The following is a 66,268-nucleotide window of genomic DNA, read 5'->3' as shown; positions in this document are numbered from 1 at the left end:
GTTCAAGACTTCTCTGTTCAGGGCTGGGAATTTGACCTAGTGGTTAAAGTTCTTGCCTGGCATGCATGAAGACCCGGGTTCGATTCCTTGATACCACATACATAGAAAAAAGCTGGAAGTGGTGCTGAGGCTCAAGTGGTAGAACTCTAGCCTTGAGAAAGTCCAAGGACAGTGCTCAGGCCCTGAGCCCAAGCCCAGGACTGGCAAAAAAAAAAAAAGCATTCTCTGTTCAAACCTACTCTGTCAGCTGTGTTTCAACAGACATCTGTCTAGAAAGGCCATGAAAGCTGGCTGATCATGTATATCCCAGAACTGGCTTCAAATAAAGTACTTAGTAAAGAGCTACCACAGTGAAAAATATCGCCACTTTTATTTTAAAATGCTCTTAATTTGTGTTTATTAGGTAGGGAACTTGCCAGGTTGTCCTACAGATTTGTTAAGGGGAGAATTCAGACCTATTCAGGGTGGCCAGCCTGGCTTTGCAGTTCCTGTCCTCTGCTGGCTCTTCCTGTGCCTGTGCCTTCTTCCAGTGAAAGGATGGTGGGTGGGGCTTGGGGTCGGTTACAGTGGCAGCTCCATCTCAGCTCTTGGAACTGCCACCCTCCAGGCAGCAGGCCTCGGAAGGCCTTGGAGGGAGCAGCAGCTGTGTGCAGATGCTGGGTTGCCCGTGGCTGGCTCCCTGTGCCCGGCCTCCCCTGAAGTGTGGGAGGCTGTTCACCTCCTGCTCAGCTTGCCAGTAGTGAGAGGTAAAGATGAACAACACATATTTAGAACTATATAATAAAACATATGGTTTAATTTTAGGTATGCGTATGATATTGAAACACTGTCCTTTGTCATTTTCTTCTAAGTTACTATTTTATGACTTGGACTTTTCTCTTTGATGTCCTCACATTGTATTGGTTGAGTAGAGGCTGAGACACTGTTATTGAAACCCTCAGTTCTCAGTCTCCTGAGTAGCTAGGATTACAAGCATGAGCCACCACCACTCAGCTTTGGAATCACCCTTTTAAAAACATTTTCTATTTAAAAGCAATGTATGGACTTTTTACCTGCAGTGTATTTAATGTCCTGTGCTTACGAAGGCTTGAGTATTAGATCGATAATTATGATTAGTTAATAGTTAGATGGGGGTGAGTGTTTTGTTAGCTGTGGGGTTTGAACTCAGATCTCAGCCTCCTGAGGAGCTAAGGTTACTGGTGTTAGCTACAAGTCCCCCTCTTAGGTTTTTGGTCTCTTGGCTTTTTTTCCTTTGAACTTGGTACCTGTCACTTTTGCTCACTGGCTAACACTCTACAACTGAGCCTCACCTCTAGTCCCATGAAGCTCAGGTTGACCTCCAACTTGAATAGCTTAGTCCCTAATCAATTAGCCTGACATGTGTAGCAAGTCGTAAATATGAAAAGGGCCATTCCCTTCCTGACATGTAGCAAGGGGCAGATTTGCAGTGTGGCTCAAGTAGCTTTTGCTTAGCAAGCACAAGGCCCTGAGTTCAAGCCTCCATACCACCCCTCTCCCCTCAACAAAGGCACAGCTGAGGCTTTGTCCACAACGTCAGGACACTCTTAGGTGCTGGCCCCACAAGCCAGGTAGCCTGTGGATCTGTGGCTTTCCCCTTCATCTCCCCTGCATCTGCACACTGCTTCTTGAGCTTTATACATAACCTAAAAACATGGGACAAAAGTGGTGATGGTGGGGTTGGTTTTCTTGTGACCTAGGCCTGTGGTTTGTATTTTCAGACAGCTGCTGCTAGGCCCAGATAGACACTGGTGTAAGCAGGACTGGGCCGCCTGGTCTTCATTTTAAGCGTTTCTCACGGAAGATCTCCTTCGCTTATCAAGCACTGCTCATGGAAATCTAGAGTCTAAGACGTGTAATTATTTTGTTTTTCAGGTCTTGAGTCGCCACGTCCGAATATAATCCTCGGGTTAGTAATCTGTCAAAAAGTAAAACGCCCTTCCAGTGCTGGAGAGACGGATGAGAAACGGGCCCGGCTGCCGCAAGAAGACATGGATGTTCCTGTCTATCCCAGAGTCACGCCGGCCCTGCAGTCTGAGAGGCAGCCTTCCAGGTACCCTGCAGACACGACTGTGGGCACCACGCCCCCCGGCTCTCCTCCACCTCCACCCCCTCTCCCTGAACCTCCCGGGAAAATCTTGCCGGCCTTCACACCAGGGGTCACCAGCACTGCTGCGGCGCCTGCCACATCAGCCGCGTCCAAGACAGCGTCACCGCTGGAACACATCCTGCAAACTCTCTTTGGGAAGAAGAAGTCATTTGAGCCCCCTGCCAAAGAGTCTGCGGGGCCTCCAACTCCCCCGCAGGGAGCCGCGGGCAAAGGCGAGGCCCGCAGGCCGGCCGCCGCTCCTTTACTAGATCCCATCGTCCAGCAGTTTGGCCAGTTCTCCAAAGACAAGGTTTTCGAGGAGCAGGAGGATGACCGGCCCTACGACCCTGAGGAGGAGTATGACCCCGAGCAGGCCTTCGAGGCCCCACCTGCGGAGCGAGGGAAGCTCCCAAGTGTGGAGAAGGCCCCTGAGTCAGCAGAGAGGGAGGAGGTAGCCTATGACCCCGAAGATGAGACCATTCTAGAAGAAGCCAAGGTCACCGTGGAGGACCTTCCCAACAGGATGTGCACGGACCCGAGCAGCAGCAGCTCCTCCTCCGAGAGGCCTGTGGAGTACTCTGCTGGCGTCTCCACGCCCTCTCTGGTGGAGCAGCAGAAAATGTTAGAAGAGCTCAACAAGCAGATTGAGGAGCAGAAGCGGCAGCTGGAGGAGCAGGAGGAGGCTCTCAGGCAGCAGAGGGCCGCTGTCGGCGTCTCCATGGCGCACTTCTCTGTGTCGGATGCCTTGATGTCACCGCCTCCCAAGTCCTCGTTGGCCAAGGCAGAGCTGTTCCCCCAGGAACAGCAGGCCTCCGACCTGAGTCAGGGCGCTCCAGCGAGCCACAGCTCGGACACCAGGCAGAGCAGAGACCCACGGCAGGCCAGGCGGCTGGCTGCCGAGAGCACGGAAACTGAGCCTCCCCGGGTCCATGTGGGCAGTGCACTGGGCCTGCAGAGCCCCCTGCCAGGGAGGGACACGCCCGCTGCCGCAGCTGGGATCCCAGCTGGCCAGGGGCCTGCGCTGGGCCAGGAAGCAAAGGAGTCAGCCATGGCTCCCTGGGCCCCAGCAGAAAAGGCTATGCTGATGCCTGAACAAGAAGGCCAGCGGTGTGAACATCCTGGAAATGATGTGCCACTGCCCTCAGAACATATCCACCCCTCGGCAGCTGGAGACAACGCCTCCAGACCCGCCCGGAGAGTGCTGCTGCCCACCCCCCCCAGCTCCGCCTTCCAGCCTGGCTTCCCACTGCAGAACGACGGGCAGAATTTCAGCTCTCCCGGAGGAAGGGAGCCTTTCTCCAGTCCAGGCTTTGCATCTCAGGAGTCTTCTCTTGGCCCATCCCCATATGAGGACCTAAGAAACATTCAGTCTGCTGGCAAGAGTGACAGCCTGGCAGTGGACACTGAGGGTGGCAGAGAGCCACATCCCAGGCCTGTGGAAGGCCCTGCCCCTTTCCTCCCACCTGGGCAAAGGGCAGGGGCCCCTCCGCCCCAGTTTCCAGGCCAGCGAGAACTCACGCCTCGCACTTTTGGGATGTCAGGACTTCATGGCCCTGGTTTCCCAGGTCCAAGGGGGGCCGTCCCTCCATTCTCAGACGAGAATATGGTCCCTAACAATGATGGGCCGAGAGGACCTCCTCCCGCCAGGTTTGGGGCCCCAAAGGGCCCCATACCATCCTTGTTCTCCGGGCAGCGTGGACCTCCACCCTATGGGGACAGCAGGGGCCCCTCACCTGCTTACCTTGGTGGGCCCAGAGGAGGCGCCCCAGGCCCATTTGAAGAACATAAGGATCTTCATGCAGACACACGGGAGTTCCAGGGGGCCCCGCTGGGTGAGATGCCTGGACCCCCTGCCCAGTGTGAGGGCCCAGAGCAGCCTCCATTCATGGGGAACAGAGGCCCGGCACCGTTCCAGTTCGGAAACCAGAGACGGCCTCTTCTGACTCAGATGAAGGGGTCCCGTGGAGGCCCCCCGCCCTCTCAGTTTGGAGGCCAGAGGGGGCCGCCCCCTGGCCACTTTGTGGGCCCTCGTGGGCCCCATCCTGGTCAGTTTGAAGGACCCAGAGGCCAGGCACCAGGTTTCATGCCTGGCCCCCGAGGTGTTCAGCCCCAACAATTTGAAGAACAGAGGGTGAACTCACCACCCAGATTTGCGGGGCAGAGGGCGTCGGCACCTTTGCCGTTTGGGGGACCAAGGGGCTCTGCACCCTTCTCTGAAAAAAATGAACAGACAGCCCGATTTCCCTTCCAGGGCTCACCCTCCCAAGCACGGAAGCCCCCTCCACGGCCCTTGCTGGACCTCCCGAACCATCCAGCACAGCACCGGAAGGACAGATGGGAGGATGCAGGCCCAGCCATGCCCTCCAGTGCAGCCGCTGGACCAGGCCCGGAGGCTGATGGGCAGTGGGCAACCCCAGATTTCCGAGATGGCAAAGGCCACGAGTACAGGAACCCGGCTTTCGAAGGGAGGCAGCGGGAACGGTTTGAAGCCGGGCCCAAAGAAAAGCCACTGGGTGAGCTTGAAGGGCCAGAGACCAGGCCAGGCCGGGCATTTGAAGACAGAAGGCGAGAGCGGGGCAGGAACTGGAGTCGAGAGAGGGACTGGGAGAGGAGCCGGGAGTGGGAGCGACACCGGGAGAAGGACTGTGGCCGGGATTGGGACCGAGGCCGGGAGAGGACCGCCAGCAGGGACCGAGAGCGGGACAAGGACTGGGACCGGAGCCGGGAGAGGAGCAGGAATCGGGACCGGGACAGGAGGCGAGACCGAGACAGGTCTCGCAGCCGGGAGCGAGATCGCGACCGGGAGAGGGCCCGGGACAAGGAGCGGGGCCGTGACAAGGACAACAAGGAGCACAGCAGGAACAGGGAGGGCACCCGGGACCAGAAGCCCGAGGCTGCCCGGACCCCCGAGGGGGGTGCTGCCTCCTCCCAGACCTAGAGGTCTGAGGTACCCTGCCAGGCCGGCCGCTCACCCGTGGGAACGTCCGTCAGGCCCATGTAGGTGTTCTCGTGTACATAGGCCCACCCGTTAAGGATCCTCTAAAATGAATGCCAAGTTCATAAAATGTGTCGAGCAAAGAGTTTTTGAAACAGCTATGAACTTAAATGCAGGATAGAATCTTCTGGACTTTTTAAGAATTACTGTAATTTGGTGTGTAATGCTTTCTTAAAATTTTCCCATCTTTACTAATGTTTTATTTAAAACACACACACCCCACAACCTCAGTATTTCCATTTATGATTAGAGAAATGGGAAAATGTCTATAAAAGCACATTGCTTTTTCATATTATAAAGTTATCTTTTCCAATAACTTGACTGGTATAGATGCTAAGAATGCCCGTGTTCGCGAAGCCGCCGTGGAAGGTGGGCCTGCTGCAGTCTTGACAGCTTACCTGGAATGTATGGTCTTAGAAATATTTTCCATAAACAAGTTAAAGCAACATCTGACCCAGTAGAAATTGTTGCATTTTAATAATAGCCTAAAGAAAAGGTAAAACAATTAAGAATATGTTATACGGGTGGGTGGGTGTCTTCCTTGGAAGTGCACAATCAGGAATGAGTTGTGAAATTCTGCTCCCAAGCACCTCCCCTGGTCCTGGGAGGGAGGCAGAGCCCCGCTGTCTGTGTCAGGGGACCCATCTGAAGCTTTGTCACTGGAATGGAGCGATATCTGTACAAAGTCTGATGGAGAAGCTGATGGTAGTTTAAGAACAACAGGCAAGATGGGAGAGGTTTCTTGGGGAAGTGTGAGTAGAGAAAGCCTTGCCAACTTATTTGCCTGTACAATACACTTTGATAATTCTTTTTATATTTTCATAAACTTTCTTTTGCAGATACAAAATTAGAAAAATTTCATTTGTTCTTTGAGGTCTTTTATTCCATTGTACATCACTACAGATTTTTCACTTTATAGCACAAATTTTAAGTTGAAAAAACATTGACAACTTAGCGCGTTGGGGTGTCCAGTGATATAAACCAAGTGTCAGTAGCAGAATGACATTGAAGTATGTGAAAGTTTCAACATCTGATATGATGCAAAGATTTTTTTACATATAAAGCAAATTTTTCTAATTTAAATACCCAAGTGTAAAAATCAAGTGTGTTTCTTTAGGTTACTTGATAGAAATTTCTGTACATTGTATTTTGTATTGCAGAGTGTTATATCACTGTACATTAAAACACAGGACTTGGTAGGTTTTGTTACTTGAAGTAGAATAAAGATCCACAGAGTTTTTGTCTGTCTTCACTCAACTCGGGCCCCAGCTTGCAGGAGTGTGGCCAAAGCTGCCAGAGTCCCTTGGCAAAGCTTCCCGTGGCCTGCAGATGGTACTGAGGACCTGGAAATGGGCGATTAGAAGCAGCTGGTCTGGAGTCGGCGGTAACCTAGCTGCAGGTCTGAGGCCACCACTAGAGTTTTAGTTGTGGACGGTGATCTGTGGTTGGAACAACAAATAAAGAGGGGTGAGCCAGTATTCTCTGGTGCAATGTCCCCTGAAGCCTGGCCTGTTGCCACTGGCTCCACCTTAAAGGGGCATCTCATGGCTAGGCTACTGGTTTGGCAGAGTTGGTGGACAGGGTACCCTCTACTGATAACACAGGTCAACTCTGGTACACCCTGCAGCTCTGCCAGCTTGTGCCACCTGCCCAGCCAGGAGCAGAGACTCTTCAGGGGTCTTGTGAGCAAGACCTTGCTTGGGAAAGTGTTAAGTGGCACTCGTGGCAGCTCTGACTGCCTTCCCATCCCTCAGCCGGGTCCTCTGAGGCATCTGTGGGGCCAGGCCGCCAGCAGGCACTTCACAGCCGTGGAAACCACCTCTGTGCTGGCCCTACCACCTTGGGAAGGCCTTGCCCTACAGCGCCCTAAATGGCCTAAGGACACCTGCCCTGGAAGATGCTCTAGAGCTCCACAGCAGGAAAGGTCCAGGTTCTGCAGGGGGATAGCCTTCAGGACAGGCACACCCCGCAGGTGGCCTCCATCTTCGCATGCCAAGCCCTCCTATGGAGCCACGTGGCAGGACTCCCGGTCCTGTCCAGTCTGCAGAGGCAGTGTGGGGAAGGTCCTCGCCCTCCACCCCACGCAGTGGCCAGGGTGAGCAAAATTCTGGGAAGGGCCTGACCAGCTCGGGTGAGGAGGAAGGCAGGTGTCTGCCAGTTGGCATACCACGTCCTCGGGGAGGAGCAGAAGGTGCTGGGTCTACTCTGGGTTCTGCACCTGCCACTCTAGGCTTCCCGCCTGGAGACCATACACAGGCACCCACTGGCAGGGAGGCCAGGAAGGTTGGACCTGTCCCCTTCCCCCGTTTTCTCCCTCTCTGCAACTAATTCTTTTACAAAATGGAGGTTCTGGGGGCCCAGAGTCTGGCCTAGTGGTAGAGTGCCTGCCTAGCATGTACGAAGACCTGGGTTCGATTCTTTGGTACCACATACATAGAAAAAAGTGGAAGTGGTGCTGAGGCTCAAGTGGTAGAGCTCTAGCCTTGAGAAAGCCCAAGGACAGTGCTCAGGCCCTGAGCTCAAGCCCAGAACCGGAGGGGACGGGGGCGGGGGGGAGGAGGGGGGGGAGACGGGAGAGAAAAGCCAGACGAGCTGACGTGGTAGCTCACGCCTGTAATCCTGGCTACTCAGGAAGCTGAAGATCAAGGTTCAAAGCCAGCCCAGGCACAAAAAGACCTGAGACTCTTATCTCCAATTAACTACTAGAAAAGGGGAAGTGGGGCTTGGCTCAAGGGTAGGGTGGTAGCCTTGAGCTGAAGAGCTCAGGGACAGCCCAGGCCAAGTTCAATCCCCATGACCCACACAAAAAAGGAAAGCCAGAAAGGATGAGGCATGGCCCATCTGCCACACGGGGAACTCCTGGCCCCCTCCCCCAGCCAGGTACAGTGTGACTGTGGTCTGCTGGAAGTGCTAAGTCAGGCACCCCTCCCAGCCCTGCCACTATCGGGTACGTGGTCTGCTGTAAGGTACAGTGTCTGGAGGTGTGAGGGGAAGGGGTGGGGCTGCTCCAGGACAAACAGTGAGCTGTGGTGAGGACAAACACAAACTGACACAGACCCTGTCAGTGAATAAAGGTGATTCCGTCACCACTGCCCCACACGGGACACTGCTGGTGGACACAGCCCAGCTCAGGGGCTGGCTGAGCATGCCCAGAAGCATGTACCACATACATTAGAAAAATCCACAAGTGGTGCTGTGGCTCACGTGGTAGAGCTCTAGCCTTGAGAAAACCCAAGGACAGTGCTCAGGCCCTGAGCCCAAGCCCAGGACTGGCCAAAACACCAAAGTTCATCAGAAGGGTGCGAAGTGGATTAGGGCCAGGGCTGGAAACTGCCGTCGGTCTTCAAGGCACAGTTCTTGGTATGCACTGGGACCTTTCAGTCCAGACTTCCGAAAAGGCCTCGCCTATGTGCAAGCAGGCTGGGCAGGTCCAGGGGGGGACAGACAGTGCTTGCCTGGGTGGACACGGCTGCTGGTTGTGCTAACAGGTGAGCAGGGGCTGCAGGAGCCACGGCCTGGTGCCCACGTTGGCTGCCACAGCAGCAGGGCCACAGCGGCTGCTCCTCCTTGGTCTTCCCCCTCCCATACAGGTCAGGCTGGGGCCCAGTCTGGCTCCCCTCGTGTGACATGGAAATTGTCCATTCCTCTTGAAGTCAAACAGCAAAAAGCCAGAAGCAGAGCTGTGCCTTAAGTAGTAGCTTTGAGTACAAAAGCTAAGCAAGAGCACAGGGCCTTGAATTTAGGCACCAGTGCTCATTCATTCGCTGATTCTGTCCCTGTCTCTCCCTCCCTCTCTCTCTCTCTAACACACACATACACACACACACACACACTACAACCAAGTTTTAAAATTTTTACATTGGAATTATTATAAACTCACAAGAAATATAAAAGGAGTACAGAGAAGTCAGTCTCCCTTTCACCCAGTTTAAAGATTACACTTTTTAAAATTTGTGTGTGTGTGTGTGTGTGTGTGTGTGTGTGTGTGTGTGTGTGCGCGCGCCAGTTTGGGGGCTTGAACTCAGGGCACGAGCACTGTCTTTGGGCTTTCTCAAGGCTAGAGCTCTACCACTTGAGCCACAGCATCACTTCTGGCTTTTTTTCTTTTATCTTTCTTTTTTCTTTTTTTCTTTTTTTTTTGGTGGGTCATGGGGCTTGAACTTGGCCTGGGCGCTGTCTCTGAGCCCTTCAGCTCAAGGCTACTGCCCTACCCTTGAGCCAAGCCCTACTTCCCCTTTTTTAGAGGTTAATTGGAGATAAGAGGCTCAGGTCCTTTTGTGCCTGGGCTGGCTTTGAACCTTCATCCTCAGATCTCAGCCTCCTGAGTAGCTAGGATTACAGATGTGAGCCACAGCACCCAGCCCAGCATTTTCTATGTATGTGGTACATAGGAATTGAACCTGGGTCTTTGCGTATGCTTGGCAAGCACTCTACCACTAGGCCAAACTCCCGGCCCACAATTAGGTTTTTAAATATAGCAGTGATATCACCTTAGTGCTGGAAACCGACAGCTACATGCACGTGTGCACTCTGTGCTCTTTTTTCCTAACCTATTGTGTGCATTCAGACTGCCACCACTCTTAGGACACAGCTTCCTTCTACCGTGGGGCTGCCCTGCTGTGAGCTGTCAGTCCGTGGTTGATATGGCCAGACACTTCTGTCAGTGATGGATACCTTGTCATTATAGTGGCCACAGGCCTAGGAGGTAAGTAGTTCACTGGGGGAGCTCTCACACGGTCTCCTTCGTGGCAAACTCAGCATGGACACACTGGGGACCCTGTTTTGGGCTCTGAGAGCATCAGGCTCAGGTTTGGGGGCTGTGCACTTGCAAGATGTCCTGTCTTCTCAACACTTCCTCACCCTGTTCTTGCCACGTGTCTCCTTTGTGTCTCCTAACCTGGGGATGATGTGACTCCTACACCGTCTTCAGCGAGGCTAAGAGAAACCGACACAAATCCGATCTCTCACCGTGCCCATGATGCTTCTGTATTACAGCAGTTTCACAGCATGTCTTTTGTATGGACGCCTACTTTTTTTTTTTACAGTCACCATTGTTCCAGCTAACTGTTGTGGGTTTCTTCTTAAGAACAACTTGATGCACTGGTGGCCTGAGGGAGTCCCTGGGGACAGGCCCCATCGCTGGGCACTCTGGGCACAGCTTTGCTTGTTGCTGACCAGTGTCTGGATGTTCTAGATCTCTTGTCACTTGGGTGGATCTATCCATGTTACAGTCTGTGCCAGTGTCACATTTCAGGTCTTCTCATTCAGGGTCTACATCATGCTATAAATTTGATTATATCATTAGTGGCTTTATAATTTTGCTTTTTAAATTTTGATAATGCCAATCATCTGAAACATTCCACATTGTGTGTAATATTTTTCAAAATTATCCAGTTGTCTTGATATCATTTGCCAAGAGCCATTATTTACTCACTGAGTATTTTAATAATAGATGGAAAAACACATAAAACTCCAGTACTGTATTATTACTTACTGAAAAAACAGAGATGGCAAGAAACCATACATGCACTCCAAACACAAATGGTATCCAAACTTGTAGAAGCAGAGTGTCCTTGCAAGAAAACTATGCCTAAGTTCAAGGCCTTTAAACGCCCTCTTTTCTAAATGGAAAACAGACTTCCATGCATGAGCCTGCAATGTTAGACAAGAAGTGATTATTTTGAGCTTGTAAAAAGGAGTTTTTGAAGAATGCATATTGCCTGATGCACTTTCCATGTAGTACTCAGAATGAGAATTTCAAGGGGTTGGGCTACTATCAGCCTCAGGCTGTGGCCAAATGTCAAAGGTGTGGTCTGGCCTTGGATCTGGGGGTTTCTAGCCAAGAGAGAGAATTGCCGGACATTGGGTGTGTGGCTGGGTACCAGAAAGGGGTCTGCTGGTCCAAAGCAACTCAGGAGGCTGGATGGGAGGATGAAGCTATCCAGGGCAGGAAAGTGTGAGATCCTTGTCTCCGATGAATTACCAAAAAGCCGGAAGTGGAGCAGCAGCTCAAGTAGTGGAGCCCCAGACGAGGAGAAAGGCTCAGGAACAGCGTTCAGGGCCTCAGTTCAAGTCCAGGACCGGTGCCAAAAACAAAACAAAATGAAAACACGGAGGGGCGCGGCCGCCGTGGCAAGTGGCAAGGCCACGATCTGGCCTGTGGCAGGCCGGGCACCGGGGCTGGTGACATTTCCTGACAGAGGACCCGGACTTGGCCTGGGTAGCCACGGACCGACCGGTAAAGGGGACGGGTCCTGGAAGTGGGGAACAGGGAGGCAGGACGTGGGGGCGGAGCCAAGTGCCGGGGCGGGGCCAGACACTGGGGGCGTGGCCAGACGGAGAGAGACGTGGGGGAAGATACGGGGCGTGGCTAGGCACGGAGACGAGGCGGGGCCAGGCGCGGGGGCGGGGCCATGCGCGGGGGCGGGGCCAGGCAAGGAGAAGCCCGAAGGCAGGTGCGGGGGCGTGGCCAGGCGAGTGGGCGGGGCCATCCGGTACGGAGGTAGGGATAGGCGCGGGGCGGGGCCAGCCGTCGAGGCCCAGAAAGAGGTGCGCGCGCGCAGCAGCAGCAGCAGCAGCAGCAGCCGGCCGACGGGAGGCGGGGCCGGGGCGGGGTGGCAGCGGGCGGGCGGGCGGTTGGCCGGGGGCGGGGGCGGAGCGGCAGGTAACGGAGGGGCGGGGCCGCACGGGAGGTGGGGTTACCGTTGCCGGGCGGGGCGGGGCGGCGCAGGCGCATCGCGGCCGGGGGCCCTCAGCTGTTCCGCCCCCCTCCCCCCCAACGGCGCGTCCGCGGTGGCCGGGGCTGGGTCCTGCTCGGGCCGCGTCCCCGCCTCGCCGCCCGTCCGCGCCCGCGCCCCGCCGTTGGGCCGCGCCGCGCCGGCATGTCGGGCCCCGGGCCGCGGGAGCCGCCGCCTGAGGCGGGCGCGGCGGGCGGCGAGGCGGGCCCCGAGGGCGCGGGCGGCGGGGACGCGGCGCTGGGCGAGCCGGGGCTGAGCTTCACGACCACCGACCTGAGCCTGGTGGAGATGACGGAGGTGGAGTACACGCAGCTGCAGCACATCCTCTACTCGCACATGGAGGCGGCGGACGGCGAGCTCGAGGCGCGCCTCGGCTCCGCGCTGCTGGCCGGGCCCGGCGCGGGCGCGGGCGCGGCGGGCGCGCTGGCCCCGGCGCCGCCGGTGTACCCGGTGCTGTGCCCGCCGCTGGCGGCCGACGCGCCCTGCCTGGGCCACGTCGACTTCCAGGAGCTGCGCATGATGCTCCTGGGCGAGGCGGGCGCGGCCGAGAAGACCCCGGGCGGGGCGGACGCGGCGCGGGCGCGGGCGGACGGCGCGGCCAAGGAGGGCGCGGGCGCCGCGGGGCCCGAGGGCGCGCCCGAGGCCCGGGCCAAGCCCGCCGTGCGCGTCCGCCTGGAGGACCGCTTCAACAGCATCCCCGCCGAGCCGCCGCCGCCGGCGCCGCGCGGCCCAGAGCCCCCCGAGCCCGGCGTGGCGCTCAACAAGTGCGTGCAAGGGAGCGGCGGGCAGGGCGGGCCGGGGGCCGGTGCAAGGCCTGCTGCAGGTCCGCAGGGCCTCGGGCGAGGTCCGGGCCGGCCAGGGACCCGCCGCGGCCCCCCGCCCCGGTTGGGCAGGGTGAGAGGTGCGGGAGGCCCGGAAGGTGCCCCCTGCGCGCAGGCGCCTGTGCAGACAGGGAGAGCCCTGCTGACCGCACCCGGCACCGCGGAGGCCCGGGACGCTGTCCGTGGTGCTCCCGCGGCGGCCTTGGGAGGAGTCTGGAGCCGGCAGGCAGCGCCGCGGGTGCCGGGCCGGGGCCGTCCAGGGTGTGGACAGCGCCGGGGGACCCCGCCACCCCCGGGGCGCGCCTTCCGCGGGTGCCGGGCTGGCCGTCCAGGGTGTGCTCAGGGCCCCGGGGACCCCTCCGCCCCCCGGGGAGGCGGGGCCGAGCGCGCCTCTGCGCTTCTTCCTGAGGGTCTGGGTCTTGTCTTGCAGTTTGGTGACTCTCATTCGGCATCCCTCAGAATTAATGAACGTCCCGCTTCATCAGCAACAAAACAAATGCACCACGCTAGTGAAAAACAAAACGGCTGCCGCCACGACCGCGCTGCAGTTCACCTACCCGCTGTTCACGAGCGCGTGCCCCCCGGGCGGGAGCTCCGGCCTCGCCCAGACCCAGGTGAGCCGCGGGGCCCGGGGCAGCCAGGGCCCAAGGACTTTCCTCCTTCGTGGACAGGAGGGCTGTTGGCTTTCAAGTTGGGGATAGCTATGTACGCGGGGCTGTTAAAAAGCAGTGAAGGCAGCGCTGTTGAAGTTGGTGGATCAGTAGAGTCAGTGACTCGTGGGCTAAGTGCATCTGTGCTTGCCACGAAGAGCAGAGGAAGCAGCTAGGCGCGGTTGCTCCCACTGGAACCCCAGTACTCTGGAGTCTGAGGCAGGAGGGTCTTGGGTTCATGGCAACCTGGACTATATAGACAGTTCCAAGCCAGGCTTCGCTGAAACCTGTCTCTTAAAAACAAAACGGAACAAATTAAGCCACATGCTGATAAAACCCCTGTTGCTTCATCTTTTCCAGAGTTGTAGTAATTCATGCTCTATACTGGAAGCTGCCAAGCATCAGGATATCGGACTGCCTAGAGCATTTTCGTTCTGTTACCAGCAAGAGATTGAGTCCTCTAAACAGACTTTAGGTAGCAGAAACAAAGCTTTGCCCGAGCAGGTTTGGATTAAAGTGGGAGGTAAGCGATGGGAGCAGCAGGGCCTCCTCTGGCCGCCCGGCCGGTCCTCTGGGAGCAGGCCGGGCTGGAGGCAGTTTAGACCTAGACGACTGTCTCAGGGGCCCAACTCTTTAACAGAAAAATGAGAGACTCCATTTGCAGCAATCAGAATTACTTGAAGTGCTTTATTAGTAGTGGTAGTATTTTTTTTTTCACCTACTCTATGAGTAAAGTGGCAGTCTGACATCTACTGGAAGCCAGGGTGTGTGTAACAAGGGGGAAGGCCCTGCGATTGTGTGTGTGTGTGTGTGTGTGTGTGTGTGTGTGTGTGTGTGCGCGCGCGTGCGTGTGCGTGTGCGTGTGCATGTGTGTGGGGAGCAGCCATACAGTAATCAGGAAGTCTGGGAATCAAAAAAGCTTCTGCAGGAGAACTTTGCTGATGGTGAAAGTTCTCATTGTTTTCCCTAGCAAAAAGTGTTGTTGCTCTTTGTGCCATCCTGGAGCTTGAACTCAGGGTCTGTGTGTTGTCCATGAGTGTTCTTCACTTAAGACTGGCACTCTGCCACTTGAGCCACAGCTCTGCTTCTGGCTTTTCGGGTGGTTAATCGGAGATAAGAGTCTCACAGATGTCCCTGCCTGCGTAGGACTTTGAACTGCACTCCTCAGACCTCAGCCTCTTGAGTAGCTAGGGTTACAGGTGTGAGCCCCTGGCGCCCAGTGAGAGGATGGTTCTTGTATGACACAGCAAGACTGTTAAGCCAAGGTTTGAGAGCTGATAAATTGTGGGGCGTCATTTATCCCCTGCTCTCCAGCCAGTCCTCTCCTCCTCCTCCCCTGGACGTTTTAGGTAAAGTGTTTGGCATTCTGTTAATGTGGCCCCCTGCTGAGGTCTCCAGCTAAGAAGTAAAGCACCGGAACTTGCTGAAGCTGGTGTCCGGGAGCCCTGGCTTTTGTGGCACCCGGGCACAGATGCAGGTCCTCACGCCTACTGGGTGGGTGCCTGCTGCTGTTGGTCTGATTTGGCTTTGTGTCCTGTGACTCGGCAGCACACAGCAAGAATGCTGTGGCATTCCTCAAAGCTCCTACTTGGAGGCAAGCACACACTCAGGCCGCTTACATTTTGCCTTCTTGTGAGCACTAGTTAAAATATCAATTTTCTTTTTCCAGTCCTGGGGCTGGAACTCAGGGCCTGGGCACTGTCCTTGGGCTTTCTCAAGGCTAGAGCTCTACCACGTGAGCCACAGCACCACTTCCAGCTTTTTCTATGCGTGTGATACCGAGGGTCTCTGTAGGCTAGGCAAGCACTGTACCACTGGGCCGCGCTCTGTTTCCCGGTGCAGGGCCGATGGCGTCAGCGCCTCCATCACAACCCACTGGATCTCTTTCCCGAATGTGCTTTGTATTGAAGAAGAAAAAACTGTATTCAGCACTAAGCAAGTTAACATTAACGGAGTAAAAAATTAAATGACTTCTTTTTCCTTCTTTTGCAAAGAAGAAGCGCTATGTAAACAAGCCATAAATAAGAGGAACCGGAGTAGGATCCGCCAGCTGGACACAAGCGTGGAGCGAAGAGCCCTCGGGGAGATCCAGAACGTGGGTGAGGGCCCCGCCGCAGCACAGGCAGCCTGGCAGTCCTCGGAGTCCTCCTCGCAGTCCAACCCGGGGGAGCAGACGCAGAGCGGGCCCCAGGGAGGGCGATCTCAGCGTCGCGAGAGGCACAACCGAATGGAGAGAGACCGAAGGTGAGGCACGCGACGGGCGTCTTCGACGAGGGGGCTTGTGCGCCATCTGTGCAGCTGTCCTGGGTGTGTGGGTTTGTGCTATTGGCCGGGCTGTTGAGAGGTGGGCCAGGGGTCCCCCAGGTTCAGCACCCCTGTGGGCTCTGCGCTAGGACTCAGTACAGAGAATGCTGGGATTCCTCCAGCAGCACAGGGGGGAGGGACTGTGCGCAGCAGCAGTGCTGGCCCCCCTAGGAGGAGCCTCGCAGACCACCTCCCGGCCAGGGGAAAGCCTGGGCGCTGCCCTTGGCAGGCTTAGCTCTCCGGGCTGGCACCCTCAACTCTCTCCCACACTGGGTGGGGCTGGCCGGCCTGGTGCAGCTGTCAGTGGCCAAGCCTCCGGCTGGCAAGTGAGTCCTGCACAGTGTCACTGCACATTTTGTTCAATTCTTTAAGAATGCTGGAGAAAGAGGAGATTAGAACTTAATGTCTTAGCTGTGGATTTGATTTGTACTTTCCTGTGTAAAAGCAAAGGTGGCTTTTGTTTTGGTTGTTGTTACAGTTTTCCTAATAATTCACTTAGTTATATATTGAGTACTGTGTGTCCATTTGTTTTCAGCTCAGGGAATAAGTGGTACTAAGTGAATCCAATACTCACCTTTGAAATTCCAATATTGAACATTGAGCCAAGACAATTTGTTCTTTCTTAAAGAGCTACATTAATGCTAACTAGATCTTTCCTTCTCCTCCCTTCCTCCCTCCCTACTTCCTTTCCTCCCTCCCTCCCTGCCTCCCTCCTTCCCTTCCTCCCTTCCTCTCTTCCTCCCCTTCTATGTCTTCATACTAGAACATGAACTCAGGCCCTCATATTCTTTTTTTTTTTTGCCAGTCTTGGGCTTGAGCTCAGGGCCATAGCACTCTCCTTGGACTTTCTCAAGGCTAGAGCTCTACCACTTGGGCCTCAGCACCACTTCTGGCTTTTTTTTTTTTTTCTATGTATGTGGTACCAAGGAATCGAACCTGGGTCGTCGTGTGTGCTAGGCAAGCACTTTAACCACTAGGCCAAACTCCCGGCCCCAGGCCCTCATACTCTTACTTGGCTTTTTCACTTAAGGCTGGCACTCTACCACTTGAACCATACCTCTACTTCTATTATTTTTGCTCGTTAATTGGAGTTGAGTCTCACTGACTTTGCTTTAAACCTCAATCTCGGATCTCAGCCTCTTGAGTAACTAGGATTAGAGGTGTGAGCCACCAGTGCCCAACTATTGCCTTTCTTATAATACTTGTTCACACCTTCCTTCTAATGGGGAAACTTGTCTGAACTCATTGAGTAGTGAGGGGTATTCTCCTGACCCTGACGCCTGTTTGGTTTGTCAAGTGCTGCTCTGTGATGCTCTTCAGCTGCACGTCCACTTTTGGAGGTGTGAGTTTTCACTTCGTCCTCCTTTCGTCTCATGTCAAGTTTTTCTCACCTTTAGCATAGAATTGCTATCTACTGCGCACACTTGACCTCAGAGGATCAAAATGAAGTAAGTTGGTAGGTGGAGGTTGGCAGGGTGCCTAGAAGCTCGGGTGTGGCTGGTGGCCAGTGTGCCAGCTCTTGGTTTCCTTTTTCTTTTTGTCAGTCATGGGGCTTGAACTCTGGGCCTGGGCGCCATCCTTGAGCTCTTCAGCTCAAGGCTAGCACCCTACCCTTGGAGCCACAATACCACTTCCCCATTTTCTAGTAGTTAACTGGAGATAAGAGTCTGATGGACTTTAGTGTGCCCTGGCTGGCTCTGAACTGGGATCCGCCGATCTCAGCTTCCTGAGTAGCTGTGGTTACAGGTGTGAGCCACCGCATCTGGCTAGTTTTCTTTTATGAAGTCTCCGATTGCAATTTTTTGTGTGCGGGTGTACAGAGGCATAACAATATGAGTCACCTTGTAGATGTTTCCATACTTTATTGAATGCAAGACTCAAGTTGTAAGTGTTTAGAGCTTTGTTTTGTTTCCAGGGCTAATGATGAGATCCCGGGCTGTGTCAGGGTTAAGCAAAGCAGTGGTTGAGGTGGTTGGTTTGGTCGGTTTGGCCCTCACTGAGCTGGGATCCCGCAGGCTCTTCTGAGCAGCTGCAGCCACATAGAGCTGTTCTCGTAACGTGCCGCCACCCTGCTGGAATGGGGTCAGCTGCTTTCCTGGATGTTTCCCCTGCGTCCTGACGAGGTTACCAGCTGGGGGGAACTTTGACTCGAGTGTCATTTCTGGCTTCTGTGAGCTGGCCGGGCACGGTCGTGAAGAGCTTGTGGGCGCGAAGCTTCCGGGGCGGGCACATTCCCAGGCGAGCACGCGCTCAGCTCAGCTCCAGGAGCTCTGTTTCCTTGGAGTAAAACAGTGAACCTCCTGTCGCTCTTCTCTTCACCAGCCGCCCTGTGTGATTACTCTGGGTTTTGACTGCAGGCGCAGAATCCGAATTTGCTGTGATGAGCTGAATCTTTTAGTTCCGTTCTGCAACGCAGAGACAGATAAGGCAACCACCCTGCAGTGGACTACGGCCTTCCTGAAGTATATTCAGGAAAGACACGGGGATTCTCTTAAAAAGGTCAGTATGCAGTAGGCCAGGTAGGGTTGCTCTCCAGCCTTCTTTCTACTCTTCTTTCCTAAGTATCATTCAAGCCGCCCTCGGCTTCCAGGAATCTTAATACCAAACGCTAGGGCCCACGCGAAGGACGCGTCACCCACCACCACTGCCACCTATTCAAGTCACTCGCAGCCCAGATGTGCTTATGAGAGGGCAGTGAGTAAGTGGCTGTTGAATCAGAACTGTCAGGTAATAAACTGGACACTCAGCTGTGTGCAGTGTATTATATTGGAGGCTACAAGATGTGTGGGGCATGAGTTTTGCCCTCAGAAAAACCATGAAAGTGACGAAAGCAAATAGAGAAAAAGGGTAGCCAGAAGTCGAGTACGTGGTCCGGGTCTTCAGGTGTGTTCGGAGGGCCAGTGTCCTATTTCTAGGGGCTGGGCTGTGAAACCTGCGGCAAGCCAGGCCTGGTGGGCGTGGGAGCCGACTCACCAGGGGTCAGAGAAGGGCAGCCACCGCCGGTAGCTCCTGTGCTGAGCTTGGGGCCTCCGTGCCCGGCTGGCTCTGGCAGGGCATGTGGCTCTTTGTCCCCTCAGGCAGGATAGAGCCTTAGAGAAGAGAGCAGGCCCACTGGATCCTGGTGCAGAGTCCAGCAGCCCTCCAGGAGGGAGGGCTCAGAGGGGCACAGCCAACCTGGGACCTTTCCAAGGGCGCCTGTGCCAGGCAGCGCTGAGCACGCCGCTTTCTGGGGCCTGGGAGTCAGAGTTCCCGCCCTTCCCTGTCCACCGGACAGTCTCATCCTCTGTTGCCTGCCTTCTGCCCTCCTTCTACATTCAATCCCATTTTAAAGCCATATGATGTTGAGTTTATTCTAATGTAGTTGTTTATAACGTTGTTCCTGAATATCATCTGTTAATGGTAGACTATTGGTTTGTTTTAATAAAATAAAGCTTTATGATTGTTAAAAGGCTTGATGTTTGGATTTGTGTATCTATTTCTAGTGATATTGATATATAGGTATATATTGATATGCCTTAACTACAATGAGGGTTTGTAGGTTTTGAAATGTTTGTCACCTATACTCAAAGATTATTAAATAGACTTGAGACGATGGACATAAAAGTCTAGACTGTTCCTAGGATGGCTCTGGAATTGATTACATTGAGCTTCTAGGCTGTTTCCAGGAGGGATTCTCAGACCCGTCAGGCAGAGTAGAGCTGGCGAGAGCCTGGGCAGCGGAATGTTGTTGGCTGAACACTTCGTTCTTGGTACGTTCATAGTCCTCGTTCCCTTTTTCAGGTTCTTTTCTGGAGGTGGAGAGCAGGGGTTGGAACCCAGAGCCTTGTGCTTGCAGAGCAGGCACACTGCTCTTGAGCCACACCTCCACTCCGTCTTTTGCTATTGTTATTTTTCAGATAGGGCTTTGTGTTTTGCCTGGGACTGGCTTTGCACTGTGGTCCTCCTCCTGTGTCTCCACGTCGTTGGTGTTACAGATGTGTTGCCACGCCTGGCTTCATTAGTGTTCTGACGAGCATGTGCGCGACCGTGTGTGCCGCCTGTATGCTCGGCTCTTGACCTCTGCCATCCCTACACCCTCCCGTTACCCACACGCTTCAGAGAGACGGCCATAGACCCCAACCTCATCTCAGGATATCCCCCCCGCCGTGTGATCCTGGCACTGTCCCCAGCCCCACAGAGCTGGTGGCAGTGTCCTGCTGGCTGTCCAGAGTGCTCTTAAACCGATCTTTGTCGCTGGACTCATTTTTCCTTGACACAGACGGTGGCCGTGGGTTGTGTCTTGGATGTGTCCGGGTGCATAGCCTCTATTCTACACCCAGGGTCAGCATGGTGTTGTCTTTAGAATTCCTGCTTCTGGATTGGGATTTTTGTGATAATTTGTGTGCACATGTACATGTGTGCGGTACTGGGGCTTGAACTCAGGACCTCATGCTATCTCTTGACTTGTTTGCTCAAGTCTATTGCATGAGCCATAATTCCATTTCTGGTGTTTTACCAGTAGATTGGAATTGAGAGTTCCAGAGTTTTGCCTGTCTGTGTTGACTTCAGAGATCCTCAGATCTCAGCCTCCGGAGGAGCTAGGCCAACGGTGCCAGCCACCAGCACCCAGCGCCCGTGGGGCTCCCACAGCTCCGGCCACCCTCTGCCCCTGCTTCACCGTCTTTTCCTTCCTGCACACGGTGGGAAGGCGAATCACTGACGTGGGGTGGGCGTGGAAGGGAAGACCCTCTTATCAGTGTGGGGCTCCCTCTTCCCCCGCAGCCCCTCAGAGCCCGAGGGCCGGTGCCTGCTGGGCGGCCATGGGCAGCCACCTGCCAGCACTGCTGTGCCGGCACTCTGTGCCTTCTAGGGTGTCTTGTGCATGACAGTCTTGGCATATGGTGTGGATGGTGGAATCTGTGCGCCCTCAGTTGCATTCTTTACAGTCTTGCACTTCCGCAGGAAGGACTCACACCGGGTAAGTGATAGTCATCGGTGTGCATGGCACCGCGAGCAGTGGGTTATTATACACGCATGGCACGCCTGTGCACGGCACCGCGCGCAGTGGGTTATTACACACGCATGGCACGCCTGTGCACGGCACCGCGCGCAGTGGGCTATTACACACGCATGGCACGCCTGTGTACGGCAGCCGCTCCTGCTGCCTTCCGCACACCAGAGGCCAGCGTGGAGCCCAGCAGCATTCCCTGCCGCTCCTCTGCTCGGGGAAGCAGTCGTGTCTCACCACACAGGGTGCAGCAGCGCCGGTGCCAGGAGGTGGGGTCTGCCGTGGGCTTCTGCGGAGACCACTCCAGTGCTTCTTTCCTGGAGTTGTATCCCGTTGGCATGGGTGCGGAGAATGCCCCGCTCCTGCACACTTTGGGAAGCAGTGCAGTGTGGGAAGAGGCCCTCCCGAGTCTGGCCTCCTTTGCCTTTGGCCTTTCTTGCTGAGTGCCGGCCCTGGCCTGTTGCTCACGGCATCGCCATGTGAAGAGCCTGTCATGGTGTGTTTATTACTTCCTTTTACTACTTGAAATCTTATATTTGCCAGGCACCAGTGGCTCACATCTTAATCTCAGCTACTCAAGGCTGAGATCTGAGGATCATGGTTCAAAGCCAGTCCTGGCAGGACAGTCTGTGAGACTCTTAATTTCAGTTAACTGGAGGTGGAGCTGTGGTCCAAGTGATAGAGCCTTAGCCTTTATTAGCCTTTAGCAAAAAGAAAGCTCAGGGACAGCATCAAAACCCTGACTTCAAGCCCCAGGACCAGCACATGTGTGTGTGTGTGTGTGTGTGGTGTGTGTGGGGTGTGTGTGTGTGTGTGTGTGTGTGTGTGTGTGTGTGGTGTGTGTGTGTGTGCACGCGCGCACGCGTGAACACACATGCACCTTATTCCTTTCTGTAAGGTTTGGGGTGGAGGGGAGTTGAATGTTTGTTTTTAGTCTTCCTTCCTTGTGAATGCCTGTAGAGCAAATTTCTGTCTTACTACTGTTTCAAAACTACCTACAGGTTGGAATGTAATGCTCTCACTTTCTCTGAGCAGGCTTTGTTTACTTGTTCAGCATGTGGGTTCTCTGGAAATAGACTTTAAAGTTTCCACGCGTGTTGTTGTACAATGCCATGCTCCACAGCTACACTGCGCCTCCAGTCCCAAGTTTTCATCATTCTAGAAAAGGCTTCTTACCTGTTTCGTGTAGGTTTCTTACGTTGTGACTAATGAAGATGCTCTGTATAACGGGGGAAAAAGGTTTTAAACCTTCTGGACTCTTGGCATTGTGACCTTTTATGTGGTCAACTAAAGAAGATCATGAATATTTGGAATTATTCTGCATGTTTATTATACTGAGATGGTTGGAATTTAAACTGCTGCTTCTCTTCATGTCAGTCTGTGTGGATTGTGGCTCTGGTCAGATCACAGAGTTCTGGCATCTTTGTTAGGTAGGCACAGATGCCCACCTGTCTGACGTCCTCTGAGTGCCTTCTTTAGTCAGTTTGAAGTCTTTCTTTGTTCCTCCTAACTTTGCCTTTAATCCTTGACAGATTACACAGTTTTCTTCCTTGTGACTTCCTGGCATGTTTTCTGAATTTAAATTTATGTAGGCTTATTACTGAAATTAATATCATAGTTATAAAACCTAATAAAACAATTTGGTCAAATGCCATCTTGAAATGTTCTGATTACTTGTAAGAATTCTGTAAACCGCAGGTATTCTCTGAGTGTGATGGCTCAAGTCTATACTCTGAACTTCTTGGGAGATAGAGATCCAAGATCAGGGATTGCAGTTTGAGACCAGAGGGACCATAAACCAAGGCCTTACCTGAAAAGTAGGTCATGCCCAAAGGGGCTGGAGGCGTGCCTTAAGTGGTAGTGCACTGGCCTGGTAAAGTGCAAGGCCCCGAATACCATTGCAAGATTTGCCAAAAAACAAAGACAGCTTCTTAAAAAAAAAAAAAAAAGTAAATAAAGCAACAGCCAGGCACTGTGACTCACGCCTGTAATCCTAGCTACTCAGGAGACTGAGATCCGATGATCTCAGTTCAAAGCCAGCACAGGCACTAAAGTCCAGGAGACTCTTATCTCCAGTTAACCACCAGAAAACCGGAAGTGACTCTGTGATTCAAGTGGCAGAGTGGTAGCTTGAGCTGAAGAGGTCAGGGGTAGGGGATAAGCGCCCAGGCCCAGAGTTCAAGCCCCCCCCCAAAAAAAAGCAAAACAAAAACAAACCTGTTTTTCATGTTTTGTTGAAAATAGGTACTGAGTGAGAGCATGGTGACAGTAACTTAGAGGTTACCTGGGTGTACCCCACCCACGTCCACCGGGCCCGGCTGCGTAGCCCCGCCCTGCTCTTCACTGAGAGAGGTGCCACACTGCCTCGTCTTGTGCGAAGAAGGTAATGAAACAAAGTGCTTGCTTATGTCTGAGACATGATTACTTTTTCCTTTTGGGTTTTTGTGGAGTTACCCTAAAAGGTAAATTCTACCTTGCCAAATGTAGGCAGGTTTTTTTCTGTATCATAGTGCAGTACATTGGAAGCCTGATTTCAAGACCTACTACAGAGTGACAGTGACCAAAACAGCTTTGATCTGGCGTAAAATCAGATCAGATCCAGACCAAGAGAACAGATCACATCAAGCCAACTGATTTTGGACAGAGGTTCCAAAACCTTATACTGGAGGAAGGCTAGGCTCTCCCACATGATGCTCCGAAAAGAGAACCACATATGGGCTCGGGGTGTACCGCTCCCTCACTGGACAAAATCAGCTCAACACGCATGGACACCATAAATGTCAGAGTGCCTGCCTCTCAAGCATGAGGTGCAAACCCCAACTGCCAAAGAAAATGCGAAAGAAGGACCTGACTCACTGAACAAAATGTTCAAGCAATGGTTTTCTGGAAAGGACCCCCAGAACGCAGGAAAAAGGGCAAAAGTGATAAGTGGGATTCTGTTCAGCTAAAAGGCCATATGGCCAAAGAGAAAAGTAAGCAAAATAAAGGAACTCTAAAGAATGGCAGAAAACGGTCAATTACTCATCTGAGAGGATTAATTTCCAGAATATAGGAGGAACTAAGAAAAAACAAAATGTGAGTCAATTTAAAAATGAGCAAATAATCCAAATAGACACTTCTGGAAAAAGGAAATATAATTTCATGAGCTGCCAGGGAACTGCAAACTAGAACTACAATGAAATAGCATCTCTGCCCAGTTAGAATGGCTGTTTTTAAGAGAAGACTGGATAGGGCAAAAGGAACCTTGACGTGGCTGGTGGAAACAGAACAGTGTGAAGGTTCTTCAGAAAACTAAAAATGGAGCTACCAGCTAATCCAGCTTTAACGATTGGGGGTGAACAAGTGAAGGCAGTGAAACAGCGTTCCAGAGAGTGGTATGTGCCCGTGATTCTCATGGTACTGTCTACAGTGGCCAAGATGGGAAGTCGGCCTCGTGCCACTGAAGAGACAGGGGTAGGGGGACAGTAGCAGCATAGAGGGAACAATTTCATTGACAACAAAATGCACGGAACTGAAGGACATATGTGCAATGGTACGTGCCAGAAACAAAGACAGCTAGATAGGCCATGTTCTCTCAGGGAGGCTGCACAGCGCTGCCCTGAAGTAGAAGCTGTGGAGGAAAGGGTGTGTGGACACAGGCAGACTGGAATCGGACTGCGTGTTGTAACCATATGTTGAAATTTTAACACCAAACTACATCAACAATGTGTAATTCATGTTCTATAAAATGAAAATTTAAAAGCATATAAAATAATGTTATATGCTTAGCTTACATTGTAGCCTAAAACTTAAAAAAATGTGGGTACTGGGGATTTAATCAGGGCCCTCTGGGGGGGCTCTGCCACTTGGGCCATACCCCAGTCCTTTTGGCTTCTGGTTTATTTTTCAGAGAGGGCCTGGTGCTCCTTCCTGGGCAGTCTCAGACCTCAGTCCTCCTACATCTCAAGCAGCTGGGCTCATAGGCATGCATCGCATGCCCAGCCTGCATCCTAGAGCCTCGGAAGGCTGTAAATCGACGCGCAGGCAGAGCTTCTGAGTGTCGGTAATAGTTGGACGTGGCAGGTGGGCATTGGTCGAATGTAATTTCTGTGTGGATAGGTAGATGATTGCAGTAAGATAGGTGATGTGGGATTTAAATCAGTGGCAGCAGTACATCTCTCTTTCCCATCCTGAATTAAGCAAGAGCAAGAGCTTACTGTAACTCAGTGACAAAGGGCAACACAAAATTGAGAAGTGGCCAAAAGATGAAACTGGGGGTTTGGCCCAAGTGGTGGAGAGCCAGCTGTGAACAAGCTGAGCAAGAGCTCGAGGATCAGCACAAGTAAGCACATATTCTATCTGGAAAAGCGGCGGGGGGGGGGGGGCTTGCAAAAGACTAGAATAGACCTGTTTCCAGACATGTGTGTGAATGCACAGTGAGCTTCTTTCTGGGATGACTCTTGAAAAAACTTTGAGAATAGCAAGTGTTGGCAATAGGGGCCTGGAGTGTGTGCAGGGTCAGCAAACACGGGGACGTGTGGCTCCTGTGGAGAAGGACCTGCCATAGGATCCAGCAATTCCATTCTGGGTATAAACCCCAAAGAATTGGAAATAGGGAGCAGACTGTACCTGGCTACAAATACGGCCAGAAGCACTGTTCACAGTAGTGGAAAGGTGGTGTCAGCAGGTAGACACTGCCTTCCAGAACCTGCCAGAACCTCCAGCCTAGCCTAGGCCACTGGCTTGTAGGAAATTCAGGGGAAAAAAATACTAACCACTGCTGAGGATATGTGAAAGCCAGTGTGGACAAATGATTCCATTTCTTCAATAAATAAATGACGTGGAGCCAGGCTCCGTGGCTCGCGCCTGTCGTCCAGCTCCTCAGGACCCTGAGCGTCAGAGTCTGAAGCCAGCCCGGGCAGGAAACTCCATGAGACCCTTAAGTAAACTACAGGAAAAAAAAAAAAAAAAGCTAGGAGCGGCACTATGGCTCACTTACCTTGAACAAAAGCAACTCAGGCGCAGCGCTCAGGCCTGGCCAAAAAAAAAAATCCACAGGAAAAAGGAAGGGTGACCAATTATAGATTCAAAGATATTTACGTGCCTAAGACAATATTTGGATCCCAGTTCACATAAGTCGGTTGTGTAAGACGTTTGTACATGGGGACCACTGCTCCTGGGACATGCTGCAGGAGTGACTGCCCCGCCCCCACAGTGACTGCACTGCAGCTGGGCTTTCAGAGCGGAAATGCCAGGAGCTGCTTTAAAATAACCCAGAGGATGGGGCTGGGAGTTTTGCCTAGTGGTAGAGTGCTTGTCTAGCATGCACGAAGGCCTGGTTCGATTCCTCGGTACCACATACATAGAAAAAAGCCAGAAGTGGTGCTGAGGCTCAAGTGGTAGAGCTCTAGCCTTGAGAAAGTCCAAGGACAGTGCTCAGGCCCTGAGCTCAAGCCCAGGACTGGCAATAAATAAATAAATAAATAAAATAACCCAGAGGAGGACGAGGGGGGCTGAGTGCTAGAGCCATAGAATTCATTCTTTCCATTATTTTTTTTTAGCATATTTAGGCATTTCTGTTAGTTTTTTTAAACGCATACCATTCTATATAAGTAAATCTAGGTTGATATGAATTTATTGTGGTAAAACACATAACATTTGCCATTTAATCCTTTGCCAGTGTTCTTGGCATTAAGTTCTTTGACAGTATTGTGTCATCATCGCCACTAGCTTTTCCCAAAACTTTTTTCGTCCTTACAAACAGAACACTCACCATTCTGCCTTTGTGCCGCTGAGTCTGACTTGTGTTTCGGTGCCTGGCTGAGCACGTTCAGAAGCGTGGTCTCAAGGGCCGCCAGGTTGTAGCAGGTCAGAGCTTTATTCCTTCTGCGGCCCTCGTTTCCATGGCTCTGTCCTGTGGCTGTGAGACTCTTCTCATGCTCAGAATGGTCATCAGAGCTGACCTGGCCATCCGGACTGAGGCCCTCTAAAAAGCAGAGGGTGACAAGAACAGACACTCACAGCTGGCAGGGTGCATGGGGAGCTGCCACCTTAGGGTGGCACCTGGCACCTACCTGAGCAGAAGCCCTCACCAGTGTCCCTGGGGGATGGCGGGAGGGCCACGTTTTGTGTTACATAACTTTTACTATAGTGGGTGTCTGCAGTTCTTGGACAGTAGGCTCAGACATTCTGCGGATTTATTGAAAAAGCTGCACCTGTGTGTGTATGTAGACATGTATGTATGTATGTGTATCTCTGTATACACACACGTGCATACATACATGCATACAATTTAACTGCCAATGGCAAATCCCATGTTTTCGTCCCTTATACCTCCTTGCATAGGTTTGTGAGTGGCACCTTGTAGTAGCATCTGGGCTGAGTTCCTGCCTGTGCTGCACCATGCCGGGCTCACTGATTGCAATGTCCGGGGTCTCACTGACATCTCACCAGGGCTGGCTTCAAAGCGCAGTCCTCCTGAATCACTGAGATGGCGGGCAGGAAGCGCCTCATCACTGAACGCGTGCTTTTGCAGATGTCAGCACATTCCGCACCTATGAATTCGGTACATTAATGATCACTTCTTGACTTTAGGAATTTGAGAGCGTGTTTTGCGGTAAAACTGGCAGACGGCTAAAGCTGACCAGACCAGACTCCTTGGTGACCTGCCCAGCCCAGGGGAGTCTTCAGAGCAGCCCCGCGATGGAGCTCAAGTGACTGGACTGACCGGGACCTGGGGGTGAACGGCATTCCTGCAGGACCGGGCACATGTCCTTCGTTCCCGGAGCCCCTCCCACCGCCACCTGGAAAGGGCCATGGCGCGGGTGGCAGGGGCTCCCGTAGGGCGTTGAGAGCACATCTTGTGAAAGTATGTATCCAAAGCGAAATACGTACCATGAATGTCCTAATGACCATTTGAGGATAAAGACACCTTGATAATTTGTAAGTAATTTTCCAATTATCTGTCTGATTTCCATCATGTGTTCTTAACATGATAACTTAAGAAATTAACATCCTTTGCAGTTTTTTTAGTCTTCACAAGACTAGAGAAAACATTTCTTTTTACTTATTTTATTTATATTTTAAAGATGCCCCTTTAGCAATTGGAAAATATAAATTGTTGACTAGTAGTTTGGAGATTTTATTTCATGTGTTGTATCACTCCCCACTGTAATTCTCCCCGTCTCATGGTGCTAAAAAGTACAGCACTCTTCTGAAACATTTTGCAAAAAATTTTCCAGAGACTTCTTTCAAGGTACTTTTGTCCATAAATATTTTCTCAATAGATGCGTAAACGCTCATATTTTCATATTGTGATTCATTACTTTATGTGAAATAAACTGTGTTTGGACCAGAGTTTCCCAGTGAGTGGCTTTATTTATTACAACAGGTCCTTCAGCAGACCATGTGGGAGCTGCTTCAATAAATAGAGCCTACACGGAAAGCAGGTGACGCAGACTAGACTTCTGTATAGAAGGGACACGGCACACTCAATTTCTCCTGTTACACTGTAGTCACCCATCTGGAACTTCAATGTATCATTTTATTGGGATCATGTCACAGACTTTATACAAATGCAATGTAAACAAGTCACTGAGTGCTTTTATGGAATTGTACACAATTCTCTAGATGCAGCTCCGTCCTTCTCGGATGCTGGCTTCGCAGTGTCCTCCTTTGGGCCTGGGTCTCAGCCACACGGCCCCAGATGAGCGGACGGGCGGCGTAGGCTTGGCAGGCAGGACATGAGCGACGCTGGGTAGTGCGCCACGAGGCGGTGTGGACAGCTGCCGGCGAGGACGCCTCTGCACAGACTGCTGGCCGCGAGTGTCCGGCCGGTCACCGCTGCCCCAGCTGCCCCCGGAGGCACCGCCTACTTCGCCTGGCTTCCCACTTCCGGACACCACCGTCCTTCAGGAGCCCCGAGGACCCGACTTCTCCCCACTCCCGCCTAGCACGGCGCCTTGGCAAGCCGACGTGTCACAGATCCCCGGCGTGCCTTGAGCCCCAGCAGCGCCAGGAAGCCCGGGGTCTCCAGGAAGCCCAGGGTCTCCGTGGGCTCCATCTCTGCCATCTCTGCTGATGCCGGGTACACCTGGAGGCCCTGCAGATGAGGAAGGTGAGGCTGGAGTCTCAGGAGCCCAAAGCAGCGGCCCCTCCGCCATTCCCTGGCGGTGTCTGAGCTCTGGAAGAAGCCCGGCTGCAGGGAAGGCGAATGGCTCTGCCGGAGCCCTGCTCTCTCGCTTCAGAAGGGTTTGGGGGGCAGAGAGTAGATCGGGGTGAGGAAGGGGAAGCGCCAGCATGGGGCGGGGCTGGGGGAGCGGCCTCCCGCTGGAATGGCAACAGAGGGAGAGTGAGCGCCCGCCTGTGGCCAGGGCACCTCGCAGGGTGTAGCGGCCTGGCCTGCCGGGGCTGTGCGCCTCCAGAGGAGGGGAAGCACAATGGCAGCTTCCCTGCCACTGAGGCGGTGAGGGCCTCGGCTCCGGACGACACAGCGGGAGCCGTGTGCTGACCACTTTCAGGGGCAGGTCCTGGGTCCTGCCTCCTCCTCTGTTTGTGTTCAGGACCCAGTGCTCCCCTTACAAAGGTCATAGGTGACGGGGAAGCCCACCTTGGAGGCCCTGGTCCCCTGCAGGTCCATCCAGCCCTGGGCCCGTGGTGCCCTTGTCGCCTCTGTCACCCTGGCTTCCTGCAGAGGGAGGACAGTCAGTGGCATGGCAGCCACAGCTGAGCCTGTCTTGCCGCACGCTCCTCCGACCCACGACGCCACGGGCTGGGCTTGATGAGTCCGGCACGACCAGCCTCCCTGGCCTTGGCCAGCGCCACCTCCCTGGCGGTCAGCTTTTTTGCTTTGTGGTGGTGGTGGTCATGGGACTTGAACTCTGGGCCTGGGCGCTGTCCCTGAGCTCTTCAGCTCAAGGCTACCTCCCTACCCTGGAGCCCCACTTCCGGTTTGCTAGTGGTTAATTGGAGATGAGAGTCTCACAGACTTTAGTGCCCAGGCTGGCTTTGAGCTGTGATCCTCAGATCTCAGCCTCCTGAGTGGTGAGGGTGACAGCTGTGAGCCACTGCGCCAGGTTTGACCATCGGTTGTACCTGTTAGACAGTTGTGTGTGGTTTGGTGCTCTTAAAGACTCTGGACCTGAGTTATCTAAGAGTGCTTAACCATGTCCTCTAGCTGCAGTTTTCAGTCTTGGGGCTCTGTGTTGGTTGTCCAGGCTGTGGTTCAGAAGCCGTTCTTTTGCTGGCTCCGTGCGTTCTAAAGCTTGGTGACAGGTGTGATGCATGTCAGTTCTCTGAAGACGATGTCCCCGTAATGCTGACATCGATAGGCCTGCTTTGCTGGGGTGGTGGTAGGACCTCTCTTGTGTTGGCCGAGGCTGTCCGCTGGTCTTCCTAAGGCTATTTGTGTCTCAGGTCGACCAGATGTGTGGACGTGATTCCAGCTCCCTGCCTTCTCCTCACTGCCTGCTGGACTCTTTCTCATGAGTGCTGCTGGCAGGGTGGCCCCGGCTAGATGCAGGAGTCAGCCTTCCATCCGGGCAGGGACTCGAATAACCCGCAGGCCTCACCTGTATGTGGTTCGACTCAGTGCTGAACTGTCAGGGAGGGAGGCCTGGGAAGCCCTAGCTATGCATTCACACTCAGTTCCAGAGACAAAGGCCTCCGGCATCTTGGTACCAGCTCTGCTGATGGAGACATGGCACTGTTGGTGCCAGTGTTAGCTAGTGTCAGCTCTTGCCCTTTGTATAAGTGTGTGAGTGTGTGTGGGGGGGGGAATCTCAGGGCATGGGCACTGTCTCTCAGCTCTTTTTTCTTTTTCTCAAGGGTAGCTTTCTACCACTTGAGCCACAACTCCATTTCTAGGCTTTTTCTGGTGGTTAATTAGAAATAAGAGTTTCGCAGACTTGCCAGGCACAGTGGCTCATGACTATAGTCCTAGCTACTCAGGAGGCTGAGATCTGAGGATTGCAGTTCAAAGCCAGTCCAGGCACTAAAGTCTGTGAGACTCTTTATCTCCAATTACCCACCAGAAAACCGGAACTGTCACTGTGGCTCAAGAGGTAGGGCGGTAGCCTTGAGCTGAAGAGCTCAGGGACAGCATCCAAGCTCAGAGTTCAAGCCCCAGGGTCCACCAAAAAAAAAAAAAAGTTTCACAGATTTTCCTATTTGGACTAGCTTTGAACTGTGATCCTCAGATTTCAACCTCCTGAGTAAGTCAGATTACAGGCTCTTAACTCATTCCTTGCCTTTTTGTTTTTCCAGTCCTGGGGCTTGAACTCAGGGCCTGAGCACTGTCCTTGGCCTTTCTGAAGGTTAGAGCTCTACCTCCTGAGCCACAGCACCACTTCTGGCTTTTTGCTATGTATGTGGTACCAAGGAATGGTTCCACATGTGCTTGCATGCTAGGCCAGCATTCTACCACTAGGCCAAACTTCTGCCCCATTCTTTGCTTTTTTGTTAGTTCCTCTCTAGCAAATTTCATTCTGGTGGTGTCTGGAGAAAGCATCACATTAAAAGAAGGCGGTAGCTGGGCGCTGGCGGCTCACACCCGTAACCTTAGCTACTCAGGAGGCTGAGATGTGAGGATTGCAGTTCAGAGCTTCCTAGGCAGGACTCTTAAAAGCCAGAAGTGGCGATGGAGCCCAAGTGCTAGAGCACTAGCCTTGAGGGGAAAACAGAAAATAAAGCTGGAGAGCTTCAGCCCCGCAGGCCGGCAAGGAGCGAAGCTCGGGGGGCCGAAGGCCCTGAGGCGTCGCCTGGCGGGTTCGTGCCAGGAGCGGGGGACTTCCGAGGTGCTGTGGGAGACTGCAATGCTGCCGTGGTTCTTTTTGAACCTTTAGATGAGTCAAGAACAGGGCTGGGCCAGGTGCTGAGGTCACCGGGTATGGAGACGCTGTCAGCGAGCTGGGGAGGAGGCCCGCCGGGCGCCATGGCCAGTGTCTGTCTGCCTGGCGCCGTGGCTGACGCCTAGGCCACCACTGTCACCCAGGCACAGCCAGCTGCAGCAGAGAGGCCAGGCCTCGAGCACCCACTCACCTCGGGGTCCAGGGTCTCCCAGCTCCCCAGTGGGACCACGGAATCCAGGGGGCCCTCGAGCGCCAGGGTGGCCGATGGAGCCGGGGGGACCCGGGGGGCCTGGGGGCCCGGCTGGACCAGGCCGGCCGATGGAGCCAGGTGCTAAAGGCTTCCTCAGGTGTGCAGCCAGCTGTGCAATTTGCTCTTGTAGGAAACAGAACAAGCATCTACTCTGAGAGGGTGGGGACCGTGGTGGCCGGGGGGGAGAGCTAGGGTGCCCTTCCTCCTGACCCGGGGGCAGGGACGCAGAGCACGGCTGTGGCGGAAGTCCTGTCAAGCCCTGGCAGCAGGGCGTCACCTAGAACAGGGGACCAGGCCGGCCACAGCCCCACGGGCAGGGGTGAGGAAGATGGGGGGAAAAGCGGGTGGGAGGGTGGGGGCGGGATGGCCTCTTACCACTTATCATTCCCCCACACAGCTCCCGGACCCGCTGCTCGCTGGCCTCTTTCCCCTGGAATCACACAGCTGGTCAGCCTGGAGTCATGGCTGGCAGCTCTTTGAGGCAAAGCCAGAACCAATAATCCCAGAGCAAACGGCCCCAGGGAGCCAGCACGCCTGCGTGGTGCAGGCCCTGCTGGCCTGGGGAGCCACGTACCGGAACGCCAGGCTTCCCTGCGGGCCCAGGGACTCCCTGCACGCCCTGGAGCCCCAAAGGCCCTGGGGGCCCCGGGACGCCCTGGATGCCAGCCGTGCCATTGGGTCCTTGAATGCCTTTGGGGCCCGGCTCCCCGCGAATGCCAGACTGCGGAGAAACAGGAGTGGGAGTCAGGGCCGGACCTGGCCCTGGAGGCGGTCCTGGCCCGCACGCTGGGCTGGCCTCCAGAGGCAGTGGAAAGCCCTGGGGTCCGTGGACTTGGTGGAGCAGCTGCACTCACCTCTCCCTTTTGTCCAACGGGGCCGCTGGGACCCTGCGAAGAGACAAGCGTGTGCTTTCGTGACTGGCGCACCAGCAGTGAGGAGGCGCCGACAGCGCAGTCTCCGACCATCCTCTGGCCACACCGGGACACCTTTGGTCCGCGTGGATGACCGGCTGGGCTCTGGCCTCTGGTGCACACCACCAGCCAGCCACCCACATCTGAAGCCAGAAAGGGCAGAGGGCGAGCCCCCCCTCTCTGCAGGCGGCTGAAGCCCAGTGTGCCATCTCCAATGGGCAGTGCCCATCTCTGCCCCCTTGGGAAGATGCTGAGCAAGTGGACAAAAGGTCCACTTGACAAGAGGTCAAAAGGTGTGATCAGAGCCAGGAGCTCTGGGGGCAGGCTGACCGTGTCGTACCCAGACACAGGGTGAGGAGCTCACAGCGGAATTAAAACCCAGAAGAAGCACCATTGACCACGGTCCCCTGGACTCACATGACATGGTGGAACCTCGTGGCACAAAGTTGGGCCAGGTGTTTGGCCTAGTGGTAGAGTGCTCACCTAGCCTGCACAAAGACCCGAGTTCAATTCCTCAGTACCACATACATAGAAAAAAGCCAGAAGTGGTGCTGTGGCTCAAGTGGTAGAGCTCTAGCCTTGAGAAAATCCAAGGACAGTGCTCGGGCCCCGAGCTGGCAAACAAACGACCTCAGCGTTATTCAGCCCTCTGAAGATGGAGTTTTCTCCTGGTGAACCCCTCATGGAGTCACCATGGAGGTGCCCGTGGACGTCCACACGCCACGCCCCGGGGGCCCCTGCACAGCGCGGCAAGTCAGCAGGGAGCCGCCTTGGCCTGCACGTGTTGTCTGCCTGGCCCCACGTGCTGGGGCGGCGATTCCCGCAGCAGGGGGCTCAGCAGCACAGCCAGTGAGCGCTGCCATGTGCTGCCCTGGCACACAGGGTTCTTCTGACCCCGCCCACAGGGCAGTCCCCGCCCGCACCAACCCCTGGTGCAGCCACACTCACCAGCTCGCCCGGGTCTCCAGGAAGACCATCAGCACCCGCGAAGCCCTGCAAGGAGCCGCTCAGTGTTAACGAGGCTCCACCCGCCTCGCGCTACCTGCTCTCCAGGTAGCCAGAGTCCACGCTCCCAAGACGCCGTGAAGACTGCCTGCCTTTGTGTCTGCCCAGCGAGGCTTCCCGGCCGTGTGTGTGTGTGTGCGCGCGCGCGTGTGTGTAGCCTTCCTATGTGTGTATGTGTGTGTATGTGTGTGTGTGTGTGTGCAGAGAGCGGCGTGGGGGGGGGGTGGGAACTCCAGGAAGGATGAATCCCGCCCAGGCTGGAAAAGCACATGTTCTGTCTCTCCTGCCTGCCCCATTACATATGCATGGTCGGCTGGCAACTCTGTCCCTACTCTGCTCTGTGGCTGGTCTCCAGAGCAGTGGGTACTCTGCAGGGGTGAAGGAAGAGACAAGGAGCAAGAGAGGAGAGCTCTGAAAGCAGACCCACAGCGGACAGCCCAGCAGCCCTGAGAAAGCTGTGCAGGTGGAAATGCTCACCTGGTCTCCTTTAGGGCCTGAGGCTCCTCCTGGGCCCTGGACAGAGAAGGCTGTGAGTTACAGGAATTTCCACGTGCTGCCACTGTGTGGTGGAAGCAGGAAAAACACCGGGGCCAGGGCCAGGCCCACACCCAGAGGCCAAACCCACATTCACCAGGTCCGGTGCCTCAGTTTCCCCTACACAGCCACCAGCCCTGCATGGCTCTGCAGTCACTTGGGTGGACACCGGTTTCCTTACAGTGGGGATTCACGCCATGGTTTGTGCTTTTGTTGCCATGCAATCCCAGCCTCATTCCATCCCCACGGAGCGTGATCAAAGATCTGCGTGCTCCTTTTCATCAACCATCTGACTGAAATCAGGACCTTTCTTGGAATTGTTAGGATGATCTAGAAATGTTCCGTTTGAGGCTGGACGGAGTTGGGTGTAGCAGGGACAGGTCCTGGACTTGACCCCCGCACCACAAGGAAAGGCGATCAAAATGTCTACTTTTCAAATGAGACTTCCCTCAGAATCCAAGGTCAAAAGCAAGGACATGAGCCCTCCAAGAGCAGAGAAGTCAGAAATGGGCTCCACCCCGCCCTCCTGCCACGCTGAGCCTTCCTCTCCAGGCTGGGCTTGGAGGCCAGGGTTGTTGGCATGTCCCCCAACCTGGAATGTCCTGTCTGGAGGCTAATAAAGGGCCTGCTGTTCCTGCTATGGGGTGGTGGAGTCTATGCCCCCTCCTCTGTCTGCAGCCCTCCCCTGAACCATCCCAGGCTGTGTGCACAGGTCCCTGCATGTGGCCCCAGGACCTGTGGCAACGTCCTAGAGCCCAGACCCCCAGCCTCCTGCCACTCAGCTATGCAGTCCCCTGGGGCTCTCCTCCCTGAGAGTTGAACTCAGGGGTCTCACATTCTCCCTTAGTATTTTAAAAATCAAGGCTGGTGTTCTACCACGTGAGCCACACTTGCACTTCCAGCTTTTTGCTGGCTAATTGGTGATAACAGTCTCTCACATTTATCCACCCAGGCTAACTTTGAACCTCAGTCCTCAGCTCTCAACCTCTTGCGTAGCGTGGAGGTCACCAGCCCTAGCTGGGAGTGGACGTTTTGGGCTCTGTAAGTTGGCAGGAAGGGTGCTGGAAAGCTAACAATCATGTGGAACACTGAGTGTTCAAACTTATTCTACAGCAATGTGGCCCTGCCAAGCCCAGCCACGAGGGTCTAGAAGCAGAGCCGTGAGGACTCCAGAGCCCCACCTGTCTGCAAAGGATGCCAGGCAGGATGAACAAAGGAGGGGAGGGGCCAGGGGACAGCTGTGGGGACTGCCACCACCTCCCTTCCTGGGGCCGCCAGGGCATGCTGGGTGAGGTGGGCAGGCTCTCCTGGGCCTTCTCCTCCCTCCATGGGCCTGGAGTAAGGGCAGAGTGGGGCATAAGGGCAGGGGACCACTTGCCACGAAAGCCACTTACCCGGTCCCCCACGTCACCTCGGAGGCCTTGGGGGCCTGGGAGGCCAGGATCTCCACCGCTGCCCTTCCGGCCCTGTGGATGGAGTCCTGGCTAGTCAGCATGCGCTGGCACCCAGGCAGGGCCCCTTCCCTCTGAGCCCACCAGGGCCTGCTGGCCCCTCACCAGGCCCGAAGTACCCACCTGGAAGCCACGGATGCCGGGGGCCCCAGGAGGGCCTTGTGGGCCAAGGGCCCCCTGGAAGAAAGGCGCGTGAGTGGATGGCGCCTCCCCAGGGCTCTCTGCAGCTTGGGGAGACCCGTGGTGCTTCCCCCAGGGGCTCGAGGGATGTGGTAACGGGGGAACTGCCCTGAGCAGGTACTGGAGCCCAGGGCCCAGCCCCTCCCTAGGCCCACGGCCCAGTCGCCTCTCCCCTCCCCTTCCCCAGGTGGTAGGCCAGGAGCAGAGCAGCATGAGGTCTGGGGCTTCCCAGTGTGCAGCCCAGGGTCAGCGCTGTGCAGGGGTGGGGGCCTGAGGGGGCTCAGGCTGCCTCCTCCACCCCGGCAGTGAGTACACCGCCTCCCAGAATCCCTAGTGTCTACACCACAATGCCTCCGGCCTGTTCAGAAACTAGAGCCCCACGCCACCCCAAGCTGCCCCCCACTCACAGCAGAGCCCCTGTGGCCAGCCTCTCCACGCTCCCCAGGCACGCCCACGTCACCCTGCGGGAGGGAGGGCAGAAGGGCAGGGTTCTCACTCGGGGGTGGGGGAGGGGGAAGAGGACACAGGACAGGCAGGTAAGGGCTGAGGGCACTCACGGGGACGCCGGGCTCTCCGGAGGGGCCAGCTTCACCCAGCTCTCCAGCTGTGCCCTGTGGAAATGGGGAGGGCCCTGAGTGGCCAGGTCCCCTCTGCCGAGGGCCTCCCCTCCCCCTCCTGGGAGAAAGCAACCACTCACCAGTTCTCCCTTCTCCCCCTTGGACCCTGCCCGTCCGGGGAGACCCTGTTCGGAGAGAGTGGGGTCAGGGCCTGTGCACCCGGCCAGAGCTCCTCAGCTCAGCCTCCTTCCTGGGCACTGCTGGCCCGGGCAGGGCTCTGACGGCCTTCTAGCACAGCCCGGCCAGCCCGTGAGGAGCCCACCCTGTGCCCCACAATGGACAACAGGCAGGGGACCCAGGTTCTCATGAGCACAGAAGGCCAAAGGCACCAGCGGGCCCCAGGGCCCAGGAACGGTCCGGTCCTGGGCACTGCCCACTCATTTGGGTACTCACCGGCAGCCCGTTCGGGCCCTTCTCTCCTGGGGTGCCGTGGCGACCGGCCTCTCCCTGAGGACAGTGGCAGAGAACACGGGTGCTGAGGCCTGGGGTGGCCCAGCCGCTGCCACGCCCCTTCCCAGAAGGCCCGCCTGGTACCAACCTTCTCGCCATCGAGTCCTGGCACACCGTCCCGGCCATCTTTGCCTGGCATGCCCTGGGGACAATGTGCAGCATGAGACCCTTAGATAGAGCCCCCCTTCCCTCCTTCCGGCATGGCCTTCGCCTCCACAGGGTGGCCCCAAAGCAGGTCTGCTGCCCCAGAGACCACACAGGGGAGTGGAGCAGGTGCCAAGGCCGGCGAGCACCCCAGCAAGCACGCACGGCCATCCAAGCCAAGAGGCCTCATGGGCAGCCAGGCGCCGGGTGGCCCTGGGGCCGTGTGGAGGTTCTACTGGCATTTGAATATCAAAAACGCACCCGGGAGCCCGCCCGTGTGTGGACCACGGCAGGAGCCACGTGTCCACATGGAGAGCCCAGGGCAGCAGCCCACTTGTCACCTGATAGAAACACCCAAGGCACTCACCGGCTCCCCACCCGGCCCTGCCACGCCGGGGAGTCCTTTGGGACCAGGTCTGCCCTAGGGACGCACGAGAGATGGAAGCATCAGATGGGACCCTACGCCACTTCTCCCAGCCTGCCTGCCTGAGACCTCGGGCCCAGGCTCTGTGGACACCCAGGGGCTGTGCTCTGGGTGGGGGCAACGGGCGACCCACCCCAGCCTCTTGGGGGCATGCTGTGCACCCCCAGCCTCTCAGGACGCGGGGAAACCTGTCTTAGGAGCTACGGGCACTGCAGCAACACAGGGAGGGCAGGCAAGGCGGGTTCAAGGCTGGCAGAGGCAAACGTCAGCTTGTTTCCTGAGATGCCTATCTTTTGAATGCGCTTGTCCTGTCTACACACGCGACCCGAGCCTTCCTCTCCCGCCCCCATGTCACAGCAACGCCTGCCCCGAGCCCGAGCCCGAGCCGGTCCCCAGCCTCTGCAGATGATGATGACGCAGGAGCTGCAGGGCTTTGTGAGGAAGGCCGGGCAAGGAGGGATGAGGTCTCCAGGCCGGCATGCATCCCGCAGCTCACCCCACTCACCTGAGGAAAGCATCTGCCACAGGCAGCCCCAAGGTCCTCTCAGGCCCCTCCTGCTCACCCCACTCCCAACCCTGGCACCCACGGGATGGACTCCCCACTTACAAGGTCGCCCTTGGGGCCAGGGAAAGCCTCCGGGCCCCGCTCGCCTCTGTCACCCTGCAATTACAAGGCAGAGGCAGTAACAGTGTTAACACAGAGAAAATCAGGCAGACAGACAGACGTCAGAGGCATGACGAAGGCTCCGGAGGACCAGCCCTCGGGATGGGTTGGCCACACGGCTGCTGTGGTGGTGACAGAGGTCAGAGGACCCAGGGCACCTCTGCTCGCATCCCGTGACCACTGGACTCCTCATTCCAGAAGGTGTGCTCAATCCCCCAGCATGCCACAGGAGCCCCTGCAGGTGAGCCCCGCCCCCCCAGGTGAGTCAGGGCCCCTTGCGAGCCATGCGCCCCTGTGTGCCATGAACAGCTCGGCCTGCAGGCCTGCAGCTGAGCCGGCTGCACCTTCATGACACGGTGGTGGGGTGGGGAGCAGAGGCCCCGGGCTGCCCCACGGCCGCCCTCCACTCTGGACACACACATACCACTTTCCCAGGCGCTCCTGGGACTCCAGGCGGGCCTCGGAACCCAATGGGGCCCTGTGGAGGAGAGAGGGCATGTGAATCCCTTCACAGGAAGTGGAGAGTGGGGAGCCAAGGAGTCTGGGGTGGAGAAGAGCCGGGCTTCCCAACACCTGGGCCAACGTCAACTGGACAGATCCCCACGGAGCTGCAGGACTTACGCGGTCTCCAGGGGGCCCAAGTGGCCCTGGCAGTCCTCGCGGTCCTCGTGGACCCTGCGGGAGAAGCAGGAGACGTGGGAGCAAGTCTGCCTGCCCCACAGCACCCTGAGGGGCCCTGGCTCGGGGCCCAATCCCAGGATCTCTCCGGAGCCGCCCACCCTCCGCTGAGGCCCCCAGTGGATCCCACTGGCCCTGGGATCAACCCAGGCATGCGTGGCCCTGTCCCAAGTCCCAGCCTCTGGTCCCCGAGTGTGCACTGCCCACCGTGGCGTGGCCATCCAGGGGCTCCTGCCCGGCTAGCTGCGCCCCTCCAAGCCTCACCTGTAGCCCCACAGTGCCTGGGATGCCAGCAGGTCCAGGGGGGCCAGGGGCACCCTGAAACAAAGAAGTGGTCAGCAGGTCCAGGTGTGCTTCTAGCACCTTCTGTGGTCCCCTGGCTCCTCCACAACTGAACCCCAGGGTGTAGTGAGGGGCGCATGCACAGCCACGGCGCCCAAGAGGCAACGTGTGGACGTGTCTGGTAGCTCACGTCAGGCGCTAGCAACTGAAGACTCAAGATATCAAGACCGTTTGAAACCAACCTGGAAAGATCAATCTGAGCGTCTCTTAGCTCTGTTAATCAGCCAGAAGCTGGCTCACGCGGAAGCCAGCTAACTAACTGCAAAAAGCCCCCTGAGCGTATGAGACCTGGAGCACAAGCCCCAGAACCAGGGAACTTTCTTTAAAAAGAGGAGAAAGAAAAAAAAGAACGTAATGGCTATGTAGAACGCAGTGGCCCAGCTCCCGTTCGGACTGGCAGGGGTCTCTGCTCTGGTGGCATGTCTCCAGACTGTCAGGTTTCTCCTGCAGGCCAGGCGGGATCCTGGCTGCAAGCAGCAAGCTGGCCATTCCCACCATGCCAAAGCCACCCCAGGCCGCATGGCCAACCTGGGGGGGGTGGACACAGCCCACCCAGACCATGCTACCAGGGGAAGGGAAGGGGACTTCAGTGCCAGAGTCCTCGGGGACCTATGTCCAGCAGCCCCCTTATCCCCAGAAGAGGTCTGGCATGGCCCACCCCAAGCTTCCTGCTGGGAGCTTTCGTGTGAGGCTGGGTGGGTAGGCGTCCAGGGCATCTGCCCAGCTGGGGGTCTTTCAGGAAGGAGTCTGGGAGGGCCCAACCCCAGCCTCTTACCTTTTCTCCATCTTTGCCAACTTCTCCCTGATCCCCTTTGTAGCCCGTGAGCCCCTGAAATCAAACCTGGGTCTCAGCCTCCCCGAGCCTCCCGAGGACCACGGAGCTGGCCACTGCCAAGCCCAGATCCTGTCAGCGCTGCAATGCTGTGGTCAGGACCCAAGGCCTGGGTCCAGCTGGGAAACCTAGGCTGGTGACTTGCCAAGGACCCTTATCTGACCAGAGGGACAGCGGTGGGGCAGGACAAGCGCAGGTCCCCAGGCCTCTCTCTGTACCTCCCCTGACCCTCTTGATGGAGGCTCAGCCTGGCCATACCAGATTCACCACACCAGGGCAGGAAGAGGAGAGGCCTGCCTCAGTTTCCCCACAAAGCTGGAACCCCAAATCCCGCAGCCACGAGGAAACATGGCTGTCTCCTGCACTTGACCCAGTCCCCATGCAGCCACCCTCTTACCTTGAACCCTGGCATTCCTGGTGGCCCAGGCGGGCCTGGTGGGCAGATGGCAGGGCACTGTCAGGAAACAGAGTGGTCAGAGCCCCCACCTGAGCCCTGAGGGCCCAGTACCCCAAGGGCCTGAGGTGGCTCCACAGACAGAAGGGCGCTAGGGAGCCAGATGGCAGCCAGATACCCTCTTCCCCAGATGGAGTTGTTGGAGCAGCAGCTCACAAGCCGTTGCCCTTAGCCAGGCAACAGCCACGACGCTCTGGCTTAGAGAAACCTGCCATGCCTGCTGGGGATGTCTGTCCAGCCTGAGCCATTGGCCCATGCTACGCTCACACCTTTCTCACCTGGAAGAACCTAAAGATTCGCTCCAAGGCAGAGGCATGGGGTCACCAACAACAGAACCCAGAGTGGGCAAAGTAAAGCAAGCTACTCGTGGGAACAAGCTCCTGTCCCCAAGCCATTGGCGAAGAAGGGAAAAGGCCCAGGCCCCAAGTCCTCCTTTCCTCCTTTCCTTCCTTCCTTCCTTCCTTCCTTCCTTCCTTCCTTCCTTCCTTCCTTCCTTCCTTCCTTTCTTCCTTCCCCCCCTCCATTCCCTCCCTCTATCCCTCCCTCCTTCCTTTCTTGCTTCCCTGCTTTCTTCTCTCTTAGTGGATAGGAGCAATCAAGATGAAAGTGGCTCCTAGACGGTGGTACCCGGTGATGAGGGAGGGCTGAGAGCCATGCCAGGCTGTGGCCCCCGGAGGGCTGACCTTCCTGGGCCAGCGGCTCTGTGCAGGCCAGTGCAGGTCCAGATGGCCACTGGCCAGGGAAGGAGGGGAGGGAGGGAGGGAGGCTGTGCCTTGGCTGTCCGCTGAGCGGTCCCTGGCCTCCTCCATGGACCCGCTGCACTGGACAGACCTTGAGGTGGCCTCCGCCAGCCCCTGCCCCGGAGCAGCGCAGCCTGGCTTCCTCACCATGCCCAAGTGCCCACCTGCAAGTCGGTCGCACCTTCAGGGAGAACTCCAGGGTGTCCCTGCAACACACAGAGACGGCCCTGTCCACCTGTCCCCACCCCAGGCCCTGGCCACACGACAATGCTCTCCTGCATGGGGTGGGGGCGTCATGGGTTCTGCCCCCAGGGAATGGCCAGGCATCTCCAGGCTGTTCAGGGGTGGGGGAGGGGTGCGCCTAGTACTTACGGGACGTCCAGGGGGTCCTGGGGGTCCAGGCAGGCCTGGGAGTCCCGAGGGTCCCTGGGGGAGGGGCCGTGAGGGGCCAGCTTCATGAGCAGGGGACACACTCCCGCTCCCTCCCACCTGTGCCTCAGTGGGTCTGCAGTCCCACTGCCTGGGCGTGGGCCCACCCGCACCCCACAGGAAGAAGGGAGGGATTGGGAGAGGGGTGGAAGGAGGGGGAGGGAAGGACCCCAAGACTGAGCCTGCAGTGGGCAGTGGAGGGGTGGGGCCACTCACCGGGGGGCCTCGCAGGCCAACCCCCCCTGGGGGGCCGCTCACGCCCGCCTCTCCCTGGAGGGGTAAGAAGTGAGAGATGCTGGGGTGGTCCTGCTGGGGCCCTGTGCCCTTGGCGAGGACCTAGCTGGGGGTGCTTGGCTGTGCCCTGCAAACCGCCCCCCCCCCCGCCAAGGTTCCGGTCAGCCCAGCCCCCGGCGGGCTGCGGGGCAGGGGCAGCTCTGGAGCTGGGGGCACAGGAGGGTGAGTACTCACGGGGGGTCCTGGAAGGCCTTTGCCCTGCAATGCCAAGCAGAGTCAGAATATGAGGTGAGGCTTTTTTCTCTGCAGCCCCAGGTTGGCTCAGGCTCCTAGGAAAGGGCTGTCCACACAGCACCCAGGCAGCCCAAGACAGCTTCCAAAAGGCCTCGCTGAGCCCCACCCCTCGGCGCTCCTGGAGACTGCCTGGCCATGCCCCGCAGAACACAGAGTGGTACTCACCCCCAGTCCAGGTGGCCCTGGGGGTCCCAGACTTCCCTGAGGAAGACAATGGCGTTAGGAGGGGGTGGGGACTTTTGACTTCATTTGCAAACCTGTTTGCCTCCCTCTGGTGTCTCAGCCCACAGGGCGGGGGGGGGGGGGGGAGCTTCACCCTCACCCCTGGAGGTGACCCAGCAGCAGAAGCAGCCCCTCCACAGAGGACTGCAGCCATGGCAGCCTCCATCGTCCCAGACACCCTGGCCAGGACCCTCTGCCCCCCTCCCACTGAGAACAGTCGAGGGAATGGGCACAATACCAGGACCAGCCCTGCACATGCCACACAGACGGGACCCCAGAGCTGACCCCTCTAGGGACACCTAAGACCAGTCTCAGGGGCTGCGGGGACCTCAGTCCCCAGCCGTGCCACAAAGCCATATGCTTGGCGGTCAGGCCTTGTCTACCCACCAGGCCGGCCAGCCCTCCCTGCTGCCGCCTCTCCTGCCTCCGCCTGGCCTGGGACCCGCCATCTCCCCACCAGGCCCTGGAGGCCCAGTGGCCAGCGGCTTTTCTTTCACCTGGTGCTTCACAGGCCAGTCCCCAGCCCCACCCGCTTCTTGCTCTCCACTCTCTGGTACTGCACACCCAGAGCCACTGCCCTCCAGCGAGAGAAGCTGCACTGGGGAGGGGAGAGAGCGAGCCAGCCAGTGAGGTGCAATGGACAGACTGTGGGTCACCTAGGCCCTGAGAGCCACTCACAGGAAGAGGGAGGAGAGAGAGGAGAGGATGGAGGAGAAGGGGAGGGGGACAGGGAAGAGGAGGGAGAGGAGAAAGAGGAGGACAGGGAGGAGGAGGACAGGGAAGAGGTGAGGGGGGAGGAGGAAGGAGGAAGAAGAGGGAGAGGAGGAGGGGAAAGAGGAGGAGGACAAGGAGGAGGAGCAGGAGGAAGGGAGGAGGAGGGAGAGGAGGAGGAGAGAGAGGGCGAGGGGGAGGGGGAGAAGGACAGGGAGGAGGAGGAGGGGGAGAGGAGGAAAGGGAGGAAGAGGAAGGGGAGGAGGAGGAAGGGGAGAAGGTGGGGGGGAGGAGGAGGAGGAAGGGGAGGAAAGGGGAGGAGGAGGTGGAGCAGGAGGAAAGGAAGGAGGAGGGGAGGAGGAGGAGGAGGGGGAGGAAAGGGAACACCTGGGCTGATCACCAACCCCAGACACCTCAGCTGACCCTGGCATGGTCTGGATTCTAGGACAACTGGCCAGACGTGGCCATGGGATGGAGGAGCCACAGGGCGGCCGCCTGCACCCTGTGCCCGTCTGGCCCTCTGCCTGCTGCAGGGCAGTGGGTAGCCTACCAGTGAGGTCAGGCCCACTTCTGGCAGAACTTGAGTCTTGCTGGCCTGTGTGCACAGGAGGCGCCCCTGCCTGACCACTGCTGGACTCGGTGTCTCACCTCTGGACAGCGCAGGCACTCACCCGCTCTCCAGGAGCACCTTTGGGTCCAGGGGGGCCATCTCTCCCGGTCAGACCCTGGGGAGAGAGAAAGCGGGGATTCGAGGAGCCAGGATATTGGAATCACAGTGAGCCACAGATCCTTCTTTAACCAAATAAGTCCAGAAGGCTGAAAAAGGGCCGGGCCCCATTTCCCTGGTGCACCCCGTCTCCACGGGTGGCGGGGGAGTCAGGGGGGTCAAACCCCGCAGCCAGTAGCTCCCTTTCCAGACCTGCCCATGCTGGTCCATGGAAGACAGAAGCTGGGCCAGTCCAGCCCGCAGAGGGGCTGAGATAGGAACAAGCTCCGGTGAGCAAGAAGTTGCTGGACTTCTGGCTGATGTGGGCATGCGCTAGCCCTCTGGGCCTGGGGCCAGCATCCCTGGTGAAGACTGCTGGGTGCCTCTGTCAGACCTGGTTTCCTGCCTAGGCAGGCCCGGCTGGAGAGCAGCCATTAGAACCTGACCCTTGGTGGGGCACACACACCCACGCCGGGCGTGCCTGGGGGGGGCACACTCACATCCACGCCGGGCAGGCCGGGCAGTCCTGCCTCTCCTGGCTTTCCTGGTCTTCCTGGTGTCCCCTTTGGTCCCTGCACAGGAGGAAAGGCAGGGAAGGGAGGGAGGGGAGTAGCTCAGCTCCAAGCCCCAGCTGCAAGAAAAGTGCTTCCCACACTAAGCAAGCCCAGCGGTGGAGACAGGCCCCTGCGGGGAGGCAGGCCCTGCAGTGCCCTCACCCTGGCCGCCCTGGCCCTGCACGGTGTCTGCAGCCTGTTCCCTGAGTCCAGTCACCCTCCCTAGCCAAGGGCTACAAGGTTCCTGTGTGGACTGCAGGCTACGTGGGCCTGCAGGGCCCTGCTGGCCTGTCCCTCTTCCGGCGGGTGTGGGCACAGACCCAAAGAAAGCTTCCAGCCAGACCTGCCCAGAGACCTCGAGCCCCGCACGCCTCCCCCATCCGTCCTGGCGCCACATGTGGGAAAGGTCCTCAATGAGCTTCTGTTCTCTGCAGCACCCCCCTCTCCCACATCCAGGGCACTCACCGGGGTCCCGGGTAGACCTGGAGGGCCAGCTTCTCCCTGCAATGGGGGATGGTGGACCGTGAGCCCTGGAGAAGCACCCACAGGAGGGGAGCAAGCTGTTCATTGGAGACTGAGGCCTGGAGGCAGGAGGCTCAGGCCACGGGGTGACGGGAGCCTCGGCCCCTCATACACCCCGGCAGCTCCAGGGCAAAGGTCCCACATGCTCACAGGAGGGCACAGAGGAGGAACACACCACGCAGTCCCATGTCCCCTCTGGCCTAAGAACTTTAGAAAGGGGACAGCCAGACTGAAAACAAATCCAGCAGGAAAGTGGAGAGCAGGGTGGGGCCACGTGCTCTCCTGGTCTGCCGTCTGCTGGGGAGGTGAAAGCCCCTGGTCTCCAGGGAAGTACCCACGTGCTAGAGTGGCTGAACCCTTCAATGGGACTTTAAGAGGCTGAGGCTCACATGTACAGCCTTGGGGCTTGGGGAGAGCACAAGAGGGCCTGGGCCTGGGTCTCCCGTCCACCGTGCCCCTGCAAAGCATTCCTGCAGTGGGAGGGGGGGCCACAGCCATCAAGGATGGTTCTGGGCGCCCATATACCATCACCTACTCTACCAGGAGCACCACTGGTGGTGAGGCTGGACTCTGCATTCCTGGAGGAGGGAGACAGGGAGATGTCCACCTCCATGTCCCAAAGCGTTTGGAGCATGGTGGATGGCGATGGGAGACAGCCCTGTAGCTGCTGACGGTCCCAGAGCCCAGTCCACACTCTGGTGTCCAGGGGGCCCAGCCCGGCCCTCAGGACGCCCGTCCCGCAGTTCCAGCCCAAGACCGCCAGGCTCCCCCACCTCAGGCCAGGCCCAGGTGGGATCAGGGAGCCAGGCTGGGGACAGGCTCAAACTCCCACCACCCCAGCTCTCAGAAGCCAGGCTCAACTCTATCCCCCAACTCACGTCGATGCCGTCTTTGCCGGGCTTCCCAGGAGGCCCTGGGGGACCAGGAGGGCCTCGAGGCCCCACTTTCTGAAATAGAGCAAAGCCATTAAGAGGTCCCCACCACCTCAGGAGGCTCCCCCAAGTCGGTCCCCCCACCTGTTCAAAAGAACAGCCTCTCTTCCAGCCCAGGAAGCTAGCAGGGTCTGCCTCCAGGCCTGCTGTGTGGAAGCCTGGCGCCAGCCAGCACTTTATCCCTGCTTGAGGCCCGGAGTGTCTGGATCCCCAGCCCTGCAGGGAATCTGGGAACAAAGGCCACATTGTTTGGTCCCTTCCCAAGTGTGGTGCCAGGCCACAGGCAGACCCAGCCAGGAATGGGCAGGTAGGCAGCCTGGCTCATCCCTGATTCCCGGTGGATTCCGTGGGCCGCCAGGAGCCTGCTCCCGGGGCACGCAGGGGCAGGGGACACTCCGGGGAGGCGGCACCTGGAGGGGCAGCCTGCCAGGGGCCGGTCCGCGAGGGTGGGTGGGAACAGGGGCTGAGCGGCTCCATGCAGGCCCCCCAGCCCCGACCCCAGCGTCTGCCCTCAACCAGGTGGGGCCAGGGACCGAGGCCGAGCTCACCTGCGTCACGGTGGCTGCCAGGAGCTGCCCCAGCAGCAGCAGGACCAGGGTGGGCGCTCGGGCCATGGCTGGCTGGTATCTGCCCACGGCAGCCCGGCTGGCCGCTGGGCAGAGCTGTGGTGGGCGGGGCCGCGGTGGGGCGGGGCTGCGGTGGGCAGGGCCGAGGCTGTGAACCACCCCCTACTGCACATAAGCCCCCCATTCAGCCAGGCCCACCTGGGCCGCCTGGATGCCACACCCCGGGGAGAGGGAAGGCCAGCAGTGAGTTAAAATTATCCCGGGACCGGCGCCGTGCACACACTCACACCTTTCAGTACAGAACAAGCAAGAAAGGCTCTTTTCTGTCTGCTGCTCAGCGAGTGTGTGGCTGGGAAGAACCTCATGTGAAGGGTGCTTTTTAAGAAGGGCAGGGCACACCCAGACTGCCTGGCCAAGCTCAGAAGACACCCAGGGAGTCTCCCCCAACGGGCCCACCATACCCAGCACAGCTTGGCAGCTTTCCGGGAAAGCTCTGGGGCCACAGTCCCCTAACCTGGACTGGGCAGAAGTGCTGTCCTCCCTTCCCCCCCCCCCCCAGGCATCAGAGGCACAGCAAGGCTGTTCTCCTCAGCAGTCATAGTCAAAAGACACTGGCACCTTGTCTCCCAAGGTGACTTAGGCGGGATTGGTATCATGGTCCCGGGCCTGATGGCTTGTGCAGTGAGCTGTGGCTTCAGGGGTTCTCCTCCCAGCAGGACACAGGATGGCATGGGCAGGAGGCTGGACTGTGGCCTTCATGGCTCCCGAGACCTGCGGGCCTGCAGCCGGTGCCCGGTGGCAGAACCCTGGGGAGGGCTGCTGCCTGGGCCTACAGGACTCCCAGAGGCCTCAGCTCCCTAGGTGGGACTCCAAACCCTTGGATGATGGGAATTTATGAGGGAGTGGACAGAAATGGAGGGGGGGGTCAGTTAGTGCTAGTGGCTCACTCTTGAATCCTAGCTACCCAGGAGGCTGAGCTGTGAGGATCATGGTTTGAAGCCAGCCCAGGCAGGAAAGTCTAGGAGACTCTATCTCAGTGCACCACCAAGAAAAGCAGTATGTGGAGCTGGGGCCCAAGGAGTAGAACATAAGCCTTGAGCAAAGAGCTCAGGAACAGTGCCCAGGCCCTGAGCTCAAACCCCAGGACAGGCAAAAGGTAAAATAAGGGGGAGCGGTGGTAAAATGGCACAAAAATAGGTTGCTTCTCCCTTCTGTGAGGCAAGATAACTGGAACGTTTCCACCCACAAAGACGCAGCCAGCTCCCCCGTGTCTCCAGTGAGAAAGGAGTGCATCCTACATACACTTCCCGGGGCGGGGGGCCGGGGGGTACAAGGTCCTGCTCCTCCATGAGAGGCCAGGGCATGCCAGGACAGCTCCTCAAACAGGTCTGTGAGCAGGGGGGTGTCAGGTGAGAGATGGGACCAGCCCCACCTCAACTCCACTCCTGGTCAATTTCATATGGCAAGGTGGGGCGCTGGCATCTGTCTGCAACCCCTCCCACGGGACCACAGGTCCCCACCCAATGCCTAGCTTGCCGACGGCAGCACATCTGCTGGGGCTGCTGAGACGACACACCGGCCGGGAGACCCTGCTCAGCCGCCACCCCCGTGGCCCCACCTCTGGGCAGACCAGCCAGGTGGCACAGGTGGCGTTCAGGGTCGCTGCTCCCTGGAACAGAGGGGATGGAGCAGGTCCGTGGGCCAGCTCTCTGTTGGGCACAGGCCCATCTTCCAGGACTGCTGCAGTGTGGCATCTTCTTACTGAGGGCCGGCTCGGGGATGAGAGCAGCCCTGCCGAGGGGTCAGTTACACCCATCTCAGTGCCTATTCACCTCCACGGCAGAAACACCACCCAACAGCCAGACCAGAGCTGAGGTGCCCGAGTCCCACAGCTATAGCCAGGTCCTGGGAAGGTGGGCCAGCTGTACAGACTGCAAAGGACAGGACAGACCTTTTCACAGAAAGGGCTCATCTCCACACAGGACCCGCCCCTCAGGAGCCCCCAGGCCCACACCCTACTAAGCTTGCCCCAAGAAGTGCCCCCAGTGAGGGTGGCTGGAAAAGCCTGGCCTCGACCCAGCACGGCCCAACCCAGCCACAGGAGCCACGTCCTTCCAAGTCCCTCAGTGGAGCGGGCGACAGGGCCACCACCCACCCTCGGGGAGGCTGCAGGCTCAGGACCTGTGCATGCCCAGGCGCTGGTCCTGCACCACAGCCCATCTTCCTGCAAGGGCAGTACCCGACAGACGCTTGCCCAGGAAAAACAGCGCGGTGCAGCCCTGGTCAGGCCCAGGGGCCAGGTCCAGAGAAGCCTTCTTATCATGGGAACAGCCACAGGCGGCCAAAAGACAAAGTCAGATGAGTTTATTCAGAAAAGGCCTCGCTTGGCACCAGACTGAGAAAAGAGGCCTCTCCCCCAAGACCCTGGCAGGCCTGCTCACAAACCCGGGCTCGGAGGACAGTGGGGGACAGTGAGGTAAGGAAGGTTTTGAAGGCCTGGCCTTCCCTGAGGGTCCCCTGTCCTCTGGTGGCCGCTGCAGTAACCACCAGGAAGAGGCCAGCACTGCTGTGCACCGAGGAGACAGCCAGGGGTTCCTATGCCAAGCTCCCTCTGCAGCAGGGCCGGGCCGGTGCCCACCTAAGGCTTTCTGGGCGTGGTGAGGCCCCTCTCTGCCGCTTCCTGGGCCTCACCCACAGAGCCTCTTGGGGCAGCAGGGTCCTGCCTCTCGGATAGGCTGCCAGGGGCACTCTGTTCCTCCCTGCCCTGGCCTGCTGCGTCCCCTTCTTCGCTGCTCTTACTCTTCGTGCCTTCGGGGACCCCAGGCGGGGCCGGCGGCGGGGTGGGGGAAGGTGTGTCACAGCCGTCACCAACTGTGGCCACATCGCCAGCAGCGTCGCCAGCAGCGCCGTCGGCCACAGCATCGCCCCCAGGGCCCCTCTCCACCTTCCTCCGCTTCCTCACCTCGTCGGCCACATGGGCCCCTTGGCCTGGGAGACAAGGCTGCTCAGCCTGGTCAGGGCCGGGTGCCCGGCTGCCCGGGCTGAGGGCACATTCCTCCAGGTTCAGGGCAATTTTCTCCACATCAGCGGTGCTGTGGGGGCCTGGCTCTCTCAGGGCCTGCTCCTGTCTGTTTGCCTCCAACTTCCTTTTCTTGTTCTCTTTGGGGTTCAGAGGCTCACCCTCCTCCTCCTGGCCCCCCTCCGGGATGCCCACACCCTGGGGCTCTGCACTCCGTGGCTGGAGCCTCTCGGCAGCCCCACCCTCCCCACGCGGGTCCCTCTCAGGCCCACAGGGCTGAGCCTGGGCGTGGGCCTCCTCGGCCTGCTCCGGGGTCTCCACCGGCAGGGACGCGGGGTGCGGTCTGAACCTCTGCAGCTTGTCGTGGGGCCCCCAGACAAACTTGCAGCGGGGCTCGAAATGCTCCCAGGCGAAGTGCACCAGCTCCCGCCGCTGGCGCCGGCAGCGCACGGAGAACAGGAAGTAGTCCAGGGCGCTCTGGCGCACGCCCGGCAGCTGGTTCCGCACCAGCGTCTCCTCCAGGAAAAACCGCACCAGCGGCGCCTGGTAGCGCTCCAAGCCCAGCTCGCCCAGCGACTTAAGGATGCGGGTGATACGAAGGTTGTTGTGGCTGCGGCTGTGGGAGGGAGATGCGGTGAGCCAGACTCCGGGACACCTGAGGCAAGATGCACCCCAACCACCGCCACCCCACACCTACCAAGCATGCCCTGCATGAGGAAACGGCCTGAGCCCCCGGGGAGCGGCCCGGCCCTTCCTGCCTCCCCCAGTATGGGCACCATGAGCGCGGGAGGTGGCTGGCAGCATGAAGCCCGAGGGAGGCAGGAGGCTGCTTCTCACCTGTTGAGGTTCTCGAAGCGCAGCTGGTAGTTGGGGGCTCGGCGCACAGCCCCTGTGCTGCGGTCCTCAAGCTGAATCCCATAGAAGCCCAGCATGAGTTCGTAGGCCCGGACAAGCCGTTCCGTGACCTCCTTGGAGTTTTTAAATTCCTGGAAAACACCTCGAGCAGCTCAGGGGGCCTCCCGGGTGACACCCTGGGTCCTGACTCTCGGGGTAACATGCCGAGGAGACAGCCGCAGGGCTAGCCTTCCACTTCTCTGCTCCCCAGGCAGCCCTGTGTCCAACCGTCAACCGAGAGCACGCGAGGACTGCAGAGCAGGGGCCACACAGTGGCCTCTGTGCCTCTGCCCCTTCCTGGAGACCCTGTCACCCAGTCAACCAGGCTCACTCGTTAGGCCTTTCTGCGTGCTCCACCTACCTGAACTTCTCGGAGCGTGAGAGGCTTGGCGTGCCAGTTCACTCCTGGCTCCCGCAGTGGAAAGAGCCTGCGAGGAAATAAGGCACGGGGTCAGGGCTGGCGCCCAGCCTTTGGGCTCCCACTCAAGCCTTGTGATTGAACTCTAGGGGCCTGGTGGGCCTCTGAAGTGTACCAAGGGGGAAGAGGCAGAAGGCGGCCCAGGACAGGTCAGGCCCACTGGAGCCTCTGCCTGCACACTTTCGCTCTCGCCTCTCTGCTGCAGTGATTCCTGGGAAACCTTCGTGGCAGGAGGCTCCTGTGAGGGGCGGCTCGGGACAGTTCAGTCAAGGTCCACCTCGTGGGTGCCAGGCAGCAGCTCCCTCACGCCCACTCGGAGCGACGTGGCCTTAGTGACACCTAATCTCCCCACTGCTTGTGAGCAGCCTCTCCCGAGTCTTGGGGTTGTCTCAGCTCCCTGCTGCAGAGACCGCTGAGAGGCGAAGGGCCGTGGCTCGCCTCCGAGTTCCCCCCCGTGTTGTCAGGAGCACATCGGCGGCCCCGGGAGGCCGGCGTGGCTGCCTGCCCCCACAACCCTGCCCATGACACCCGCTCACCACTGGATGTAGGAGTGATTGTCCTCAAGGATGTCGTAGTCATCCTTCCAATGCTGAAGAATGTTCTCGATGACACACCCTGCAAGCCCCGCGGGGACGAGTCAGAGGCAGAGGCCACTTTGAGGGCTCAGGGGACAGCGCCATCCAGGGCACTCTCAGTACACCACCCCACTTTCTTGGGGTTCAGGGCTGTCTGCACCTCATCTGATAGAGGCCCCGCCAACTCTTGTGTGCCCAGGCCCTACCTCCTTCAGCAAGGACACCAGACCCACGACACTAAGAGCAAACCCAAGCAGGAGCCAGGAAGCTCCCGGAAAGTTCTGCTGATGGCAGACTCAGCCCATCGCAGCAGTATGAGCTCTGCCTGCCTCCCCTGTCTAGCATGGCTAGACTTCAAATTCTGTCCTTGAACAGCACAACAGAGCCCAACCCAAGAATGGGGGCCATAGCAAGTGGGCCTAGGTCTGCGGACACAGACACGTGCCTGTGTCACAGAAAGAGCTCCTTCGTGATGACAGCCGGGGGTAAGGGCCAACAGATCTGGCACTTTAATTTCAACATGCATGACCTCAAACACTAGGTTTTCTACAACCACTTAAAACCACAGCCATCCTTGGAGTGTCAACATACAAGGCAGCCGAGACAGAGACCCAGTGGCTGGAAAGACTTCTGCCACTCATCTTTCTCCTTGTAAACCAGGAATCCAAACCTCAATTCCCTCGGCTACCCCAGGGGGCACTGTGGGGCCATCTGAGAGGCACCCCCAGAGCCCAGGGAACAGGCGGGTCTGGAGAAGCCAGGTCAGAGCTGGGGGCAGCTGAGGCGTAGGTACCATTTGGCTGGAAGGGGATGTTGTTTTTGTAGAAACTCAGGTTGGACATGTCGCCATTGCAGTCTTGTTCTTCCAAATCCTGAAGTCAGAAGAGGGAGATGGGTGGGACTGGTTTAGAAGGGGGCCTGGGAGAGGCTGTCCCCTTCACGCAGCCTCAGAGGTGGAGACCCAGCCTGGACTCCCCACTCCACTGGGGAGGGCAGGCTCTGTACCCTCAAGAGAGCCCAGGGCTGTCCACGGCTCAGGGACACAGGGGACAGCAGTTCAGGGTGAGGCTGCCAGCACCAGCATGCCTCCAGACCTACGATCTGCACCAGGAGGGGTGCTGCTGCTAAGGCCTGGCAGTCTGTGACCAGGCCAGGCCGGGGAGCAGAGGCTGGGCTGGGGACAAGGGCACCCTGAGTGTCAGTACCAGCGGGGCTCCAGCCTGGCAGAGGATGTTTCTTAGCACCTACCGGGTAGTAGTGCCGGTACCTATACATGTCCTGCATGGCTCGCCAGTTGCGCGATCCTGGTATCCTGGACTGGGAAGAGAACAAACAGGATGAGGCCCCTATAGAGACCTGTCGAGAGCAGCAAGACCCAAGCCAGCAGTCAGTCATCATTAAGGGGGAAAGGCTTTTCATAGTTCTCCCCGCAACTCCACTCCCAGTTTTTCCCTAGAGGACCCAGTGGGCAAACCTAAACCCTAGTGAAGCATGCCACTCCCTGCACAGAACTAGAGGGGCTGTGGTGGCTGGAGCCAGCGTGCTACCTGCATACCCCTGGGATGATGTCCTTCAGGCCCCAGAGCCCCCAAGCCCCAGTTCTGCCTCTTCCTCTCCCGTTTCTAGCCCCGACTCTGGTCTCAGCTCATTACTTCCAGAGTTTCGGAATTCTACAGCACTTCCTCTTACACTGTGCTCTAACTTCTCACCAGACTGGCTACCTACAGCTCAGGAGAGAACCCGAGGCCTCATGCTGGGTTAGCAAGCCTGTGCTTTTTGTTGGCTAAATGAGAACGCGATATGGAAAAGGCCTTTCAGCTATTTCAGGGGTTTTCTTTTTCTTTTTTTTGCCAGTCCTGGGGCTTGAACTCCGGGCACTGTTCTTGGACACTTTTTGCTCAAGGCTTACACTCTGCCACTTGAGCCACAGTGCCACTTCTGGCTTTCTCTGTGTAGGTGGTTACAGGTGGGTAATTGAATCCAGGGCTTTGTGCATGCTAGACAAGCAAGCTAACACTAGGCCATATTCCCGGCCCCATTTCTGGGCTTTCTTGCTGCTCTACAGCCCTTCGGCCTTGGTCTATGCCCGCCAAGTTCCAAGGGTCCTGAGAAGGGTGAGAGGCAGCAGCAAGCATGTCAGGAACACTCAGCCCTGGATCTATTTCTGAGGGTGCAGAGCAGCTTCTGGAAGGCAAAGGTCCCAGGCAAACAGCTGGTCCTTCCCAAGGACTCTTCGGGTTCCAGGGATTAGGAGAATGCTGGACAGGCAGCTCTGGGATCTCCCGTCTCCTCTGCCTGACCAAGTCAGAGCTGGCTGGCGAGGCTCTGGTGCCCAGGCCAGGCCAGTGGACATCCACCAAAGACGCCCCAGGAGCTGCTTCCTGGCTAGTGTGCTGGGCACGGAGGTCAGGGCAGGGCTAGAGGGCATGGCCCCGGCTTCTTCAGTGTCCAGGGAGACTGAAGAGCCTGCGGCTGGCCGGCCCTGGACACTGGAGCAGCCGGGGGCTCTGCAGATGTGATGAGGGTCAGGGGGCAGATCTGAGCTTCTAGGTTCCACTCGAGTCCCCGGCGACCGGCTCTCCACCCCAGGCCCACCGTTCCTCACCCCGGACACCCTCCGGCCCGCCAGGCCACCGCACTGCGCGGACTAGGAACACAGCAGAGCGGCCAGGACGGCGGCGGCGGCCCGCAGGCTCCCGCAGGCTCCCGCAGGGCAGCCTCGGGCCACAGCGCCAGCTGCCGGGCGCAGGTGCCGGGCGCAGGTGCCGGGCCGCGGCCCGGTGCCCGCGGGGGCCGCCCGGGCGCGGCCGAGGGCGCCGCGCTGACGTCACCGCGCGCGGGGGCCCGGGGGAGGCCCGGGGAGGGCCGGGGAGGGCCGGGCCTTCCCGCACGTCGCGGCCGCGCCCCGGGGCCGGCGCCCCTTCCCGCTCCGCCCGGGCCGCACCTGGAGCACGCGGGCCTGCGCGGCCGGCAGCCCGTCCCCGTCCGCGTCCGCGTCCGCCCCCCCCGCGTCCGGGGCCCCCGCCAGGCCGTCCTCGGCGTCCTCGTCCTCCCACGTGGAGTCCCACTCCAGGTCGTCCATGCTGGGCGGCGGCGGACCCGCGGGACCGCTCGGCGGAAGCGAAAGTGAAACGGGAGGAAGCGCGGGGGCGCGGCGTGCGGGGCGGGGCCTGCAGGCGTGCGGGGCGGATCCCGGGCCTCGGGGGCGGGGCCTGCGGGCGTGCGGGGCGGATCCCGGGCCTCGGGGGCGGGGCTGCGGGCGTGCGGGGCGGATCCCGGGCCTCGGGGGCGGGGCTGCGGGCGTGCGGGGCGGATCCCGGACCTCTGGGGCGGGGCCTGCGGGCGTGCGGGGCGGAGCCCGGGCCTCAGGGGCGGGGCCTGTGCCCTCGGGCGGGGCGGGGCCCCAGCGCCGGGCTGGAGGAGGATTGGCGGGACCTGAGCCGTTGGGTGCCGGGGGCGGGGCCAGGGTCCCACTCTCCGCCCACGCCCGCTCCTACTCTGCCTGGACCCGGACCGACCTAGAGGCCTGCCCGCATCCCGGGACGCCTCGGGGAGCCTCCCGGGCCGGTCTTCCCGGAGGAACGCGGGGCCCTTCCCCAGCGATGACCCGGGGAGGCTGTCGGTCGGCCTCCGACCCCCAGGTTCACCTCCAGGGCCGCCCCTCCGGAGGGGATGCGGCTGTGCAGTGGCGGTGGGGACCCACCTTCCCGCCGGCTGGGAGGACTTCCTGGGGGCTGGCCCGTCCAGCTTCACCGAGCCGAAAGCGGGTGGTGAACCTCTGAAGCGAGGCCGTCTGCACAGCTTCTCCCACTCGTCCTCCCACCGCAGCCGGGGCCTAGGAAAGGGGATCTGGCCGCACCCGCACCCCTAGGTACTCTGGGGGCCGAGAGCTGGGGATTGTGGGTCGAAGCCAGCCCAGGCACACTTTATCTGCAGTGAACCACCAGAAAATCGGAAGTGGTGTGGATCAGAGTGCTAGCCTTGAGTGGAAGCCTTCAGGGACAGCGTCCAGGCCTAGGGTTCAAGCCCCAAAACTGACAAAAAAATAAATAAATCTAAGGGCCAAGAGTGTGACCTAGTGGTAGAGGGCTTGCCTTGCATGCACGAAGCCCTGGGTTTGATTCCTCAATGCCATATACACAGAGAAGGCCGAGCAAAAAAGTGTCTAAGGACAGTGCCCAGGCCCTGAGTTCAAGCCCCAGGACTGGCAAAAAAAAAAAAAAAAAATCCCAAAAAGGTATCTGTTGGGTGGATCATTGCAGACTATGAACCTAACCTTGTTACATGAGTTACAGCTGGGGTTGGTAGGAAGCCTATTCTGGGCAAGGGTGGGTGTTGGAGATATGTCAGAAATAGAGAACATTAGCAGAAAGACACATGTAGTGCACAACACCAGTCAGAGGACAAGGCCCATCCTGCCTGCTGCCAGCCAACAACTATGTTGCCAGCATTGTTTCAAGATGTTGCGCAACTCATTTTCCAAATGAAGCCACACCCAGGTGTCCCTTACCTGCTTTGTGTACAGCTGTGGAGTCCCTATGGAGCTTCCCTGGGTGTCTTCCGTGTTCCTGGTGGCTTTGGTACCTGGCTAGACGCGGCGACGAGGGCTCACACGTTCCCTGCCATGCAGGAAAGCGGTGTTGCTCCAGGCTGGGCCTTTCAGGGGTTTGGCTCGGGTGGGCTTAGGTAACAAGCGTGAGCACAAGTGTACTCTCCCGCTCCGCACCGCTACTGCCCAGCTTGTATTCTCTGCTGCTTGGGAAGCAGCACAGGAGCCCACTTTTCCTCCTTGGTCATTCAGACCAGACCAAAAGGGACAGCTCAACTGGAGGGGGGCAGCTGCTCCCTGGCCACCACCACTGGCTTGATCCCTGCTTTTGAGACTCAAGTCCCACCACTGGGAGCAGATGGTGCGCCTGTGAGATGGAGTGGAATGACAGGAAGCCAGCCTGAGTTAGGCACGCTGCTCTAAACCCAATCTGAAAGGGCAGCTTCTGGGGCCTGCACCCGTTAGGAGGGTGTCCATAAAACCGCTGTGTTCTAGTATTTTTGCTGCACTTCTGGGAGCGGGCTTCACCACACAGCCCCAGGGCAGCTCAGGAGAGGCCCCGCATGCCAAGCCCAGACACCGCTCTAGCTCTTCACCCTGAGTGTCTCCGGAGCCTGGCTTTGCCAAGGAGACCGCGGGTCATCCCCGCACTCACGGGATGCTCACCTCCTTCCCACACCCTCGGACACAGTGCTGCTCAGGGCTCTAAGCAAGCAGCCTGCTGGGCTGGGCTCACCCAGGAGGCAGAGCTCACTCCTAGGCCCCTGGGAGGAGGCAGCGTGCCAGCCTGCGGTCCTGCCTCCCTCAGCCTCTGCGTCAGTGCTGCGAGCTTTTCCTGCCGTGAAAGCTGGAGCCACACCACCTGCCGTGCCGGGAGTGATAACAGACCACCAGCCGAGGCCTCATGGGCAAGTTTTTTTTTGCCAGTCCTGTACTCAGGTCCTGAGCACTGTCCTTGGGCTTCCTCAAGGCTAGAGCTCTACCACTTCAGCCACAGCTCCATTTCTGGCTTTTTCTATGTATATGTGGTGCCGAGGAATCAAACCCAGGTCTCTGTGCATGCTAGGCCACACTCCTGGCCCTTTTTTTTTTTGGCCAGTCCTAGGGCTTGAACTCAGGCCCTACGCACCATCCTTGAGCTTCTTTTGCTTAAGGCTAGCACTCTACCACTTGAGCCACAGCACTACTTCCAGCTTTTTATGTGGTACTGAGGAATCAAACCCAGGGTTTCATGGATGCTAGACAAGCATTCTGCCATTAAGCCACTTTCCCAGCCCCTGATGGGCCATTTCTTATCACTCAAGACTACGAACATGGGCAGGGCATGTGGTTTGGTCCCAGGTGAGTCAAGATGTGAAGAGGGTCAGGTGCGGTGGCTCACGCTGCAATCCTAGCTGCTCAGGAGGCTGAGATCTGAGGATATCAGATTGAAACAAGCCTGAGTGGCCAAGTCCACATCTCCTTCAATTAACCCCCAACAAGCCAGAAGTGGAGCTGCGGCTCAAGGACTACAGTACTAGTCTTGAGCACAAAAGCTCAAGGACAGTGCCTAGGCCCTGAGTTCAAGCCCCAGGACCTGCACAAACACATACAGTAAACCAAAGATGTCAGAATGGAGGTGAGAAAGCTGGAGGGGACAGTGGGCAGCCATGTCTGTATACCTGACAGCTGGACTTGGCTGTGTAAAGACTGAACAGGCAGTCTCAGGTTGAATGCCAGGAGTGACCATTCCGTCCTCTCCAAAGCCCCGTGGGAGGCTGGGAAGGTGGTACAGTGCTTGCCTAGCATGCATGAAGCCCTGGGTTCAATTCTTCATTACCACATAAATTGAAAAGGCTGGAAGTGGCACTGTGGCTCAAGTGGGAGAGTGCTAGCCTTGAACACAGACTCAGGGACATGGCCCAGGCCCACAGTTCAAGGCCCAGGACTGGCAAAAAAAAAAAAAAAAAAAAAAAATCAAACCAAAACCAAGTCCAAAGGGAAGTGCCATCAACCACGCAGCCATTCCGGACCCAGTACAGTTTGTTATATGGTGGCACCTAGTGCTGGTCATGAATCATTTAAGTGAGCTCTTTACTTATAAATGGGAAAAAGAAAACTTCTGGTATCAAAGCCGTACCACTCTGGTCAAGTTCTGTACTTTTAATGTTCCGCAGTCAAATGAACGTGTACTTCAAGCAGCGCCGTCTCCCCTCAGCTGGTCTTTTTGCAGGTTACTAGAATTACAAAAATAACCGCTACAAATTTCTCTTTCCCACATATAAAAACTGAGCAAAAAGTATCTCAGAAGTTGTTACCTTAAAACAAAACATCTCAGAAAAAAATACAACATAGGTGTAACATCTGCAGTACTTTTCTCATATAAAACACTAGCAAAATAGGTTTCTTAAAAATTAAATAACGAAGTACCAACCAAATTATATACAACATTACAGTACAAGTGAATGAGGCAAGATATCCAGTTCTGTTCCCAGGTGGGGCTGGAGGCCACCCTGCATGGTGTGGCACGGCGTGGCGCGGCACAGCACAGCACAGCACAGCACGTCCTTCGGGGGCCCGAGCAAAGGCAGCTGAGCAGAGGGCCAAGCAGATACAAAGACTGGGCACCGGGGAAGACGGTGAGGATAGCGGGTTATTGCTTGTGGACTCCCGGTCTTTTAGCTCTCTCCGCGCAGAGTGGCAGAGCCAGTTGGGAGAAGATACAAGATGGCTCCAGGGCCTCACCATCTGCATGTACTTCATCAAGGCCTCTGGTGACTGGCTGGAACCCCACGGGCGTCCTCTGGGTGGCCACATTCACCTGGGACCCACGGGCGGTGGCGGGCAGGCAGGCAGCCAGGACCTGCGGTGTCAGCAGTTCTCTGCTGCTGCCTGCAGCTGAGGCACCTATGTCCGGCGCCGCTTGGCAGCGCTGGGGCTGGAGGGGTTACTGTTTGCAGTCAGGACTTTGTCGGTGACCCGGCTGCGCTTCCGCTTGTCCGCCCCTTCTTTGCACCCCAAGTCTGAGTTCTTTTCCTTGTCTTTGCTGGATTTTTCTATTGCCTTTCCCAAGCTCCCTGAAGATGAAAAAACTGAGAGAGAAAATCATTTGCTGAAAACAAAGTGTACAGAATCTCAGTTTACCTTCCTGTTCAGTAAGGAAACCCACTACCTTCAAGTGGCCCTCTGAACCCCCTGACTGGGCTTCCTCAGGGTCTGACGAGGGGCCTGGCAGAGCCTCTGACCCCTCTCTGGGCCTCCAGGTGAAGGGGTGGCTATGGCTGTGCGCCTGTGCCCGCATGGGAACGCTGGTAGGCACTCTGCCTCAGGCGACTGTGCACCCCCTCTCTGGGTGGGAGGGCTGGGGCTGCACACTCACCATCATCCGCCCCATTGTGGGGGTCCACATCTTCCTTCATCTCCTCTTTCATTTCTTCTTCAATGCCCACTTTTCCTGTGGAGGAGACAGCTGACGTTCACTGGAAACGCTCGGCGATGGCCAGTGCTGGGGGACGGTCGGGCCACGACTGCTTCTGACTCTTGCTGCCCACACAAGCCTCGGCGTCCATCAGGAGATGGTGTCCGTCACAAGACGGCACCCATCGTTGAGACTGCTCTTGACAAATTCTCCCCCATCCTGCAGGTTCCAGGACTTCCCACATGCAGGTGGCACAGGGCCTCTGCGGGACGCCCATCCCCCCCCCGGAGGAGCCCTCCCCGGCCTGGCCACGGGTGGCCTTTTCTAGTCCCAGGCCTGACCTCGGCCAACTCTCACCTTCTCGGACCTCCTGAATGATTTCTTCTGGGAGGACAAAGTGCCTCTCTGGATTCGGGAATGGAAGAATTTCAGACTCATGCTGAGGCACACAGTGTTTTGAATTTTCAAGAAGAAAGAAAAAGTGTCATCTGGTCAGTAAAGCTGTACGGGAGGGCTGGGGCCCAGTGCCATCAACACAGCGAAAACATGCATGGAAGGCTGGGTCCCTTCCTCCTTCTGCTTGAGAAGTGAGTGTTCAGGCCTGGGCTCTACAGAGAGGCCAGAGGATCAGGCCATGAGCCACAGGGAAAAGCCAGCCCCGAGAGAGGCCCCCCAGACCTCCACGCAGCTCCTGAGCAGGGGCAGCACACCATGGTGTTCTGCACAGAAAGGCTCTTCCCCAGGGCACCCACTCTATCACCTAGTGAGTCTGCTCACCTGGCAGACACTGCCAGCTCGCCCCAGCACCTTGGCTACCTAGGCAACCTGCTAGCGGAGCTCTCACCCCGCTGGGCCTGCATCTGGGCGACCACATCTGACCAGAGGGACTGAGACAAGGTCCCCTTCCAGCGGCAGCACTCTGCCTGTCTCGGAGGTCTCAGGCCGCCTAACACCCCTCCTAACCCGGGAGGCTCAGCTCACCAGGGCCTGCATGTCGTACATGGTGCTCAGATGGTCCCAGATGACCTTGGACGGGACCTGCCGGCCGATATTCTGGCTGAACTTGTCTCGGATACAAATCATGTGGAAGTGTCGGTTCACTCCTGCGGGAGGGAGACAGGGCAACCGGTGAGGAAGGAGGAAGAGGTGGGAGGGTGGGAGGGGAAAAGTGGGGGCGCAGGGAGCTGGCGTGGGGGGTATGGCGGAGGGCAGAGGCCAGGGGGGCTCGCAGGGCCGGGGAGGCCGGGGAGCGGGCCCCGGGGAGGGGATGAACGGCGGGGTCGGGTGGAGGGAGGGCGGCCGGGCCCCGGCGGCCGGGGGGAGGGCCCTGCGGCCGGGGTCGTCCCGGGGCGCGGGGGGAGGGCGGGGAGGGCGGGCCCGGGGCGCGGGGGCCGGGCCGGTACCGGAACCGGCCGCAGGCCCCGCCCTCCGCCGTTGCGGCCCGCCCCGCCCCGCGCGGGCCGCGGTCGCCGGCGCTCACCGACGGGCTTGTGGCCCAGCATGGCGTGGAAGAGGCACACCTCCACCTCAGGGCTCCACACCACCGTCTCCTCCGCGGGGCTGGTGGCCGCCTCCCCGGGGCCCTTGTCGCCCGGGGCGCCCCCGCCGCCCACCTCGGCCTCTCCCATGGCCGCCGGCGAGCGACCAGCGCCCGGCACGAGGAGGCGCGGCCACGGCTCCGCGCAGGCGCACTGGCGGCGGCGGGCGCGCGCTCGGCCCGCCTCCACGCCCGCCGGCGCGCAGGCGCAGCGAGGGCCGGATTCCGGCGCGAGGCGGAGCGCCCCCTGCGGCCGGGCCTGCGCCGCGTCCCCGGGCCTGCGCCCCCTGCGCCCCCCGCGGCCCGGCCTGCGCCCCCTGCGCCCCCTGCGCCCCCCGCGCCCGGGCCTGCGCCGCCTCCCCGGGCCTGCACCCCCTGCGCCCCCCCGCGGCCCGGCCTGCGCCCCTCGCGCCCCCTGCGCCCCCCGCGGCCCGGCCTACGCCCCCCGCGGCCCGGCCTGCGCCCCCCGCGCCCGGGCCTGCGCCGCCTCCCCGGGACTGCTCCCCCCCCCGGCCCCTGCGCCCCCTGCGCCCCCGCGCCCGGGCCTACGCCCCTCGCGGCCCCCGCGGCTGAGCCTGCGACCCCCGCGTCCCCCGCGGCCTGGCCTGCGCCGCCTCCCCGGGCCTGCTCCCCCAGCGGCCCCTGCGCCCCCCGCGCCCGGGCCTGCGACCCCCGCGCTCCCCGCGGCCTGGCCTGCGCCGCGTTCCCGGGCCTGCGCCCCCTGCGCCCGGGCCTGCGCCGCCTCCCCGGGCCTGCACCCCCCGCGGCCCGGCCTGCGCCCCTCGCGCCCCCTGCGCCCCCCGCGGCCCGGCCTACGCCCCCCGCGGCCCGGCCTGCACCCCCTGCGCCCCCCGCGCCCGGGCCTGCACCGCCTCCCCGGGCCTGCGCCCCCTGCGCCCCCCGCGGCCCGGCCTGCGCCCCCCGCGTCCCCCGCGCCCGGGCCTGCGCCGCCTCCCTGGGACTGCTCTCCCCCCGGCCCCTGCGCCCCCCGTGCCCGGGCCTGCGCCCCTCGCGGCCCCCGCGGCTGAGCCTGCGACCCCCACGTTCCCCGCGGCCTGGCCTGCGCCGCGTTCCCGGGCCTGCGCCCCCTGCGGCCCGGCCTGCACCGCCTCCCCGGGCCTGCTCCCCCCGCGGCCCCTGCGCCCCCTGTGCCCCCCGCGCCCGGGCCTGCGCCCCCCGCGCCCCCTGCGCCCCCGTGGCCCGGCCTGCGCCCCCTGCGCCCCCCGCGGCCTGGCTTGCGCCCCCTGCGCCCCCCGCGCCCGGGCCTGCGAACCCCGCGCCCCGGCCTGCGCCGCGTTCCCGGGCCTGCGCCCCCTGCGCCCCCCGCGGCCCGGCCTGCGCCCCCTGCACCCCCCGCGCCCGGGCCTACGCCGCCTCCCCGGGCCTGCGCCCCCTGCGCCCCCCGCGGCCCGGCCTGCGCCCCCCGCGGCCCGGCCTACACCCCCTGCGCCCCCTGTGCCCGGGCCTGCGCCGCCTCCCCGGGCCTGCGCCCCCTGCGCCCCACGGGGCCCGGCCTGCGCCCCCTGCGCCCCCCGCGCCCGGGCCTGCGCCGCCTCCCCGGGCCTGCTCCCCCCGCGGCCCCTGCGGCCCCTGCGCCCCCCGCGCCCGGGCCCGCGGCCCCCGCGCCCCCCCGCGGCCTGGCCTGCGCCTCATCCCCGAGCCTGCGGCCCCTGTGCCCCTATGGCCGGGCCGCGGCGGGGGCTCCGCGGCAGTGGGAGGACCCCAGCCGAGCACGGGCAGCCCTGCGCCGCGCAGACCCCGGCCTGCCCGTCCGCAGGAAGAGCCCGGCCCCGGGCAGGACCAGGTGTCGCGCCCGGCCGCCGCGTCGTCCGCTCTTGGATGATTAAAGGATGCCGGATTTGCCCAGGGAGACTCGGAGCGCCTTCAGAGCCCCGGGGAGCAGGCCACGCCGGGCCGGGCCGGGCCGGGCCGGGGATGGGATGGGATCTGACCACACCGCGGGCCTCCGAATCTGAGGGTGAGATGATGAGTGCGTCCAAGCCATGGGGCGCTACTCGGCCCTGAAGAGGTGCGCAGCGCGGAGCTGTCCACGCCCGCCGCAGGAGCAGGCCTCTTGGCTTGGGCCGGCCTGGGGACTGAACTCAGGGCCCTGTGCTGGCCAGGCAGCTGTTCTGCCTCCCTCTGACGGCGCTGTGCTGGAGGAGCGTCGGGCTCAGCCTCGACTTTCCAGCCTTCGGCTTGTACTTCCCTGGGTCTCTGGGGATGACAGGCGCCTGCCCCTGCACCCCGAGTCTGGAATAACAGGCACACGGCACCATGCTCAGCCACGGATCCAGACAGAGCCTCAGGAGCTCTAATGCCTGGGCTGGCCTCCTGACTAGCTAGGATGACCGGCTGAGCCGCTGTGCCCAGCCCAACCAGCTCTGGATAGTCAAGTGAATCTTGAAAGCATCATGCAAAGTCAAAGAATCCACACGCAAGCATAACTAAAACATGAGCCTGTTTAAAATATATGGCACATGGAAGTCTCTGGAAAAGTTCGGCAGATGAGTGGTGACAGGCCAGGGAGAGAGGGAATGGACAGTGGCTACTGTTTTGACAATGAACGTGTTCTAAACTTAATTTGAGGCCATGGCTGCACAAATTCAGGGTCCTGGGATGTGTGCCTGGACAGAGTGGGGTGTTGAGGGTAGAGCCTGGTGTCTCAGCACCTTTCTGGGGTGAGGTAGGGAGGGGTGGGCAGGTGCCCAGAGAGCCCAGGATCATAGTGCAGGGGTGGGTAGAGGCTGAAGGCCAGAGAATCAGTCCTCAGGGGAGACATGGGCAAGAACTGAAGACGGGAGCAGTAGGGAGTGCAGACTGCTCAGAGAAGGAGCTGCTCACGGGGCCAACCCTGTCAGTGTTCTCTCTACCTGGTATGGTGGTGCAGGCAGTGGGACAGGGTAGGGCTCTTTTCCAGGTACTTTGTACAAGGTGATTTGTTTTTTGCTAGTTGTAAGGCTTGAACTCGGGGCCTGTGCACCGTCTATGAGCTTCTTTTGCTCCAGGCTAGTTCTCTATCCCTTGAACCACACTGCACTTCCACTTTTTCTGAGTGGTTTATTAGGGATAAAAGTCTCACCGACTTTCCTGCCCAGGCTGGCTTCCAACTGCAATCCTCAAATCCCAGCCTCCTGAGTAGCTAGGATTACAGTTGTGAGCCACCAGTGCCCAGATACGAGATGGTTTTCTTTTTAATATATAATCATTTCATTTACTTATCTATTCATTTACTTCTTTTTGCTAGTCTTGGAGCTTGAACTCAGGGACAGGTGGGTTTTGAACCACACAAATGTGTCGTCTGTAACGGAAAAGAATCTGATGGTGATGTACTGTCTGCAAGTGAGGAAATAAAGCTGTCCACAATGAGGAAATGTGCCAGAAGGGTGCTAAACTCAGCCTGGGCTGTGTCCTGGCTCACCCCCAGGGGGCTGCCAGCTTGATTCCAGCAGAGCCTGGCCCCGTGTGCTGTGCTTAGGGCCTTGTGCTAGACCCTTACCAACAACCTCCAGCTCTTCTGGGGTGCCATGCCCCGGCCACTGTGAAAAAAGAGTTGGAGGCAGGTAGGAGAGGACGCCTGCCCTCGTCCCCAGTGGAGGATAGAGCCCACATTGGCCTGCACATCTGGCTGTCAGGGGGGCCCTCCACCAGCCTGGACACCACTCTCCAGTCCGCAGCCGTGGACGTCCCCTCTGGTCCTCGCAGCTGCGGTTTTCCTGGTTATTCCACCAGCTGTCTCCTTCACGTTGCCCTTGGCTGCCATGCCCTCCTCTGGCTCCAGAGACCAGGGCTGGGACTGGCCTGTGGACAGGGGCCGCCCGAGCCGAGCAACTGGCCCTCTCATCTGGATGCAGTGGATGGCCCTCCCCCTCCCCCTTTGGCCCCAGTGGCCCAAATAGCCCTTGACATATGGATGTGGCCACTGAAGCATGACTTGATCCCAGTACCTGGCACCCAGGAAGGAGAGCTGTGCGTTGAAGTGGACCCGCCCAGGTCCTGTCCTTCTGTGTCCGCCTGCTTGGCCCCTAGCCATCCCTCTTGTTCTCCCATGGACATTTGGATTCTGAGGATAGCAGCGTCATCTTCCTTCCAGGATAGGGAAGCTTCAAGGTGAGGACCCTCAGGCTGAGCAGCCACCAGCTGAGATGGGGGTTCTGACCCAGCACCCCTGAGTATGGCCTCTTTCTGCTCCCGTCCTGTCTTTTTCTTTTATCAGTCTTGAGGGCACTGTCCCTGAGCTTCTCTTTGCTCAAGGCTGGTGCTTTACCACTGGGACCACAATGCACCACTTCTGGCCTTTTCTGTGTATGTGGTACGGAGGAGTGGACCCCAGGACTTCATGTATGCTAGACAAGTCCTCTACCACTGGGCCACGCCCCTGGCCCCATCCAGCTTTTCTGCTCAAGGAAACGTGGCCGGGAGGGAGCCACCATCGCCTAATTGAAGCGTCTTACTCACTCCCACCCTCCGTTCCTTGTTAGAGGAAGAGATATGTGGCTAAGTTTCCGATCTAATTGTCTTCCTTCTCTTCGAAGAAGCCTTGGCATTGCCCCGGACTTCCAGGTGTAGTGGGGCAGGCCTGTTGTGCCAGCTCAGTGCAAGCCTTTGCTACGAACGTCACAGTGCGAGGCCAGTTCTGGGGTGAAAAACCCTTACCTGAAAAATGATCTATGACAAAAAGGCCTGGCGTGTGGGGCTCAAGCCATAGGGTGCCTGCCTAATAAGGTGCCGTGAGTTCAAGTCTGCACTTCAAACGCTAATAGTGGAAGAAAACGTTCACTTTCAGTAACCCTAAGACCAAAGGCCATTGTCCTGTAGACCTGTCGTGTCCCAGCCCATTGGCCTGGGCTTGCAGTTAACACATCTGCCTGGAGAGGGCGCGAACCACCCACGGCATCCAGACTTCCCCCGAATCAGCCTGTAGGCAGGACTCAGGGAGGGGAGCCTGGGTCTGCTCAGGTATCTGAAAAGAAAACCAAAACGCTTCAGAAGAGGCCCACAGGGGATGTCCACATCCCCAGAAGAGGCAATGCTTTCCTGTGTGTCCACCTGGCAGATTCTGGGACTGCCTAGGACCAGGGCCCCCAGGACACACTGCCCAGGGATGGCTTTGCGGTGTCCCAGGGCACCTCGTACAGATCATGCTGCTGGTTCTGTCTTTGTCTTGTGGGGAGATGAGCCTCGCATCTGCCTGGGGTGTGTGTGTGTCTATATGTGTATGTGTGTCTATATGTGTGTGTCTGTGTGTGTACGTGTGTGTCTGTGTGTGTCTGCGTGTCTCCGTGTCTGTGTGTGTACGTGTGTGTGCAGCCAGATCACCAATCCCAGGCCTTTATCAACAAGAACCAGTCCTGCCCTGATGCTGGACATGTGGCTAGCAAGTGTAAGAGGACTTGAGTTCAAACCCAAGTATAAGAAGGAAGAGGAGCAGAAGGAGGAAGAAGAAGGAGAAGGAAGAAGAAAGCAGCCAGACCACACTGGAAATACTTTGGTGAACTCAGAGCCTGAGCACTGTCCTTGGACTCTCTCAAGGTAGCACTTTACCACTTGAGCCCCAGCACCACTTCTGGCTTTTTCTGTGTATGTGGTACCAAGGAATTGAACCC

General features: G+C 58.4%; 5 protein-coding genes across 13 annotated transcripts in view; 2 read left to right on the top strand and 3 right to left on the bottom strand.

The window, feature by feature from the left end:
* The window catches only part of Dido1 (death inducer-obliterator 1), a 58,433-nt gene extending 52,093 nt beyond the window's left edge, over positions 1–6,340 (top strand). For all 6 annotated transcript variants that reach the window (XM_090352620.1, XM_090352618.1, XM_090352622.1 and 3 more), the window contains one exon: positions 1,894–6,340. In XM_090352620.1, the coding sequence (XP_090208746.1) occupies positions 1,894–5,045 (3,152 nt within the window). In that variant the 3' untranslated portion in view covers positions 5,046–6,340. The remainder of the gene's footprint in view (positions 1–1,893) is intronic.
* Positions 6,341–11,980: 5,640 nt separating this feature from the next.
* Positions 11,981–27,936, top strand: Tcfl5 (transcription factor like 5). Of its 3 annotated transcripts, none has more exons than XM_090352626.1 (6): positions 11,981–12,603; positions 13,091–13,274; positions 13,671–13,833; positions 15,308–15,554; positions 17,972–18,113; positions 27,175–27,936. In XM_090352626.1, exons 1-6 carry the CDS (start codon positions 11,984–11,986, stop codon positions 27,295–27,297), a joined length of 1,479 nt encoding a protein of 492 aa, XP_090208752.1. In that variant the 5' UTR covers positions 11,981–11,983; the 3' UTR covers positions 27,298–27,936. The 3 variants fall into 3 exon arrangements, with proteins under 3 accessions (XP_090208752.1, XP_090208751.1, XP_090208753.1); XM_090352625.1 differs by having other exon boundaries at positions 15,305–15,554; XM_090352627.1 differs by lacking the exon at positions 17,972–18,113 and having other exon boundaries at positions 15,305–15,554; positions 27,175–27,315.
* On the bottom strand, positions 27,884–46,332 carry Col9a3 (collagen type IX alpha 3 chain). Of its 2 annotated transcripts, XM_090352623.1 has the most exons (32): positions 46,256–46,332; positions 45,654–45,722; positions 44,719–44,754; positions 44,200–44,271; positions 43,665–43,718; positions 42,226–42,261; positions 42,001–42,024; positions 41,749–41,802; positions 41,476–41,529; positions 41,268–41,309; positions 40,307–40,363; positions 39,853–39,906; positions 39,000–39,053; positions 38,679–38,732; positions 38,482–38,535; positions 38,001–38,054; positions 37,337–37,390; positions 36,914–36,967; positions 36,769–36,822; positions 36,456–36,500; positions 36,316–36,369; positions 36,166–36,219; positions 35,702–35,755; positions 35,522–35,593; positions 34,071–34,106; positions 33,537–33,581; positions 32,532–32,564; positions 32,252–32,398; positions 32,053–32,107; positions 31,618–31,800; positions 29,189–29,266; positions 27,884–28,681 (listed from the first exon to the last, which is right to left on the bottom strand). In XM_090352623.1, exons 1-32 carry the CDS (start codon positions 46,319–46,321, stop codon positions 28,491–28,493), a joined length of 2,043 nt encoding a protein of 680 aa, XP_090208749.1. In that variant the 5' UTR covers positions 46,322–46,332; the 3' UTR covers positions 27,884–28,490. The 2 variants fall into 2 exon arrangements, with proteins under 2 accessions (XP_090208749.1, XP_090208750.1); XM_090352624.1 differs by lacking the exons at positions 44,200–44,271; positions 44,719–44,754; positions 45,654–45,722; positions 46,256–46,332 and adding an exon at positions 43,913–43,951.
* Positions 46,333–48,620: 2,288 nt separating this feature from the next.
* On the bottom strand, positions 48,621–54,307 carry Ogfr (opioid growth factor receptor). The gene is made up of 7 exons (XM_090352616.1): positions 54,124–54,307; positions 52,428–52,496; positions 51,973–52,051; positions 51,141–51,219; positions 50,548–50,614; positions 50,130–50,278; positions 48,621–49,908 (listed from the first exon to the last, which is right to left on the bottom strand). Exons 1-7 carry the CDS (start codon positions 54,259–54,261, stop codon positions 48,912–48,914), a joined length of 1,578 nt encoding a protein of 525 aa, XP_090208742.1. The 5' UTR covers positions 54,262–54,307; the 3' UTR covers positions 48,621–48,911.
* A 3,543-nt stretch (positions 54,308–57,850) lies between these two features.
* Mrgbp (MRG domain binding protein) lies at positions 57,851–60,798 on the bottom strand. Its single transcript, XM_090352615.1, has 5 exons — positions 60,606–60,798; positions 60,107–60,228; positions 59,483–59,564; positions 59,087–59,161; positions 57,851–58,799 (listed from the first exon to the last, which is right to left on the bottom strand). The coding sequence occupies exons 1-5, from the start codon at positions 60,751–60,753 to the stop codon at positions 58,615–58,617; spliced, it is 612 nt and encodes a 203-aa protein (XP_090208741.1). The 5' UTR covers positions 60,754–60,798; the 3' UTR covers positions 57,851–58,614.
* Between the last annotated feature and the right edge of the window lie 5,470 nt (positions 60,799–66,268).

The sequence above is a fragment of the Megascapheus bottae genome, chromosome 18 (assembly GCF_031878675.1).
Source record: "Megascapheus bottae isolate mThoBot1 chromosome 18, mThoBot2.hap1, whole genome shotgun sequence".
NCBI lineage: Eukaryota > Metazoa > Chordata > Mammalia > Rodentia > Geomyidae > Megascapheus > Megascapheus bottae.
The sequence above is the reverse complement of the archived record's forward strand: the minus strand, read 5'-3'. Positions and strand labels throughout refer to the sequence as shown.

Excerpts from the sequence above, each read along its gene's own strand:
- Ogfr (XM_090352616.1), bottom strand. The coding sequence starts at position 54,261 with ATGGACGACCTGGAGTGGGACTCCACGTGGGAGGACGAGGACGCCGAG. Across the intron at positions 52,052-52,427 it reads GGTACCGGCACTACTACCCG|GATTTGGAAGAACAAGACTG; the intron begins GTAGGTGCTAAG and ends TTCTGACTTCAG. Across the intron at positions 50,615-51,140 it reads AATCACTCCTACATCCAGTG|GCTCTTTCCACTGCGGGAGC; the intron begins GTGAGCGGGTGT and ends ATTTCCTCGCAG.
- Tcfl5 (XM_090352625.1), top strand. The coding sequence starts at position 11,984 with ATGTCGGGCCCCGGGCCGCGGGAGCCGCCGCCTGAGGCGGGCGCGGCG. Across the intron at positions 12,604-13,090 it reads CCCGGCGTGGCGCTCAACAA|TTTGGTGACTCTCATTCGGC; the intron begins GTGCGTGCAAGG and ends CTTGTCTTGCAG. Across the intron at positions 13,834-15,304 it reads GGTTTGGATTAAAGTGGGAG|AAGAAGCGCTATGTAAACAA; the intron begins GTAAGCGATGGG and ends TCTTTTGCAAAG.
- Col9a3 (XM_090352623.1), bottom strand. The coding sequence starts at position 46,321 with ATGGCCCGAGCGCCCACCCTGGTCCTGCTGCTGCTGGGGCAGCTCCTG. Across the intron at positions 41,530-41,748 it reads TTGGCCTGCGAGGCCCCCCG|GGACCCTCGGGACTCCCAGG; the intron begins GTGAGTGGCCCC and ends CCCCTCCCCCAG. Across the intron at positions 37,391-38,000 it reads CTGGCCCCAAGGGCGACCTT|GGCAGACCTGGTCCCAAAGG; the intron begins GTAAGTGGGGAG and ends GTGCGTCCCTAG.
- Mrgbp (XM_090352615.1), bottom strand. The coding sequence starts at position 60,753 with ATGGGAGAGGCCGAGGTGGGCGGCGGGGGCGCCCCGGGCGACAAGGGC. Across the intron at positions 60,229-60,605 it reads GCTGGGCCACAAGCCCGTCG|GAGTGAACCGACACTTCCAC; the intron begins GTGAGCGCCGGC and ends TCCCTCCCGCAG. Across the intron at positions 59,565-60,106 it reads TGTACGACATGCAGGCCCTG|CATGAGTCTGAAATTCTTCC; the intron begins GTGAGCTGAGCC and ends TGTGTGCCTCAG.